Source organism: Thermobia domestica, chromosome 1 (genome assembly GCF_964235325.1).
Source record: "Thermobia domestica chromosome 1, izTheDome1.hap1.1, whole genome shotgun sequence".
Taxonomy (NCBI): Eukaryota; Metazoa; Arthropoda; class Insecta; order Zygentoma; family Lepismatidae; genus Thermobia; species Thermobia domestica.
Genome location: NC_137454.1, coordinates 196,392,371 through 196,464,459, shown reverse-complemented (window position 1 = coordinate 196,464,459; position 72,089 = coordinate 196,392,371). Strand labels below are relative to the sequence as shown.

The 72,089-nt window shown below is 35.6% G+C and overlaps 1 protein-coding gene across 1 annotated transcript; it reads right to left on the bottom strand.

Moving 5' to 3' along the window:
- Nucleotides 1–30,006: 30,006 nt before the first annotated feature.
- On the bottom strand, nucleotides 30,007–70,523 carry LOC145666955 (trypsin-1-like). Its single transcript, XM_081734583.1, has 7 exons — nucleotides 70,468–70,523; nucleotides 64,696–64,793; nucleotides 63,259–63,344; nucleotides 47,560–47,707; nucleotides 35,630–35,743; nucleotides 30,708–30,857; nucleotides 30,007–30,202 (listed from the first exon to the last, which is right to left on the bottom strand). Exons 1-7 carry the CDS (start codon nucleotides 70,511–70,513, stop codon nucleotides 30,059–30,061), a joined length of 786 nt encoding a protein of 261 aa, XP_081590709.1. The 5' UTR covers nucleotides 70,514–70,523; the 3' UTR covers nucleotides 30,007–30,058.
- Nucleotides 70,524–72,089: the final 1,566 nt, after the last annotated feature.

Here is a 72,089-nt window from a genome sequence, read left to right as displayed (position 1 = left end):
AGTCTTCAAAATTCAGAAAGATTGCTGGATGCTTATCCCAACACTATTCACGAACTGACAAATCGCAACTCTTAAAAGATGTAATAAATTTAGAAAACATGAGCCATGGCAACAATTGCAAAGTGCCAGTTGAAATCTTAAAACATGCGGTGAAAATTAGGAGTGTCGCCAATCTGAAAGATCGGATAATGGACGTCTGGTGCACATTAGAAGCAGGCCTAAATTCATACTAGTTAACTATAGAGATCAAAAATAGTCATACTATTGACTTTTTGGGAAAATTTAGTGTGAAAATGATGTGTCACATGGTATGGTTTTCATTTTTCGAAACTCCACTTTAATTCAAAATGGCGGATCACAAAATGGCTGCCGTCAAGGATACCCTTACCGTATCACTTCCCTCTAAGCATAATATGTATTACCGAAGTTTTTATCCACTTATTATTATTAATACGCGGGTTAGAAGCGGAATAAAGGGACTTACGCACATAGTAAGTATAAACAATTAATATGCCTGTAACTTTTCCCCAAATGGGTGTATCTTAAAACTAACTTCACCGTTGTTTTCCTGATTAAATTCTAGCCCGTAATTTTGTATTATATTACCCTATTCACATTTCAAAAACTTGACCTTAATTCAAAATGGCGGATTTCGAGATGGCTGTAGTCAAGGTCATACATACCGTACTACTTCCACCATTGCCTTATATGTATCTACTTGGTTGTTTTTTCATTAACACTCCGTTTACAAAGGGTAGTGAGGGACTTCTGCAGTAATCTCTAATAACCACATCACAATTCTTACAAATCATAGAAAAATAGAAAACATGCACCATGGCAAAAATTTCTGCCATAACAAATTATACATACATGTTTTATATAAGCAAAAAATCATTGAAATCAGAGCCGAGCAATTGAGTGTTATCCCTTGTAAGGTTTATATTGGTGGCTGTTTAAATCGGTTTGATGCAGTTTGTATGTGGGCAAATCTTCGAAAAATGCATGTAATGTGAAGTCGTTGTATCCAAGTAGAATATTGTTCTACTTCGATATAACGACTTCACATTACATGCATTTTTGCGTACGACTTAATGCCTTGTCGCAAATTAGAAAAAAATATTTTACCGATACATTGTATATGTATCAGTGGTACAACTGTTTCTAATAAAGACACTAAAATGTTGATAGTAATCCAAGGTTTGAACTCCTTTCAACTTTTAATGAGGAAAATATGGAGAAATTTCCAGCATTGGAGGACATATAAAAAAAACAGTATCTGTTAACCATACTTCAGATAAACAAAGAACATTGTAACTAATAATCAATGTCTTAAAAGTGAGAAATGTGTGAATTTCTTTCCCAAAATGCCTCGAATTTTCGTGAAAATAGCAATATAAGAATAGGAAAGAGTACTGTGAGATTTTGGTCTCTATTGCAGTAGGGAAGAACTTCCTACAGTGTTTCGTAGCGAGTGATGAAAGCTTCCGACACTTACGCATACCATAGGTTGGAAGATTAAAATATATTTCTCATTCTTGCTCTCTAACTATGTGTAACTAAAGTACAAAATATACCAAAAGAAAGCTCTCATATTGATTTATCTGTAGTAATCAGATCAGCAATAATATCTGTTTGCTTTGGTCAAACGTTATTTTCATTTAAAAAGCAATAAATCATGCTAACTGACTCAACATCAATACAAAAAATGAGAATAAGACCACTAAAATTAAACAATCCTCCAAAATGTGACTAATAAAAATTTCTGAGTTCTGAGTATTCTAGAGATTCTATAGAAGAATGTCACAAATACTCAAGTGTGCCATACGCATTAGTAGAAGTGCGTGAGTTGAGAGTATCCAAATATGCAAGCGAACTTTGTGGTGGACAAACACCGTGTGCGTGTTTTTTGTTGGGGTTCTTCCGTTTACTTCCACTTTCTTCAATACACCATTTCATTCATTTCTTACTATCACTGTTTCATTTAGCCTAGCTTGCATAACCGTGGGATGTAAAACTTAAGATTTCATTTCTTTTTTTCCAGTATGCAAGAGCACCAGAATCACTTGACCTTGCTGAGTTATACGCAATTTTTCTTCCAATTACCAAAAATAGGTTTAATAAAATAGGGTTTTCGTAATTTAAGTCACATCAAAACTCAGTCAATAATCTTTTCAATTCAACAGACCAGAGTTTATGAACACCTTGTGTTTAACCCAATAAATATCATTGACATATATCTTATTTTCGTCGGTTTAAATCTAGTCCCTTTAGTAATAGACCGTAGCTGTTTGAGGAATCAACTAGTAAGATCGGTGTACGAACGAGAGTACGCCATTACCTTTACTAACTTGATGTTCTTGGTGGTGTATCAACGCGCTCATTTTCAAGGATACATCATATTTATCCACCCAGAATATATTTACGACAGTCCTTTGCTGTAGTAGATCTTATATCATAAGGATGTCTTGCGCTAGGTCATGTTTACTGAAGTCATGCTGCAAGCATGTAGTACGATTTTCACGTCAATACTTAGGGCTAAGAGTACACGACTAGTGATCGGCAATGGGAATATTGCCGGTGGGAAGGAAAATAAAAAATGGGAATATTTCCGTTTTTCCCCTGGCATATTAATTCCCGGGAAGGAATTTATTTCAATTTCTTTATTTTATCTTCCAAATTATAAGAAACGTGTAACTAGTTACTTTATTTTCATTTAATATGATTTACTTCTAGGCTTTAAATAATTTGGATTTTTAATAAATAAAATTCGTTGACTGTACTTTATATAACTAATCATATGATTAATTAGTTCCATTTCCATTTGCACTAAAAAGTAGCAAAGTACTAATTTACAAATGATGGAAAGGAACCAGTTTGTAAAGTAATGTAGAAATTATGTAGAAGTAGAGATGAAGTACAATTAATACACCCCGAACCATCGTTAGTAATAAACGTCGGTCTGCCTCCTGTCTCTGACTCGAATTTCTGAAGAGGTACTCGGACTTCTCTTGCGCATGAAGCTTCGAAAAATAGGTAGGAAGAAAGGTTTCGTGTGGCAATGTTACGTGAAAAAATATAAAGATAAGTCAGTATCTTGCAAATATTTTGAACATAAATATATATGCGCAAATGTTGATAAATTGGTGAGACATGTATCTTCTGGCAGTTACCCAATGTAATTTGTTTATAACATTTAAAAATTTAATATGTTTGTAATATCAGTAGTAGAGTGAAGTTTAGAAAATTCACTTACTTATAAATTTAAACTGTTTAGCGGTGTAAAAATATGTGGATTTACTATACCATTCTTTCACATATTTACTTTCATAGAACATATTGTATGTTAATATACATTTATACGTACTCTCTAAATATAATAAAATTTTAATAAAGTAATATAGTAGGCCCCACCGTTCAGAATTTACATTTTAAAGAATCCTCTGGAGACAACTGTAATAATATACTATGATAAAAAACGAATTTAACGTTGAAATCATAATATACTAATAGAATGCAATTTTCTTTGTGATTGTACATAAATTCCCGGAAAAATTCCCATTTTGGGAATCTTCCCTGGAATATTTCAAAAAAATATCTTCCCGGGAATTTACCCATCACTATGCACGACAAACACAATATTTGCCTAACAAACCAAATTCTCAAAATTATAGTTTAATATAACACTTACAATGTAGTATTTGTGTTATTTTGTTTAGTGACTGCTGCTTTCCGTTTTGCTATAATATTACAGCAACATATTTTGATATAGTTAAAAGTCCTTTCAATTACATAGTTCCAAGCAGTGTTGGCAACTTTACGATTGTTTTCCAAATTTCCAGAATGTTTTAATATATCAAAATGCTGTAAATGTTTTTAACGAACTTTACATCCATTGAAAATTATTTATGAATATCGTCGGCGGCAATTCAAAACCTGCTATGTGCATTTTGCAGGAGAAGCGAAAAACAGTATCCTGGTTAGCTTTTTGGCTTTATAAAAGTGATGTTATAAGTAATATTTGATGCTGCACGTAACTTGATACCTTTTCAAGTAACTTGAGAAGGTACCAGTTACGTGCAGCATCAAATATTACTTATAACATCACTTTTATAAAGCGAAAAATCTAACCAGGATACTGTTTTTCGCTTCTCCTGCAAAATGCACATAGCAGGTTTTGAATTGCCGCCGACGATATAATGTTCGTCTAAACAGTTTATAGAAAGAAAACCATTTCAAGAAAAGGAAAGTTTCTATCTGTTATACTTTTGTTCCTATTTAATCGAAATATCTCATACTAGATCATACTATTCGACACTGAGGTACATTCAATCCGTATTAACCCCTGCATCTAACATGCGTTATTTTTGATGTTGAGAAAATCAAAATTACTTACTATATTTTGCCTTACTGTAGGGACGTTTGTAACACTTAATTTTAAAGGTTGATTATAAGTATTGCATTCATTTAGTAAGTAAGTAAACTTCTAATAACCTGAGATAGTATCTTCTGAAGATATAACTCTATGTTGGTTTCGCACCACATTTAACCTTGTAGTGTTGCCGATTATATCAAAAAATGTACAGGGCTTCTAACGATATTTACATTGCATAAAATTTCAGCATTCTTTAACAATTAGTTTGAAAGTTACAAGGCCGTTTCAAGATAAATTTGAACCCTGTATATTAGTTAAAGACGAAGGATTTCTATACCTTACAAATGACTGGCAAAGGTAATTCTTACATCTTAAAAGGAAACTTTCTTTTAAGAAATATTACGCTGAAATGCGTAAACTGCGAAGCTACCTCTGGTTGAAGTACACTGTCTGTTTTTCACTTACGTCAGCCAAAGCAACAGTATTAATTTGGAAACAGAAAATACATACCATGATTTAAGGAAATTGATTGGTTTGAGGAGAATTTGTATTGTACGCTTACTGAGCAACACCAAGAGCTCTATTATCTCGGAAAGTTTATATATTTCTTTAGGAGGCACGCTCTTGTCTCGTATCTTGTTATAAAAATATCTCTTGTATCGTAAGTTGGACAACTATAACATCTTTTATTTCATGAAATTTGCAAGAAATTTTATTTGTAGATAAAAATTGTATAGAAATTTATTTTCACGTAATGAATACAGAAAACTACTTTTTCTTTTCCTATCATCATACAATGTTTGATTGTAATTGCAAAGAAAGAATTGTTTCCAAAAGTATATCCGGTTCGGAATAACCTACTTTTTTATGCAGCAATGGAAACATACTTCTACAATAGGGTCTATCGAAAAATACTTTTTTCGAAATGTTAATGTAGGTAGTGCAGAAAAGTTGCCTTTTGTGGTGCCTGATCTTTTCAGATTTTTAGGTCGCATCGACCTTGAAATTTCATTAGTGATTTGGTTATGCAACCTCCGTAAAAATTTCGTTAAAATTACGTTATTTGGCTATTTTACGTATTTTTCTTCATTATGGTCGTTTATTGCCTAGTTTATGACAAATATGTTGAATTCATGCCTCAGAGTGCGAGGTCCACCCACCTCAAATTATGTTCACAAAGATGACTTTGCAAAGAGTAGGCCAACTTATTCTTGTAGTTTTCTCCTCAAATTTTATAGTAACATTTGTTTGAAATGTCAACATAAATAGTTCGCTTTGATTTACTCATCATGTTTGCTGACGGCGAAAATTTAAGAATCAACCTATGCGATGATTCTGTCGTTTCATTCCTTAGATGTGGCGAGGGAAGTTTTGAATTTCCGCTTTTATGTTGTTGCTAGTGTCAACAAAGTCATCTATTTCTTCATTTCTAATATAATTCTTGAACGTAGCGTCATGGTGGAAGCATGAAGCCAATGATTCATGTCATACTACTGTTCTGCATGAAACGTAATGTTTGGTAAAAGAAAGGTCCGAAGTATTTTGCCTTTTGTCGCCTCAGACCGCCTGAGTAACGTTTCAATAATTTTACAGGGGAGATAAAAAAAAATGTTTGAGAAAACTAGCTTCAGTCTCATTATTCCCTGATATAACTTTGCGGGAATAGCAGAGCCATTTGGCGTGTCATACATTTACTACTTAACCAGATTTGCGCCATCCTATACTGATTCTAATGATATATAAAAAAAAACTCTAATTCGTCAAAATTGGAGATACGCGGTGTTGAATCTCAGACGATTTTCTCATTCCTCTTGCTTTCTTTACTTCACGACAACCAATATACCTGATATACGAGATTTGGTCGGTTCTTACAGCCAGCAGGAGATTTTCAGGATTGGCCAAGAACGCGTTTTGTTGAATGGCCTTATCAATCAGATCTCTCAAGTAATTTGGGAGAAATCGGGGCTAGTGGATCATATTTCAGAAGTGTCAATGGTTGAATCTATTGTTGATAATTCCTTCTTCATTGCAAACCACATTGGTATGTACAGTGGGGGACACTTCTAAATGGTACAGCCATATGGAGGTTTACGGCTAAGGTGCTCCACCAGTTGAGTCCGAAGCATTTGCTGGGGGATATGCAACCAAATTAGCTTTAAAAGAAGGCGGGTGGCTTAATCGCCAGGAGCTGAAAATTCCCGTACACTTGGCCGAAATTCCCACTACTGTCTACAGTATCATTTCTCCAAAATGAAATAAATCTTAGACGTGTAGTTCTTAAGGCAAACACATTACTTGATATTTGTCATATTTGAGACGACAAATTGAAACACAAAATGAAAGTCCAATCCTGTTGCTGTTGGAATGAACTCTCTTTAAGTCGTTTGATCTGAAATGACTTTGCAGAACCTGAATAAATATTCTGCCACTTCAGGGGGGATGTAAGAAGAGCGAATGCTCCCCTCCTACAGTATGAAAACATGTACTTTTAATCAAATGCTTAGCGAGAGTGAGCCCATTGGTATAGCGCTTTTATGATTTGAAATCTTGCTCCCAAGCCATCTTATGTGATAACTGACAACATAGGAGAACGGGAGATGCAAATATGATGAAGGAGAAAAACACTCACATGTGCAAATTCAGAATTGGAGACAAAATGATCGGATAGCATCCATATTTTGTCGAAAATTTTGATTTTGTAAGTAGACATGTAAAAGCTCGCCCGAACCTGAGAGCATCCCATTATCAATTGTTGAATTCAAGTGGAGAACTCAGTTGAGAGCATCAGATGATTAGGGAGGGAGAGAAACATCTTAAGATATGGGGAACGAACAATGGAAAAAAATACCAACTTTCCACGACCGGACTCGAACCCTCAACCCCTTGATTATCAACCCACGCCTCAGCTCACTCATCCACGGAGACACACAGGATGACAGACAGTCATACGTCAGGAAAAAACGTACGTTATGACCAGTGATTTATTTGTAAGAGGAAGCTAGAGAAATTCCCCGTCTCTAGTTTTTCTTTCCTTGGCACTAACTTAATTACTGTTGTCCCAGCCTGAGAAGAATATTTTCCACCTCTCTAGAAAATTTCCTAAAAATTTGCGTACACTTTTAGCAACACAAAACATTTATTCATCGATGTTCTGCATAATTATACTTATACAAACGAATTATTTCCAATTCTATGAATTCCCGTGCCAAGTAAACAGAAGTACTGAGTATGAAATTCTATATCTCGCGAATAGTTTTGCAGAAAATACCTAAACTAATTTTTCTATTGGGAACAGGGAGAAGCACACACGCGGGGTTTAGGAAGCAGATTGCGCCCATAAGATTTGTTTTGGTCAGTAAGGGACATACATTTACATTCAAATGGCAAAATCACACGTTTAATTATACCATAATTTTATTTTTAAGAGCTCCAAATGCGTAGAACGAAGGCATTCTTCTTGGCTTGGAAGAATAAAATTATGGCTGAAAGTGGAAGTAAACAGACTGATTATGATCAGGAACAGTGGATGCTACCAAGCAGTGGCGTAGCCAGGAGGTTTGGAACGCCCGACATTTGTAGAAGTTGTTAATATAAGGCCTAAGATTGCGGTTTTATTTAAACTTTCCCGGGGTGAACCCCCGGACACATCCCAAACGAACATTTAGCCAGCGGTCCTCCTGAAATCAAATCCTGACTACGCCCCTGCTACCAAGTGATGTATTCTCTGTCACATAAGAAAATGCATGTTTTCCGTGGGATACTATCTTTTCCCCATTACTATTAGAATGAAATCGCTACACATTCCTTGCTACCATAAAACTTAAATGTTTTAAAAGTTTTTAAAGTTGAATCCCTAACCAAATGATAACTGCATGATCTATCTCTTTGCAGTTCACCCAAGACACTATAGAAATATCGTAAAACTTAATAAAAGGAAAAAAAGTTCTTTCACAGCGTGAAGCTTACGATTATTGCCATATATTTATAGCGTAGATGTTTCGTGTACCTTATTCCGTAGCTCATTGGATCCGTGCAGACTTCCTATTTCCGCGACCCGTGTTCGAATCTTCGTGTCGCTATTTTTTCTTTTTATTTTATTATTGATCAGGTATGCTGCAAGTATTTATTTATTTTTTTCTTGTCAAGCGGAAAAATGAAGTAGAATTTTACAAGGGTAAAACTCTAGATTTGACTGTTAATAAAAACTATGAATAAGATTATAGCTCAAAATAAATTGAATATGGTCAAGGAAATGGATTTCAGCAGTTTTGTGTGTTATCAGCACATTGACTTCCATCATCCCTGTTTCTGGAACTAAATATCACTAATTATGTTTTTTTTTTCGTTTTTATATAAAATTCTCATCTTTTAGTCCTTAACAAAACAGATTATTGTTCAAACTGTCACTATGGGATTACATTTCATTATATAATGAAATGAAACTATATATATATATATATATATATATATATATATATATATATATATATATATATATATATATATATATATATATATACCTAAAATATCGAAAATAATATGACAAATATTATGAACAATTTTATAATGGAACTAAGCAATGTTTTATAATACAATAAACTGAATGAAATGCAGGGTATTTGAAGTTAGCGATAATATTGCCAGTAGATTCTGAAATGCAAGTTTCTTAAACATATATGGACACTTCACCTTGAAATATATACATTGAATTTGATTCTCTGTAGAATCTGAAATATGTTAAGAACTTTAAACCTTAAATAACGCAACGCAAGTTTGAATCCCATGGTTGTAATATGTCGTTACAAACTCACTCTTTTTATATAAATCAACCAGTCTAAAGCCGGATATTTGATCAAAAAGTATTTTCTCCTTTGCGTATATTTCAGGGAGAAAATTTAACGTCAACTTATATTAGCAAATGTAGCAACTGATCAAATTGAATAATGCTAAAAATACCCTACTTCGCTTCCTAGAACTTATGTTTGGTAGAAGTTCATACATCAAATCGTTTTTTTTTTTGTTTGTTTGTTTGTTTCTTTTTTTCTTAGGTTTCTGAATACTTCTGAAGATTTTAATAGAATGCTTGTAATTATACATTTATGGTTGCTATGTTTGATATGAAAAAAATATTTATTATGAAAAAATGGTCTGCAGAGCTCTTTGTGGAATGTCTGTTATTAGTTGTAGTAGTTGCTTTTACTTTAGCGTCCCATTCAGCAGCGAGGCTATATGAGACATGGACTTACAGCTTAACGTGGGATCCGAAACCATAGGCTTCTACTGAGAATCGAGCTCCGTTTTTAGGAAAAAATCTAACCACAGTCAGTTCCTACCCGTTGGTGTTAGAACATACCCGATTATTATACTGGTATTTTGAAGCAGTGATAATTGGTTACGAATTTCGTGACCTGGAAGCAATCACACTCGTGTCCCGGCATGACCGGAACAGACCTTGAGACGACGACGCGTTGTCATACGCACGATGAATTTGTATGATACTGTTAAATATTAAAGTTAATACATCCTTTTTATATCAACAAATAACTTAGATAAAAAAGACAGTAAGAATATTATTAACGTACATCTACATTGTATATAAATGGAAAAAATGCGTTGTCTATCATAACGAAAAATGGGTGAACCGTTTGAAATGAATTTTATTGGCATAGTTAACCTCTAGCTTGGACTAGGTTGTTGAGATCTTGCTCGGGAGAGTACTCCCTGAAGTAGTAACTAAATACACGATTCTGGTTGGCGCTTTCCGTATCTTGCCACGTAGCCTATACCTGTGTATATAACAGAAATCGTACACAACAGAAACAACAGAATTCCGTGGTCGTGCGCGCTAGCGTTGTAGGCTGGTAACAAGAATTGCTTTTGGCGTGAGTTCAAACCAGGCCGAAGGAAATTTTTCTATTTTTTTAAATCGTTCATAACACGTTGGTTTTTCAATAAAATATGAGAAAAGAGTACTCAAAAAGGCGATTTGATTTCTTTTGGGGAGATAAGTAGTAGTGGTGGAAGTAGTACAGAAGCAAATATATATATATATATATATATATATAACTTTCCATGAAATGATGAAAATAAAAAAAATGACTTCCAACTCTATTCAGAAGGTAGGTATATTGTCACGTGTCGAACCGAGTTGTTTGCTACGTGACGTTATGCCTTCAGGCAAACTACTGACTATCGTCTAGGTATGTCTGAAGGGCCACCATGAAGAAAGAAAGAAATAAATAAATAAAGAAAAAGGTATGCTTATTTCATGGGGAGAACAAAATAGAATAGTCTATCTGCTCCTTGACATTAAGTGTTTGAAACCCATGCTGTTATGAATATCCATTTTTTCTAATTTCCTTACGAGACTAAAGGGAAACGTTAATTCTCCTATATATGAAAGAAAAATATATCCCATATATCACACAGATAGCGAAATAAATAGCATATTTATCAACGCCTTGGCGTTAAGTGCTTTAAAATTGTTCAGAATATTTTTCATTATTCCCATAATAAAAAGAAAAAATGAGAATTGTTAATTTCCGTAGAAAAAGAAAGAAAAATATAATTATACTTATTAAACAAAAAGAATAAAATAAAATATATTTAAAATAAAGGGTGCGGCAGAAATAAGTAGACGATGTAAAATGAACATAGAAAACGTAACCCGATAAATAACGCGCTCATTGTGGTTTTGTTTTGTAAAGTGGTTCAAAGCATTGTATATGCATGTAGGTTTGTTCGACTGTTCCGTGCGCATGCGCAGTATTGGAAGAACTACGTAAGCCTTCCGTCAGTAGCCATGGAGCGTTGGTCTAACGAACATCGCGCTTTCGCAGTGGAGTGTTTCTTCAAGAACAAAGACTCTGCAACAATTACGCAGCGTAAGTATCGGCGTCATTTTAACATTGGCAGAAATGGACAGGTACCGACACGACAAACTATTCTTAATTGGGTAAAAAAGTTCCGAGCTTCGTCTTCTGCAATATCAAAGAAATCCCCAGGTCGTCGACGTTCAGTGAGAACACCAGGCAATATAGAGAGGGTTCGAGGAGCATTAATTAGAAGTCCAAGGCGTTTAGCTCGTCGGCATGCTATGTCACTTGGCATGTCAGATAGGAGTGTGCGGCGAATACTACACCAGGCCATACACTTCCACCCATTCAAAATTCAGATGGTTTACAAGTTGCTTCATGAGGATTTTAATGCTTGCGTACAACTCTGCAATACGCTGTTGCAAATGATTAATGAGAACCCAAACTTTATGCAGAGGTTAATCATGTACGACGAGGGTCCTTTTCACATTCACGGGTGTGTAAATAAGCAGAATTTCCGTTACTGGGCACCCTGAAATCCAAGGATGTTGCATGAAGTGCCTCTTCATAGCCCTAAAATAACAATATGGTGTGGTGTTTATTTTGATGGAATTATTGGACCATACTTTTCAACGACGAGGATGGTAACACTGTAACTGTCATTTGTGCTCGGTATGTGGACATGCTCGAAAACTTTTTACTCCCAGAACTACGAAGGCGTCGCCTTAGACAGATGTGGTTCCAACAAGACGGGGCCACGTCACACACAGCAATTGCATCGATCAACATTGTTAGGAGGATGTTTACAGGACGGGTTGTCTCGTCGCGGCAATGTTCCTTGGCCTGCACGCTCGCCCGACCTATCGACATGTGACTTCATCCTATGGGGTTACTTGAAGCAACAAGTGTATGCAACAAAACCTGCAACATTACAGGATTTGCGTGAATCCATTCAACATGCAATCCACCAAACCCCTCTGGACATGGTTCAACGAGCTGTGAGTGCTGTGAAGAGACGTGCAAATATCTGTTTGAATAAGCATGGTGCACATCTCATTGACATAATTTTCAAGACGTAGTTACCATATGTAATGTTTTTGTATGTACACCTTGTCTCACAAAGGTTGAGCGCATTCTTTATTGGTGTTTCGAGGCAAAAATTTTCTAAGTCCGACTTCGGGTACCTTCGGAAAAAAGTAAACCAGGTTCGAACCTCGAATCCAACCTTTGCAATCGGGAAAAATCTTGCAGATGAGTTTTTCTTCTTTTAAATATAATAATATAATAAGTCCATTTATCACTTATGTCCATTGATCAGTCCATTTCACGGCATTGTAAGTATTGAAAGCGTAAGTTCACTCCCGAGTTGAAACTAGGAAGCACTCTTAAACAATAAAACTTAGCAAGTTGAGACTACATGAAAATAATAGATAAAAACACGTTTAAAGCCCTTGTACGCCTTCTAATGCATTTTTAGTTATTCACGTGATAACATTCTTTGTGGTCAATAACCCAAAACTATCTGTTTGGCCACCTACCAACCCCTGCCTTTCGTTAACCAGCTACAGTTTAGTTTTCATTAGCTTGTTAAGAATGCAGTTTTTCCACTCCAATAGCCAGGAAGTAAGAAAAGAGATTATTCAACTTCGTCTTTTCCACATCCGTAAACCGTGTTCAGTTAAAGATTTCCTTATGTAGAAAAAAAGAATAAAAAGACCATAAGTGACCTAAAAGATACCTTAAAATATTTAAAAAATGACCTGAAATTTCAAAAGAGCAAAAAGAGACCAAAAGTTGATCCTAAAAAACTATATTTTTAGAACCTAGAGTTGATGGATAACGTTTTTACTTGAACTTGCCTTCTCCTATGCGTAACAGAAGAAGGTTGACTTGTCAACAAGATCCGGGCCCTGGTAATTATTATCTTAAATACACCTATATATCGCCAGATGTATTCTCCGAATAGCGCTTGTGTTAGCTCAGTGGTACGCCGTTAGACTTCAAATCGTAAGGTTGAGGGTTCGATTCCCATGTGAGTCAACGTTTTTTTAATGAAATTCTATTTTCCGCAATGCATGAAAAATTATATAAAATAATTACATTAAAATACGTCAGTTGTATATATATAACATATAATCATTGCAGAACATAGTGATTATTATGCTTAAAACATAACAGGTGTTCTCAGTACGTTGGTATTCTATGATATATGTGAATGTTAAATTCAAATTAAGAAAATAATATCATCGCAATAAATAAATTATGTAGTGTATTTATTTGCAGCTATTTGTCATATAAAGGTTACTTCTCAACATTCGTATTACGGCATGTCATTGACATTCTTGAAAAAATAACCGAAGCATAAAAAGAGGGTATAAGCAGAGAATCCAAAGTCGGAACGCTCACAAGAAATTCACGAACCCCAAAGGTCACGTGAGCAGACTGGAATTGTCCTTATGAAGCATGCCACAGCAGGTCTTGACATAAATTTTGAATTCAATACCTAATATATGCTTTTGTAATGTGGAAGTTGTGATGCCTTTGGTCGCTCTCTCGCTCACTCTGTATTTATATATATATATATATATATATATATATATATATATATATATATATGAAAGTGGATGTATGTATGTGTTTCAACATAATTCTGATATGTCTAGAGCAATTTTATCCATATTTCTTACAATCTGGAAAAGAGTACTGTCGGGATACATATCAAAAATGCTAGAAAAGGATCGATATTAGTATCGAATCCATAGTTTCGTGGTCGCTTAGGTAAACAGTTCTACTTTCAATTCAAGTCCAGTTAAGCTCCCATTAGCACCCAGGGTGGTTACGTAGCGACAAAAAATATCGAAATCAACCGATATTAGAGCCGAAGCGTAAGTTTTCAGTGCCGCATTTCCCATTAGTCCAACTAGGCCCGAGCCTAGAGGGCAACATATTTGAAGAGCGCAAAGTTTAAAATTTTATTTTTTTTCGTATGAAAAAGTTTTAAAAATCGAGAGCAAATATACTATTTCATGTGCAATCCTCTTTTACTATTCTAATATATTTAATGATAGCGTAAGAAATCTGAAAATAATTCAGAACATGTTTCCCATTTATTTTTTGTTACTTAGTTGTAGCTGTAGCATCTAGTGAGTGGTATTTAACTGCACTAAATTCACTAATTAAGCATATTCGAATTAAGTTTTATTTGTAAGTTAGGGATCAGGGGGCGGAGAAATATGTAGTTATTGGGGGCGCCGAGAGCAAAAGTGCGTAGGGACGCCGAGCATCTAAATGCAGCACTGTTCGCTAAATTAATTGGTAGAAATTTTAATGCCATTTAAGACCAAATTTAGTTCTTGCAGTGGTAGTATCCGTTTGCTGTCCTAGGACGAATGAAAGGGGCTGACATCAAAATTATAAAAAAGACCTACATTAGTGTCCAATCTATAATTTTGGGGGTCTCTTAGATAAAGAGTGGCACTTCCGATGCCATGTAAGTTAAGCCCTCATTAACACAATGAAGGAGTATGTGAAATTTGTGACATGTAGAAATAATTGAAAATGACCAATGTTAGTATAAAGCCCATATCTTTCGTGGTCCCCAAGTTCATTGGGAGCAGTTCTGATGATCTTTAAGTTCAACTTCCAGTAGGAGTAAGATTCCCCAGCACATCTAATAAGGAAAGTCGAAGGGAGTAACATATACAATGATTCAAAACGACCGATATTAGTGTAGAGTTCATGGTTTCGTTATCACCGAGATAAATAGCAACACTTCTGAACGAACATGTCAGCCTGATTTTGCATTTACAACGGCAGCATCGAAGGCATTGCTCGCACAGCTCTATGTATTTTATTGTTCCTGTGTAAATGAATATTTCTGGAATGTCTGGGACAACCTTTACCAAACTTGGGGGACATATTACTTTCAATCTAAGAAGAAAATATTGTAGTAGTATGAAGTTACGGAAGTTGGGAGGTGTGACATGTAAAAATAATGTAAAACGACTGATCTTAGTGTTTTATCCATAATTTTCTCGGTCGTTGAGATGGATAGTGATGAACCCAATGGAGGTTACATCCAAATTCATCCCCATCTTCACAGGATGATGGCCTGGGAGAGCTAAAAATAAAATCTCAAAAAATACTTATATATTTGTCGAATTCATAGTTTTCGGGGTGAGGAAGCGTTTCTAATAACTTTGGAAGGTAATTTGTACCCACTTCAAGATGGGCTTTTTAATAATATCAATTTCTCACCTTAAGAAGAAATTACATTACAACTATGATATTAAGCCAACCTTCGCAAGCGATGAAAAAATTATGTGGATGCATCTTTCATCTTTTAAATGAAACAAGACATGTTAAAATCAAAGACGGAGTGGGTCAGTGGGTCGGTTGGTAAGTGGGTGAAATGGGTCAAGATTTGTGAGTGGGTCAGTGGATCGTGGGTCAAAAGGACGTGACCTACTGCGAAACACCACTCACCGTGACTCACACTGGCCCACCGGGTGTCCACCCTTTTAGTTCAAAGATATTTCGTCCAAAGAACATTTCGTCCAGAGACATTTAATCCAAAGACATTTGGTCCAAAGGACATTTCGTCCAAAGGAGAATTATTTCAAAGGACATTTCGTCCAAAATACAATTGGTCCAAAGGGCATTTCGTCCAGGGATGTTTAGTTCAAAGCACATTTCGTCCAAAGAACATTTGGTCCGGTAACGCTTGGGAGTCAAGGGTTTGTTTCTATTAGAAGAGTAAAAGTGATACATATAACATTATGACTCAGTAGCTTCTTATTTCTAAAGGAAATTTGAAATAGAGATTTATTCCTCAATTTTCATTTCGACAGAAGAAATAATGCTGAGATATTCAGAAAAACGTAAACGCCTGAAAACAAAAAGGCCGAACAACAGGAGGGAAAGGTTGCAGTGTGAAGTATGTTGCTTTAATAACTCCTAACATGACATCTAAAATTTTCATGTTGTGAATGAAATAGTTCTGAAATAAGTAGCGGTAACTAAAATTAATGGAGTTTAAATTTGAGTAAGTTAAATATTAGGTATTCAAACCCTTGTGTTAGAAAAGTGAAAAATTATGTGTCAAGTATATTTGAACAAATACTGAGAATAGAAAAATACACATGTGTGAAATATATTCTTAGTCCAAAGATAATACTCTTAAACAGTCACATTCGTGGCTGCAACATTGTGAAAAGTGATTGACAAATATAAGATGAAAGTTAGAACATTTCGTGTAGAATATACGTATCTTTTCAGGTTAACCACAAGTCTGGTTCCTATTCGTAGACTTTTGATAGTGTGTAACTTCGGCAGACGTTTCTACATAATTAGTGAGTTGTATGGCAAACCAGAATTGTTAACTTGTCTTGTATTTTTATTTCATTGTTACTCCTTATGCAAATATAGTATATAGTTTTGCTTTCATATTAATTTTCTCGGTACAGTACAGTACATTTAAGATATCCATTGCAAAGTCTCAAACCAAATACAAGATTCACATGACCATGCGGAGGCAATGTTGTCCGCAAATGAAGAGGGAGTATGCTCTTCAAAGAAGTTGTTTATCATTTTGGGAGGTGAATTCCTTAACCAACGAAGCTAGAACTGTATTTCTGCGAAGCTAAAACTGTATTTTGTAAAATTATTAATGAAAGCAAAGAAAGGTGGCCATTTAGTTTTCAGGCGTTTACGTCTTTTCTGAATATCTCAGCATATATTTGTTTTATCGAAAAGAAAATTGCGGAATAAATCTCTATTTCAAAATTTCCTTTAGAAATAAGAAGCTACACAAGTAACATTTCCCAAGTGTAACACTCCAATTTTGATAAAAAATTGGCAGGCAGATACTACACATAAAATAAATAAATACGTGTTTTTTATTTTCTGCGGAAAAACGGTTTTAGGGGGCAAAAGCCCCCACCCAAAATTTTGAAAGTTGTCGCCCGAAAGGCAAGAAGAAGTGGACCGAAATGAATGAAATCGTGCACAAATATTGTAGACGAAAAATGAGGGAATACGGGTTTCGTGTTTTTCTAGAAAGAATGATTGGATGAGGCGCGGACCCCTCCAAACCTTTGCTCATGAAATATCAAAAGTGCTAGTAACAGTATGTCAGAAGTGCCTAAATTTACATGAAGAATTGCACCGAAACTTTGTGTATGGACAATACGCAAAAATAAATGAACACGGGTTTTTTATTTTCTGCGAAAAAAGGGTTATAGGGTGCAAAAACTCCCACCCAAACTTTTGAAAGCTGACGCCCGAAAGCCAAGAAGAAGTGGACCGAAGTGAATGAAATTGTGCACAGATATTGTATTTTCCTGAAAAGAAAAAAACTGTTGCGCGGACCGAGGCGTTGAGTAGTGGAAGGTGTGGACCGAAGCGAATGAAATTGTATATAGATATTGGATACGTAAAATAAGGTCTTTCGTGTTTCACAAGTGTCTCCATCTGATTTCTTCAAATTTGACAGATCAACAACAAGCGCAAACACTATAGTGTATTTTATAGCATTTAAGGAGGCACGTTTAACCCTTACAATGATTTTCCGCATAAACAAAAACACGTGTCGATTAATTTCCTGTTTGCTGTTGATGTGCCAAATTTGAAGCAAAGCGGATAGGGACACTTCAGAAACACGAAAGATCTTATTTTACATAGGGCCTCTAAAATGTCTACCCACAATTTCATTTGCTTTGGTCCACTACTTCCTGCGCTATTACGGTAATATTTACTTTTTTTCGGAGGAGGCGGAGGCCCCAACACTGTTTTTCCGCACAAATTAAAACACGTTTCATTTATTGTTTTGCGAATTGTCCCTATACGAGGTTTCGTTGCAATTCTCCATACTCTTTAAGAACCTCTGACGTATAATTATTTGCACTTTTGACATTTCGTAATCAATAGTTTAAAAGGTCCGTGATATACGCAACCGCTTTTTTTGTTCAGGAAAATACGAAACCCAATTACCTCAATTTATGTCTACAATATATGTGCACAGGTTCATTCAATTCTGTACATTTCTTCTTGCCTTTTAGGTCTCAAATTTCAAAATTTTGGGTGGGGGATTTTGTCCCTTAAAACCGTTTTTCCTCAGAAAATAAACTCGCATTTGTTTATTTTTTGCGTATTGTCCCTACACAATGTGTCGTTCCAATTCTTCATGTCCTTTAAGCACTTCTGACATACTGTTATTAGCACTTTTGATATTTCACGATCAGTTTTGTAGGAGTTTGTGTCCCACCCAAACCTTTTTCTTTTTTTCAGAAAAATAGGAAACCAGTATTCCCTCATTTTATGTCTACAATATCTGTGCACAATTTCATTCACTTTGGTTCATTTCTTGTGACCTTTCGGGCCTCAAGTTTCAAACTTTTGGATGGGGGCTTTTGCCCCTAAAACCGTTCTTCCTCAGAAAATAAAAAAAAAACCGTGTTCATTTATTTTTTGCGTATTGTTCCTACTCAAAGTTTCGTTGCAATTTTTCATGATCTTTACTCACATCTGACATAGTGTTATTAGTACTTTTGATATTTCGTGATCAAAGGTTTGGAGGGGTTTGTGCCCCACGTAACCATTTTTTCTAGGAAAATACGAAACATGTATTCCCTCATTTTACGTCTGCAATATCTGTGCACAATTTCGTTCACTTCGGTCCACCTCTTCTTGCCTTTCGGGCGTCAACTTTCAAAATTATGAGTAGGGGCTTTTGCTCCCCTAAAACCACTTTTCCGCAGAAAAACACGTATTCGTTTATTTTCTCAAAATCGGAGTGTTACACTTGGGAGGTATTACTTGTGAGTCATAATGTTATATGCATCACTATTACTCTTATAATAGAAGCAAACCCTTGACCCCCAAGCGTTACCGGACCAAATGTTCTTTGGACGAAATGTGCTTTGAACTAAACATCCCTGGACGAAATGTCCCTTGGACCAATTGTCTTTTGGACGAAATGCCCTTTGGACCAAATATCTTTTGGACCAATTGTGTTTTGGACGAAATGTCCTTTGGACCAATTGTCTTTTGCACCAATTGTGTTTTGGACGAAATGTCCCTGGACCAAATGTGTTTGGACTAAATGTCTCTGGACGAAAATCCTTTGGATGAAATGTTCTTTGGACCAATTGGCTTTTGGACGAAATGTCCTTTGGATCAATTGTCTTTTGAACGAAATGTCCTTTGGACCAAATGTCTTTTGGACGAAATGTCCTTTGGACCAATTGTCTCTTGGAAATTAAGCCAATTTCAAGATTACATTTTACGATAACTTCTGCTTTTGTTAAACCTGATTTCATGAAGCAGCTTTTATTTTTGAAAGTGTAAGAACTACTATTGTTGGTATTGACTGAAACTGATGAAGAGAAAGATAATGTAAATGTAAAAGTTGAAAAGAAATCGCTCGCTTCTTTAACACACAGCACAAGTAGTGGTGATAAAACGTTATTTTGTAAAGAAGAAATAAAATATATAATTCTAGCCCGAAATGTCTTTTGGGCATTAATTAGGAAAAAAAAATTAAATTAAAACTATTTTTTTCTATAAACGAAATAAAATATTTAACTTTAGCTCCAGAGGTCTCTTGGACATTATTTGGGATGAAAATAAAATCAAAGTTGAATTTGATGAAGAAAACGTATGACATTTAATCCAGCTTCAAATGTCTTTTAGGTTAATTGAGAACAAAAATGAAATGTATAAGTTCTTTACCATTGAACAAAAGAAGAAAAGATCAATAAAAGGCAAATATTTGGAAATGAAAGAATTCTAGTATTTTGTCTAGTCACCTTCTGCTTCTATAACGTCACCCAAACGATTAGGTATACTAGCTACAAGAATCGAGAATATAGTTGGATGTTGTTGGAAATTATTCCAGAGTTCTATTACATGTGCCTCAAGAATTCTTTTGTTACGGTCTCGTCGACGTTCTTTCCATTCTTGAACCATTAACGCCCAAAGATGTTCTATGGGGTTAAGGTCTGGCGATCGAGGAGGCCATTCTATACATATTAGCTCTGGATGATCTTCCAACCATGCTTGAGTTTGCCTCGAGGTATGAACACCACTGTTGTCTTGCATAAACACGAATTCCTCTTGTTCTGGAAATTTTTCGTGTAGAGACGGAAGCAGTGTATCCTCCAGTACTTGGATATAAGTCGCACTAGTCATTCGTCCAGGAACAGGAACGATCTCGCCCGAACCTTCAGCTGTCATATAGCCCCAAAAATGAGCTGAAATTCGTCTTGAATGTTCGGTGCGAATGACATGTTGTGGAAGACATGTGTCCCGCGTGGCCTGTATATTATCATTCTCCCTTGCACATCAGAGAGGAACACCTTCTTATCAGACCAGATGACGAGATCCCAATAGGCTTGTGGAAGACTCACGTTCTTCTTAGCCCATTCTGAACGCCTTTCCTTGTGGTAATCTGTCAAAATAGTTCTCATAGCTGGTTGTGCGTGATGGAGTCCAGCCGCAGTAAACCGTTGCCTTAATGTCTTGTGTGAACATCATGTGTTCAACAGCTTTGTCTCTCAACACAGATCGATGACGCAAAGGATGGTTACGTACTTCATCAACGAGAGCTTCATCTTGGGTCTCTGATGTTGCCCGCGGTCTTCCACTTCTGGGTCTTGACTTAGTTCATTCTCTGTTTCCCTGCTCCCTATGACGATCCAGTCACTTTCTCACGGTTATAGGATCACGCCCTAAATCTTTAGCAATGAGAGACAATTTCGAACCAATAGCAGCACGACCAATAATCTCGCCTTTTTGAGCGGCAGTTAACTCCAAAGCGCCTTTAGTTCTAGGCATTTTTGCTGACACTAGAATCACAAACGAAATACTCCACAGGATGTATGAATATGAAGGCGTGTGTTAAGGATCAGAATAATATTATGTGTTGATTTATTTATTGATGCATGTTCTCTGTAGGTATTATTAATTTTATTTTTGTAAAGAAGCAAGTTACTACCCGCAAATATAAATATAATTCTAGCTATACTCTTTTTCTATTTTTGACAAAATAATATGACGAGTGTGGATCTTTTTATTTGTTTTTGGGTGTGAGACTGTTGACCAGGGTGAAAACATGATTTTTTTTAAAAAATATAATTTTTGTTGATTTTTTTTACTTAAATCGATTTTTTTTTTATTTAAATCAAAACTTTCATCTCGTATGATACAAGTCGCGAACTGCAGAAAAGACATTAGGAATTAGTATTAAATGTTAATTATGTCATTTAGGTGGAAGTATTGGGATTTAATTTTGAATTAATCCCCAGTCGTTTACCTATTTCAATCCCAAACAATGTGTCTCAAGCATTAAGGAAAAAACTTACAGCAACGTTTATCAATATGACACTTTTCTTTTCGCGAAAGTTACTGATGTTTGGCAGGGGCATATTTTTTTTTTAATCGAAACTAGCTACCCGCACGAAATACATATAAAGTCCATAAATTTCGCCTAAAATTAACTAACTCTATGGCGTATGGAACCCGGAGGATCAATTTCACATTCACAAAAGCTTTCCCTGACTTCTACCCTTAGCCAACTGGATCCAGTTTCTACTTTGTATTCTTATATCTGCGAAATCCATCTAAAAGTTGTCCTCCAATCTGCACCTAGGTCTTCCTAATGGTCGTTTTCCGATTGGTCTTCCAGTTAAGACTTTGAAAGCGATCCTACTTTTTTTCCATCCTGGCTACATGACCTCCCCACCAGAGTCTCCTAGACTTAATGACCCTATCAATGTTTGGTAAGCAGTATAAATTATGTAGTTCCGCGTTATGAAGTTTCCGCCATTCCCCATTCCCGTTCCTATTGGGTCCGAATATTCGCCTGAGGATCTTGTTCTCAAATACTTTCAGTCTGTGCTCTTCCCTCATAACAAGCGACCATGTTTCGCAACCATACAGAACAACAGGCATGATTATCGTTTTATATATTTTAAGCTCGACAGAATTTGCGACGACAAGAGATTTTGAACTAAATAATAACACGAATTCCCTGCTTTTATTCGACATTTTATTTCTTCCTGAATATCGTTTTCGTCTGTTAATATTGATCTTAGATATTTGAAAGTATTCACTTTATCAAAAGTATTATTCAATATTTTAACGCATCCAAAATTTGCCGTATTACGATCCCAAATAAGTTCTATGTATTTAGTACATAAATTTCGACTGAAGTTTTAAAATCTATTATTTTTTTATTTTTTTTTTCGCAGAGGGGATCGAGCTTTCCTAAATACGACCCTATTACCTGAAAATAAACAAATAGACGTGGACACATAAGAACTTTCGTCTTAAATTTTCATGATGATTTCTCCGTTGGAATAGTTTTAACGATTTAAAAACCCTGTGTTACAAAGAGAAGAAAGCAGGATCCAGCCGTTACCCGTTCAAAACGGGATTTTCTCTAATCATCCTCTGCATGATACCCGTTTTCATATTGTGCTTACATAATTTGAGTCTCATTGTATTTTATTATTATCTTCCATAATCGAAATAACAGAACAGAAACGGGATTTTTCTTATATTCACTTTAAATTAATTTATTTGGGATTTTGATTTAAACCAACGACTTTTATTCAAAACGTCAAGTGATTTAAATATTGATTAAAAACGTGATTTAAATCAGACTGATTTAAATCAATCCACCCTGTTGTTGACCCAATGAAATTTCCTTCAGTAGTAAGCAACTACTTATTCAATGAGTCATCACTAAACGCTATAGGCAAAGAAAGGCAAAGCAATATCGCCTGAAGGTCGTTTGAAATGCGTGTCTTGTCTTTGGTTTACCTGTGAAGTGAAGGCACTTTGTTTCTTCTACTAAGTTCTGACACATTTTGTCAATGAAATGTTGGTCTGTCTGTGAAAACAGAGAGAGGAAAGGAAAAAAAATATGAGCTATCCGCGTCAGTCTATTAGATCTTTAAACATGTTGGAAAAATAAACCATGTCCTGTATTTAACCAAAATATGGTTAATAAACTAGCGTTATTATCATTAAAGGCCGTATGTGTCCTGGAACCTTGTATTATACCTGGAAAAGTTCGTGTTAGATCCAGAGGAAATGTAACATTTTATGATTATGCAACGATAAATGAAAAAATAGAAGTACACTCTGTCTTAGTGTTCGGTGCGGAAGAACTGGGTTCAATTTCCAGTGTGAGTTTATCTGGTTTGGGACAACACGTTAGGCTGTAGGCCCATGTCTCATATAGTCTCGGTGCTGCAAATTAAGTTAAACTTCTAACCATCCAACCCATCAGTCTTAGAGTTCATAAGATTATGAGAAAGTGATTGGTGTGATCCATGATGCCTTGCAATTAAAAAAGCCACAATGAGAATCACAATGCTGGATATAAAAGTTGATCTCTCGCTGAAGCATCATGATTTATAATTAAATTTCAGACTTTTATCTTCTAAAAATTGGGCCTATGGGTTCCTAATATAAGCTTGGCAAAGTAGTTAAATATATTCTAAAACTCATGAAATAGAATCAACAATTAATTTAAAATTATTGACTGAGTATAACTGTAAACCCAGGGTTTAAAAAGAAATATGTAAAAATAATTAGACACATAGTTGCATTCGTCTGGATTTTCAAAGCACGTTTTCACTGTTCACATCAATTTAAAAATTATCAACCAACTAATTACAATTTCCATTCTCCACACGAGAAGAATAAGTGTACGAAAATGTTATTTGGGAAGTATTTAAGCCCCTTTCCTCCCCCCAGAAAAACAGCGAATGATAAAAGCTATCCCAGTCAATCCACGTGTTAACTACGTATGTTCAAAATTCATTGTAAACAGTTAAATTACTTCCTTGCTTTGACCATTTAATTAGGATCTTGTAGCAATTACCCCCGTTCCCCACCCCATACATTCTACACGACAAATTTTATTGAAAAAAACGTGTTATGAACGATTTAAAAAAATAGAACAAATTTCCTGGTTTGAACTCACGCCAAAAGCAATTCTTGTTACCAACCTACAACGCTAGCGCGCACGACCACGGGGACCGATAGCAACAAGCGTATGATTTCTGTTATATACATAGGTATAAGCTACGTAGCAAGATATGGATAACGCCAACCAGAATCGTGTATTTAGTTACTACTTCAGGGAGTACTCTCCCGAGCAAGATCTCAACAACCTAGTCCAAGCTAGAGGTTAACTATGCCAATAAAATTCATTTCAAACGATTCACCCATTTTTCGTTATGATAGACAACGCATTTTTCATTTATGTACTATGTAGATATACGTTAATAGTATTCTTACTGTCTTTTTTTATTTAAGTTATTTATTGATATAAAAATGATGTATTAACTTTAATATTTAACATTATCATACAAATTCATCGTGCGTATGACGACGTGTCGTCGTCTCCAGGTTTGTTCCGGTCATTCCAGGACACGAGTGTGATTGCTTCCAGGTCACGAAATTCGTAACCAATTATCACTGCTTCAAAATACCAGTATAATAAAGGGTATGTTCTAACCCCAACGGGTAGGAACTGACTGTGGTTAGCTTTTTTCCCGTAAAAAAGGAGCTCGATTCTCAGTAGAAGCCTATGGTTTCGGATCCCACGTTAAGCTGTAAGTCCATGTCTCATATAGCCTCGCTGCTGAATGGGACGCTAAAGTAAAAGCAACTACTACAACTAATAAGACATTCTACAAAGAGCTCTGCAGACCATTTTCTTCAAAATAAATATTTTTTTTTCATATCAAACAGAGCAACCATAAATGTATAATTACAAGCATTCTATTAAAATCTTCAGAAGTATTCAGAAACCTAAGAAAAAAAAGAAACAAACAAACAAGAAAAGAAACGATTTGATGTATGAACTTCTACCAAACATAAGTTCTAGGAAGCGAAGTAGGCTATTTTTAGCATTATTCAATTTGATCAGTTGCTACATTTGCTAATAAAAAGTTGACGTTAAATTTTCTCCCTGAAATATACGCAAAGGAGAAAATACTTTTTGATCAAATATCCGGCTTTAGACTGGTTGATTTATATAAAAAGAGTGAGTTTGTAACGACATATTACAACCATGGGATTCAAACTTGCGTTGCGTTATTCAAGGTTTAAAGTTCTTAACATATTTCAGATTCTACCGAGAATCAAATTCAATGTGTATATTTCAAGGTGAAGTGTCCATATATGTTCAAGAAACTTGCATTTCAGAATCTACTGGCAATATTATCGCTAACTTCAAATACCCTGCATTTCATTCAGTTTATTGTATTATAAAACATTGCTTAGTTCCATTATAAAATTGTTCATAATATTTGTCATTATTTTCGATATTTTAGGTATATATATATAGTTTCATTTCATTATATAATGAAATGTAATCCCATAGTGACAGTTTGAACAATAATCTGTTTTGTTAAGGACTAAAAGATGAGAATTTTATATAAAAACGAAAAAAGCATAATTAGTTATATTTAGTTCCAGAAATAGGGATGATGGAAGTCAATGTGCTGATAACACACAAAACTGCTGAAATCCATTTTCTTGACCATATTCAATTTATTTTGAGCTGTAATCTTATTCATACGAGGGCTATCCAGAAAGTAGATTACGTTTTCGTCTGTGTCCGCTAGGGGCGGGGCTAGCGCGGCCATCTTGGGGTCAGAGCGTTGCGCAGCTCAGTCGGCATCTAGCCGTGCTAGTGAGAGGTTCGTGCTGTGCTCCGTTAAGATACTGTGACGGTTTGAAATGTCTGCGTTAATTGAAAATCCCGCGAGCTGCGAGGTGCGTGCAGTAATAAGGTTTCTGACAGCAAAAAACTGTAAACCGATAGAAATCTATCGGCAGCTGTGTGAAGTGTATGGGGACAACATTATCACTGAAGGTGGAGTGCGACAGTGGGTCATAAGATTTAAAAATGGCCGAACCAATGTTCACGACGAAGATCGAAGTGGGAGACCCAGCAAAGTGACTGCCGAACTTGTCGAAAAAGTCGATGTTAAAGTCCGTGAAAATCGAAAGTTCACAATAACGGAACTTTCTTTGAGTTTTCCACAAATTTCGCGAAGTTTGTTGCACGAAATCATCAGCGAAAAGCTTGGTTACCACAAGTTTTGTGCAAGATGGATTCCAAAAATCTTGACAGAGGACCACAAAAATCAGCGAATGGCTGCAGCGTTGCACTTTTTGGACGCCTACAATAAGGATGGTGACTCTTTACTCGATCGCATCGTTACTGGTGACGAAACATGGGTGAAACACGTGAACTGTGAAACGAAATTGCAATCAATGCAGTGGGGGCACACAGGTTCTCCCCAAAAACCCAAGAAATGCATGCAAACAATGTCGGCAAGGAAGATGATGGCGACTGTTTTTTGGGACAGAAAAGGTGTGATTTTGGTGGACTTCCTGGAAAGAGGCAGTACAATAAACGCTCAAAGGTATTGCCAAACTCTGCAAAACCTCAGAAGAGCAATTCAAAACAAGCGCAGAGGAATGTTGAGCTCTAAGATCTTGTTGATTCACGACAACGCCCGGCCCCACACGGCAAATGTCACGCGTGAAGTTCTTGAATCTTTTCAGTGGGAGTTGTTTCCTCATCCGCCGTACAGTCCCGACCTGGCACCGAGCGACTTCCACCTATTCCCAGCAATGAAGAAGTGGCTGGCTATGCAGCGTTTTGATGACGACGAACAGCTGCAAGAAGAGGTAACGAAGTGGTTGAAGTCGCAGGCGGCCGAATTTTTCGACGAAGGAATTTCCAAGCTCGTACATCGCTACGATAAATGCCTTAATTTGAATGGTGACTATGTCGAAAAGTAGTATTTGTGTGTGGCTTTCATCTGTATATAATAAAATTTGTTTCCTATACTTTGTTGATTTTTTATTCCAAAACGTAATCTACTTTCTGGATAGCCCTCGTAGTTTTTATTAACAGTCAAATCTAGAGTTTACCCTTGTAAAATTCTACTTCATTTTTCCGCTTGACAAGAAAAAAATAAATAAATACTTGCAGCATACCTGATCAATAATAAAATAAAAAGAAAAAACAGCGACACGAAGATTCGAACACGGGTCGCGGAAATAGGAATTCTGCACGGATCCAATGAGCTACGGAATAAGGTACACGGAACATCTGCGCTATAAATATATGGCAATAATCGTAAGCTTCACGCTTGAAAGAACTTTTTTTTTCCTTTTATTAAGTTTTACGATATTTCTATAGTGTCTTGGGTGAACGGCAAAGAGATGGATCATGTTGTTATCATTTGGTTAGGGATTCAACTTTAAAAACTTTTGAAACATTTAAAAGTTTTACGGTAGCAAGGAATGTGTAGCGATTTCATTCTAATAGTAATGGGGAAAAGATAGTATCCCACGGAAAACATGCATTTTCTTATGTGACAGAGAATACATCACTTGGTAGCAGGGGAGTAGCCAGGATTTGATTTCAGGAGGATCGCTGGCTAAATGTTCGTTTGGGATGTGTCCGGGGGTTCACCCCGGGAAAGTTTAAATAAAACCGCAATCTTAGGCCTTATATTAACAACTTCTACAAATGTCGGGCGTTCCAAACCTCCTGGCTACGCCACTGCTTGGTAGCATCCACTGTTCCTGATCATAATCAGTCTGTTTACTTCCACTTTCAGCCATAATTTTATTCTTCCAAGCCAAGAAGAATGCCTTCGTTCTACGCATTTGGAGCTCTTAAAAATAAAATTATGGTATAATTAAACGTGTGATTTTGCCATTTGAATGTAAATGTATGTCCCTTACTGACCAAAACAAATCTTATGGGCGCAATCTGCTTCCTAAACCCCGCGTGTGTGCTTCTCCCTGTTCCCAATAGAAAAATTAGTTTAGGTATTTTCTGCAAAACTATTCGCGAGATATAGAATTTCATACTCAGTACTTCTGTTTACTTGGCACGGGAATTCATAGAATTGGAAATAATTCGTTTGTATAAGTATAATTATGCAGAACATCGATGAATAAATGTTTTGTGTTGCTAAAAGTATATGCAAATTTTTAGGAAATTTTCTAGAGAGGTGGAAAATATTCTTCTCAGGCTGGGACAACAGTAATTAAGTTAGTGCCAAGGAAAGAAAAACTAGAGACGGGGAATTTCTCTAGCTTCCTCTTACAAATAAATCACTGGTCATAACGTACGTTTTTTCCTGACGTATGACTGTCTGTCATCCTGTGTGTCCCCTTGGATGAGTGAGCTGAGGCGTGGGTTGATAATCAAGGGGTTGAGGGTTCGAGTCCGGTCGTGGAAAGTTGGTATTTTTTTCCATTGTTCGTTCCCCATATCTTAAGATGTTTCTCTCCCTCCCTAATCATCTGATGCTCTCAACTGAGTTCTCCACTTGAATTCAACAATTGATAATGGGATGCTCTCAGGTTCGGGCGAGCTTTTACATGAATTTGCACATGTGAGTGTTTTTCTCCTTCATCATATTTGCATCTCCCGTTCTCCTATGGTGTCAGTTATGACAAAAGATGACTTGGGAGCAAGATTTCATATCATAAAAGAGCTATTCCAATGGACTCACTCTCGCTAAGCATTTGATTAAAAGTATATGTTATCATACTGTAGGAGGGGAGCATTCGCTCTTCCTACCCCCCCCCCTGAAGTGACAGATTATTTATTCAGTTTCTGCAAAGTCATTTCAGATCAAACGACTTAAAGAGAGTTCATTCCAACAGCAATAGGATTGGACTTTCATTTTGGTTTTCAATTTGTCGTCTCAAATAGGACAAATATCAAGTAATATGTTTGCCTTAAGAACTACACGTCTAAGATTTATTTCATTTTGGAGAAATGATACTGTAGACAGTAGTGGGAATTTCGGCCAAGTGTACGGGAATTTTCAGCTCCTGGCGATTAAGTCACCCGCCTTCTTTTAAAGTTAATTTGGTTGCATATCCCCCAGCAAATGCTTCGGACTCAACTGGTGGAGCACCTTAGCCGTAAACCTCCATATGGCTGTACCATTTAGAAGTGTCCCCCACTGTACATCTTCATTATGAACATTACAATAAACCGCGGTTGTTCAGAGGAGTGCGGCGTTCTTACATCCAGCCGCAGCACTTTGCGTGCCGTCATTAATCACCGCGACTGGAGCCTTTCCCTCGCTAAGTGTGCAGACAAACATCGCTCGCAATAGCTCAACATTTGTTTAAAATATATTGTTAGCCCGTGCTTAAATCTGTTAAACGAAATCCAAACTTACCTAGATTTAACTGTCTATGCTATTATCTACTTATATCAACAAGACAATTATACGAATACAGAAATATCCAGTGCAATAAAAATTTCACACATGCTTCCCCACACGGTAATCGAAACCTGGACCATAAACACAAAAAAGCACTTGGTTGCCTATAGACTAGCAGGAAGAATACCAATGAGCTACTGCACTCAGGGTTTTAAGACATATTATTATTTTCTGATAATTCTTTTCATGGGAGACTGTGTGCACAAAGGTTTATTTCCCTTAACTCAAATCTAGAATTCATGCCGACAAACAAAACCCGTAGACCTACTAAAGTACTAAAAAGTGTTGTTTTAATAGTAAATGCATATTAAGAAGACACTTTTGTCGATTTAAATGCATCAATAAAGGCAAGTTATCTACTGCAGATCCAAATTATTTGTGCACTATAAACAACAAAGTTCTTCATTTGTTATTTAGTAATTCTCAATAGGGCAGTGACTTAAAAATGTTGACTTTTTTCGAAATATAATAATAACCGCTTTCAAAAATTAAAATATTAGAGTCTTAGTAAAATTTAATTATCTAACTTTATTTATTTCATTATTCGTATATCTAACATTCATGCAATACAGGAGTTATTAGCCAATAACACTGTTCACAAAGTCTAGTTGATAAGCTACATCAGTATAAACTCCAGGATATCCTGGTTCAGCACAACCTACGCCCCAGGATACAACACCCACAAGAACGCCATTAAGAGTGAGAGGACCGCCACTGTCTCCCTGTTAAGGAAAACAGTAATAATTAACATATCTTCAAAAAATAATTTCTTTTTGTAACTACAGAGTATAGGAAATGCGTAATTAAAGTTTATAGATAAATCTTCAATATAACGTCATCGCTTAATTCAAATAAGAATATGTGGTAAGTTCATTTATATTAAAATTACATATTAAATAATTTTGCTCAAATATACTAGCATTAAGAGCTATTTGGATATACCAATACTATCTAGCGTATATAAATATAGTATCTTTCTTGAAATTTAGTGATTTTAACATGAAATATGTTTTTCATTCATTTCTTACAAAGTTATATTAAGTTAAATTGTTATAAACGTTACAACTTAGTTACTGTGTTGTAAATCAATAGAGACAGTAACAGAACATGATCATTAGCACACAAGACAACAGAGAGGGTATTTAAACGTTCTATTACCAAGAAACTTTCCTTATTGGCAGATAATTTTAAGAAGATTTTAATACGTATAATTAGTAAGTAAATTACCTGACAGGAATCCTTTCCGCCTTCTGGGACACCTGCGCATATCTGGCCTTCAGGGATGCCGCCTATAAGTGTGTAGTCATCGTCACATTCTTCAGGACTTACAATAGGTACTTGAACTTTTAACAGGTCTTCTGAACCTGGTCCATTTTCCTAAAATATACACATGAGGCCTGTGAAATTGGAACTCGTTTGTAGTGGTCACAATTAGTAATACTTATTTCTCATAGGATTGTAATTGCCTTCCTCATCAACATAACCAAAGAATTTGCTGATCGGTCTTGGATACATATCTCATGAAGGAACAGTATTGTTCGGCTCTTGACTAATTTCTCGAAAAGGGTTATCTTTAGAAACAATATGCAATGGACTAATTTGAAAGATCAGAAAATTTAAATACGTGCGGACAAATGCTTCATACCACATACGCAAGTTACGTTTTAACTCAGGTTACGGTTTAACTCAGGTTTAACTACGGTTTTATTTGGTTTAACGTGATAGAATAAATTTAATGATTTATCTTGTAGTGCAAAAACTAAAAAAAAAAAAAAAGTGTCAAACCAAACGGTTGTGGGACACCTCATTTTCTGAAATATGAAAAGGACATTCAAAAGATTACACTACAATACGAGAGAAAACCATACGTTAAGAAAATTATGCTTTCAAAAGAAATCATATTACGACTAAAATCTTCGTTACACGAAGCATCAGTAAAGCAATCAAAAACATCGAATGAAGAGAGAAGTCGAGATAATCTGATTCAATCAATACTGCAGTACTTTTTTGCGAACACTCAGCAAAGTTCATCCATACATTTAAATTAATGATGTCATACTTCTTCGTAGATGCAAATTCAGGATCTGTATTTTCTGTAGTATCTGTGTAAGGTTCAGGTTCACTTAAAGCATTCATGCTAACCTGTGGAGAAGTTACTTCAGTAACTGACAAATTTTTCTGTAACTCCTTACTTGGATTCGCAACTTCTGTAGAATTTTGAATTTCGCTGAACCTACTTAGAATTTGTTCCATTTTAATTTCACTTTGTTGAATTCGTAGATTTGTCTGGTCGATTTTATTATCAAGTTGTTTCATTTGTTCCATTTGTGGGTTTATTCGATTACCAAAATTTTGCTTTAATTGTCCCATCTGTTGATTCATTTGTTCACCAAAATCAAGCTTTAATTGTCCTATCTGTTGTTTCATTTGTTCCGCTTGTTGATCCATTCGATTACCAAAATCTAGTTTTAATTGTTCCATCTGTTGATTCAATTATTCCACTTGTTGATTCATTCAATAACCAAAATCTTGTTTTAATTGTTTAATGAAAATGAAATTGAAATGAAATTTTTGAGTTTTACGTCCCACGGTTATGCCGGTTAGGCTAAAGTAGACGGTGATAATGAGAGACGAATGAAATGGTGGAATGAATAATGTGGGAGGAAACGGGAGAACCCCCGAGAAAACCCACGCACACGGTGTTTGTCCACCACAAAGTTCACTTAGCGGGAGCAGGGTTTGAACCCGGGACCCCAAGCGCCAGAGGTGAACGCTCTACCACTGAGCCACCGTGGCCCCCAAATAATTGTTTAATGAGATCGGCTAGGTCACAAAAGTTCATTTCCCTGTTGCCATCTGATTCAGATGTATTTCCAATATCAGGAAGACTCATTTTGATATTTCTGAAAATTTTTGTGCACTCCTTAACAAAGTATACTCCATTTTCATATTTCTTTCAACAAAATCACTACGTAGCCTTAAAGACAATCTGCACACCCAGAGTTTATTATTTAGGAGATTGTCTACTAAACTTCATACAAATCTCCTAAGGTCCTTGCGGCAAATCACCAAATTTATATAACGACATTTATTCAAAATAAAGTTATGCGATGAAACAACAATATCTATCTATCTATCTATGTATATATATATATATATATATATATATATATATATATATATATATATATATATATATATATATATATATATATATATATATATATATATATATAACTTTGTTATTCAAAGGTCCTAAGTTTTTAGTTTTATACAAGCAAGGCTACGAAAACCACCATAAAACATTTTACACATTGCATTTTAAATATTACCTTTTATTATAGCACATCACAAATAAAATAAATTCACTCCTTGAATTGGGCATGTAGTTTACATATGATGGATTCGGAATTATATCTTATTTATTCTTCGTTGCTATGACAACGAATCTCTATTATAACAAAATAGAAACGTATATCAACTGCAAAGAAATTACATCTACATATCTTCTTTTTCGTAAACTTCTTCTTTCTCTTCTTGAATAGCTTGTGCATAATTTAAAAGTATATTCTGCCCACAAATACAAATAAGGGTTGAAATACAAGTATCGCTGTAGTTTAAACCGGTATATAATGTTAGGGATATTCTTTCATAAACACTATGTCTCCATAAATGATCTTGAAAACTTTGAAGTTTAATAACTTCAAAAATATTCTAGATAACAACAAACGATTTTCAACTTGTGACAAGATAACTCAAAAACGTTTGTTTGTTCATACAGGTCATTCATACACGTTAATGTGGGCAACCCTAGTGGCATGGAAAACGTCCAGTAGATATACAATTTATCTCTATGCATACTTCAGGAACTCAACGGTGGCATGTTCGAATGTGCAAATGTGTATCTTCAACTCGTGAAGGTCTCTAACCTTGGTACGATACATGATTCTTCACAAAACCCCATAACAAGAAGTCTAGTGGTATTAGGACATGTGATCATGGCAGCCACCGAATCGGACTATATGGTTAAATCAATCTTTCTGGTAACTATTTATCCAGAAATTGAGGGATAGCATCTATTGAGGTTTTATTCCTATCTATTGCAATATAATAGCCAATAGTAGATGATACAACTCAGGCACAGTAAACTTGAACACGCGTAAATAAACATTAGTGTTAACGTAGAATCTCTGAAAAAAATTGGACTAATAACGCGATTTTGTATAAATCGTCATCAAACGTTGACCTTGGGTTTGTTTCTTCCCATTACACTGCAACATGAGGGCATTATTATGTGCATATTTGAAAGTTAAAAGTAAATCAGTTTGCTGTATATATGAAAAACTGATTAAATGGAGAAACAAATCTTCCCCGAAAGGGCATTGCTTGCGTCAATGTTGGCTGGTATATCCATTGCAAACTGTTTGCACGTAGGTTTGACCGTAGACTTTAGTGTCTGAAGGAGCTACATCTTCTAGCTATAAATTGATCTGGATGCCCGTTCCCTTCCATACTGTATCCAAGTATTTCATTGTACTTGGGAATTGGATTTCGTCTTTACGTACTGATCCTTCTTCTGTGGCGCCCACATTTTTTGTCAAATCTATGTCTTCTTGAATATGAAAAGAAGCACTTACAATTATTAATTTGTTACCACATTTGAAAACCATTTGTTATTATCTTGTACACTTTCAAAGTTATTAAATTTCGAAGTTGTAAAAATAATTTATAAAGACCAGTTAAATAGTTCGAAGACATTATGGAGATCAATCCTAAAAAAGTATGAACATTCCAATAGAACTAATATTTCTAAGGAATTTTTAATAAATTTTTCGGAAATCGATTATCATTTATGGAGAATGGCTAGTGATGTGATAAATATCAATATTATACTAAACGGGAAACATTCCTCTCTTTCAAATTGATGTAGTTTATTTGCTTTTCAAAGTTAGCCATATTTTGCGAAATAATTCAAATGTCAATGAAAATTCATAGTTCAAATTGGCAGCATTAAAGAAATCAAATCAGTGAGGAAGAATAAGTTTTAATATGATGAACAGAATATAATAGAATTTCAACAATTCTATAAGGAAAAAATAATAATTATTAACTAGTAGAAAATAAATATCCGATTTAAGTGGCCAAAATGGAATACAGTATTGATATAAAAATATAAACAAACAATGTGAATTTCGTAATCCTGACAATCGTATGAAAAAATGAAATGAAATTTTGAGTTTTACGTCCCACGGTTATGCCGGTTAGGCTAAAGGAGACGGTGATAATGAGAAATGAAGGAAATGGTGGAATGAAGAAAGTGGGAGGAAACGGGAGAACCCCGAGAAAACCCACGCACACGGTGTTTGTCCACCACAAAGTTCACTTGGCGGGAGCAGGGTTTGAACCCGAGACCCCTAGCACCAGAGATGAACGCTCTACCACTGAGCCACCGCGGCCCAATCGTATGAAAAAGACACGGCATGATTTAAATGTGTAGTATTTTGAAATCCTATATTACGCAAACCCTCAAATAAAGCGTTTGTCTATTTTGGTTTTACTATTGAAGCTTAGTGTCAATATTATACCTCGAAGATGTATGAGGCGTGCAATTACAGTTTAAGGTAAAATCAGAATTACCATATTTCATACAAATGCGATTGCTCTCCTAGCGGGTATCGAACCCAATATCACGTGCACTAAAGTATCAAGTGCTAACAGCTGTTTTATCTATATTCGCTGGAAGCAGGAACTTATATCTATATCCTTCTAATATTAGTTTTATAAATATTATACGTAATATACGAAATGGAAGACACGAGTACAGGAACGCTAATGTCCCTCAGTGAGAGTCAAATCCTGGATGGATTGCGCATCGTGATTATAAGCGAATTCCTGATATCCGTTGGCTATTGCTGCCGGCTGTTACTTGAACAACAAAAGAGGAGTGCTAATAATGGTATATTGAAAGTAGAATGCTACGTATGCAATCATATCAATCAAGATATATAATAAGTTTCTTTCATTCTCGTAATGATATGAATGAAATAACTTGCCAAAGGTTATTAATGGTTCCATATTAGATGTATCAATAATAATGAAATTGGACACAAGTTTTAACTTTTATCATTAATAAATCAACAAATTTTCACCTCAGTAGTGCCCCATCCTGTAACGGTAACTTTAGTGCCTGGAGTAAGCTTTTGTCCAGCTGATGGAAGCCGAGCTGGTTGAACATTATCATTGAATAGAAAAGGTTCAGCCACCTGGAAGAGAAATATTTATTTTTTCATGCATACAACTGAATTTTTAAATATCTTCATTACATCTTTAATGTCTTATTTGTTGTAATGGTATCTGGTCAAAACAGCGCAAGGACAGAAACAGCGAATAGATGGACAAAAACGCACAAGGACATAAACAGCGCATGCAAATAACGCGTGGACAAAAACAGCGCATGACCAAAAACTGTGAAAGGACAAAACCAGCGCATGCAAATTCCGCGGAAGGACAAAAACAGCGCATGCAAATACCGCGTCGACAAATTCAACACATGAACAAAAGCCGCGCAAGAGCAAAAACAGCGCATGCAAATACCGCCATGAGAAAAACAACCCATGAACGAAAACCATAGACGAACATTTTGCACTAGACTCGCTCGCGGTCGACCTCACTTCTTTCAACTGAGCTCGCGCTCACTCGGACTTGCTATCACTTACCTCAATTGGGCTCGCGCTTCCGACCGCTTCCCTCAACTGTTCTCGTAGTTACTCGCGCTCGCGGTCACTTGGAATTTCACTCACACAAACGGGTGAAGATATGAATTAGGTTGAGAACCACTGCAACAGATAGTTTACAATTTTTAGAGACATCCTTAGGAAAGATGAGTCAGAAACAATTACAGCAGAAGTCCATGAAGTTTGACAACCCAAATGTCTTTATTGTGTTTCACGTTGCATAATTGACAGACGTTCTTCCCAGTTGAATAGGTACACGTACAAAACAGCGCAAGGAAAAATCTGCACATGCAAATACAGCATGGACAAATACAGCGCATGCAAATACCGCTAGGACAAAAGCAGCGCATGAATAAAAAACGCGCAAGAAGAAACAGCGCATGCAAATACCGTGTGAGCGGAAACAGCCCATGGATAGAAACCATAGATGAATATTTTGCATTAGGCTCTCTCGCGCTCGAGCCCATTTCTTTCATCTTGGCTCGCAGTTCCGACCACTTTCCTCGGCCACTCTCGCAATCACTAGCGTTCGCGGTCACTTGTGCTTGCACTCACCTCTCTCAACTGGGCTCGTAGTCACTCTGGCTTGCACTCACACGAGTGGGTCAAGATAGGAATTAGTTTGAGAACCACTTTTATTTTATTTATTTAAAGAAAGAAGAAAATATATGTATTGGATGTATCCAATATATTAAAGAATATACATAAAATACATAAACATACTAAATTATAAAAATAAAAATATACAAATATTAATGGAATAAAATAAAAGTAAAAGGAAAAATGAACTGCTACTGAAATTAGCAAGTCAAGTTTCCTACTTCTAAGTGGTATTACTTCTCCAAAGGAAATCGGACTTCCTAGGTTCCATTTATTAACTGAGTTTAACGTACCCGGTATTTGTAGATGACAGGACTTTGGACTTTCAGAAATCAGTCTATCTTCCGGTTTCGGGTAGATTAATTCTATGCACTTATTTCTAAATAACGATTTTTTATTTCTTATGCAAAGAATAAAGAAAAGATAGAAATGGCTCACATAAGCAAATGCTTGCGTGTGAGCCTGATTCTCATGTTTTATTTATTTATTTATTTATTTTCTTACTGTAACATATGAGGTTTATAGTTCTCACTTTTAGTTAACAATAGTCTTTCTTTCTATGATTCTTTTTAGTTTAGTTAACAATATGATGTTTCTTTTAATCATCGTAAAATTAACTTTTTATATGCTTGAAATTACTTTCCTCCTTGATTCGGAGTGCGAGTTCGTCATAGATCTTCGGAGCTCGGTAATATGTTTGATATTGACTTATATACTTACTCGTTGCTTTAATTTTTAATTCTTGTTTGTCACATTTCTGGTTATATACATATGTTTTATTGCGTTCTATTTGTTACTATCCTTCTATAAATATTAATACCTTCTGCAAATATAATTTTGAAAGTGTTAACACTGAAAATTGCTCATAGAGTTTACCTAGTCTAGTTCCAAGTCTCTTTTTAAACATTCTTACAATATTATTTTGCTGAACAAGGTTTTAAATGAGTAGGGCAAGCATCACCCCAAATTAATATACCATATGTAAGTATACAATTTACAAGAGCATAATATACAGTATGTAATATTTTTATGCTTACAATGTTTCGTAATTGAACAAATTCATATAATAATTTTCTTAATATTGTGATAATATGAGTAATGTAAGAGGACAATTTTAGATGCTTATTAATAAACATACCTAAGTGTTTTACTTTAGTTTCCTAATAAGAAGACTACAGTTACATTTTTCAGTATTTTGACAATAATGCAATTTTAGTGACAAGCTTTCCGGCCGTCCTGTTAGAGTTGGCGAAAACCATTTATATACCTGTTTTTTTCAGCATTCACCTAGGTAACACTAACTGATGATTATCAAGACATTGTTTCACTTTCTTCATTTCTGCTTCAGTTTCCTTGACTACATATATGAGAGTTGTTATCAGCAAATGATTGTATATGCCCGTCCATTTTTAAATTGCACAAATCATTTATATAAATTAAAAATAACATTAGACCAAATACAGTTCGTTGTGGGACTCCTTGTTTGACATATGAATAATTGCTTTGAAAATTACCTATTTGGATGGCCTGGTTTCTGCCTTTCAAATAACTGCTAAACCAAGGTAACGATGAACGCCTTATTCCACATCTTTCTAGTTTAATTAAGAGAATTTTGTGTGATATTGTGTTGAATTCTATAGATAAGTCTAGGTAAACTGCAATTACTTTTTCAGCTTTATCAACATTTTTACAAATAACCTCTGTTAAATTGTACAAGGCATCTGAGGTATCTTTACCTTTTTGAAATCTGTCCTGATTTGAAGAAAAGAATTTATTTGGTTCAAGAAAATTAACTAATCTTCTCTTTGTACATCTTCTGACATTTTTCACCGTTATGTAGGATTGATATGTCTATAGTTATTAGGATCAGACTTTGAGCCTTTTTTATATATGGGTTTTATTACAGCAGTCTTAAAACCATCAGGAAATACACCTGTTTCTAAACTTAGATTAAATATATATTGCAAAGGTTTTCATGTATTTTATTTCGTATGTTTCAATACGCTTGCTGATAACCGATCTATACGAGATATTTCTGGTGATAACTCATTTATGAAGCCTTCAATTTCATGTTCAGTGATTGGGGTGAAAAATATAGTTTACTACTTTAGTTTGCAAATTCAAATTCAAATTTATTTTATCATCAACCTCTTTGTTAACTATTTTTTGCCAACACTGGAAAAATGCTCATTAAAACTTTCAACTATTAACATCGGATCACGTTCATACGTTACTAGACCATTTTTAGTGGTTAGTTCATTTGTTTCTACATATTTTTTGTCATTTTCATCTATGCTATATCTGTTATTACCTTCCATAATTTACTATTATTGTTATTATATAGTGTAATTTGTTTCCCTTAGTAGTCATTTTTAACTTCTTTTATTAATTGTGTAAGTTTATTTGTGTTACTTCTGCAATATTCCTTAAATTCTATATCGTATTGTTTTCTTATTACTAAACGACTTAACTATCTCTTTCTCTTATAGAGTTCACTAATCCTTTCGTTATCCATGATCTATTTTGAGATAATAACTACTTACCATTTTTATTTTTGTTGTTAATACGTGAATTACTCGTACAATTTTTCAGCATTTGGATGAACTTCGAAGTGGCACTATTAACACAATTATTCTGTACTGCCTGATTCCAGTTACATTTCTTAATTCTTCATTTAATAAAGTATAATCTGTAATTGTTGTGTCATATGGCATTTTTCCTCTCTTTTCCATTGTAATGAGAACATTTATACTCGTGACAAAGTGGTCAGTTAAACTTATTTGCAGCACAGCTGATGTGACATTCAGCGGACTTTCGTGCTTTTAAAAAATATGATCTATACAAACCTCACTCTGTCTTACTCTTTCTCTGTCTTACAAGTCACCTTCCACAGACTGTTCACAATTTTTATAGATAACCTTAGGAAAGATGAGTCACGAACATGTACAGCAAAAGTCAGCTTAAGTCTGAAAACCCAAATGTCTTTACTGTGTTTCAGATTACATAATTGACAAGCACTATTCCTAGTTAAATAGATATAAGGACAAAAACAGCACGTAGACAAAAACCGGGAAGAAAACTCACATCGCATGGACGAAGACCACGCAAGGACAAAAGCAGCGCATGGACAAAATCCGCGCAAGGGCAAAAATAGTGCATGAAAATACAGCGTGGACAAAAATCATACATGAACATCTTGCGTTAGGCTCTCTTGCGCTCGAGCACACTTCTTTCAACTGGGCTCGTGCTCACTTACCTCAATTGGGTTCGCCCTCACTCGAGCTTTCACACACTTACCTCAACCGGGCTCGACTCGCGATAACTTCTCTCAACTGGGTTCGCGATGTCTTCCCCAAACTGGACTTGCTCTCATACGGGCTCGCACTCAATTCTCTCGAGTGGGCTCGCACGCACTCGGACTTGCGCTCAATAATTCTGAGTGGGCTCGCGTTCACACGGACGCTCGCTCATTTCTCACAAACGAGCTTGCACTCACTTGGGCTCGCGCTCACTTCCCTCAACCGTGCTTGAGGTCGCTATCACTTCTCTCAACTAGACTAGCGATCATTTCCCTAAACTTGGCGTACGATCAAACGGGCTCGCACTCAATTCCCTCGAGAGGGTTTGAGTTCACTAATTCTAAGTGGGCTCACGTTCACTCGAACTCGCTTTCACTTCCCTCGACTGAGCTCGCGCTAGTGAGTATCCTCTCAACTGGACTCACGCTCACTCGGGCTTGAAATCACTTCCCCAAATTAGGCTCACGCTCGCAGTTACTTCTGTTGACTGGCCTCACTCTCACTCGTACTCGCGCACATTTATATAATTTTGGCTCGGGCACGCGATCAATTATTGAGCCCGAGACCAGCTCAGCACTTGTAGGCTCGCGAGCCGGAGCTCGTGAGTTTGGACACCTATGAAAAAGCAACGCGTGCATAGCCTGCAATGCACATCCTTTCCCAAAGCAAACGTTGTACAACTCTTGATATCTCAATAAATAGTACTGCGTTTATACTTTTTATATTGTGTTCTCTTTATAGGTCAAATCATCCATTTGGTTTTGTATATACATAGCATATTAGTATACAACCTCTCCCTTCATATCTGTCAAAAACGAAACTTGGTACACTCATTCTTTAACTCTTGTAGTATTTTTCAATATACATTTGGATTGTGTGCTTTTATCTGGGGCCACTCCAGACGGGGCCAAATTGGATAGGAGGTATTTTTGGAGGGAATTTCTCCCAATTTCCCGTTTTCAAATACGTTATGGGTGCCAATGCATAGCACCTCTAGAGAACTTGTTGCATGCTGAGGAGAATGATCTATAAAGCAAGACTTTCCAGTGAACAGTGTTGATGCAATATTTTTTCACTGCGAGTCTACAATATTTTTCACTAACAGGATTAACGGGCTCCAGAGACTTATTCCATTGTCCATGGCACCTAACTTTTAGTAAGTGAGTATATTTTTGTTATGTTTATCGAATGGACTATGTTTGGTTCGGATGTCCGGACGACACGTTCATGTATGTTTCTTGTGAAATTCGCATGTCATTTGAATACGGCAATGCGAATACTGGATTGTTCTTCCGTTCCGACATATTTTTCACTAAAGGTATTTATAAATTTACTATTTAAACAAAACCCACTTTCCGATACCGTTCCCGACACACACACTCTCAATACATCCAGTTTTACCCGGAGTTCGTATCTGGTTTTACGAGGGGATATATCGAGTGCAAGCATACAGTTTCTTCCTTCAATACGCGGAATGCCGACGTTCCTGGAGGAGTCCTCCAGCCCAGAAAGATTCACAACCACTCTTCCACTCATTCAGCTACACAATTATAAACATCATTCCTATTTCGGTGTTTCTCCATTTTGTTTTCAATTCTAATCATTTGTCCTAGTATATTGTCCTCTTATTACTTCTGATTAGTTATTTGTTATTTTGCTTAATATCCTACAGTCCTCCTCATTAGCAATAATTTCGCTTATTTCTGTCCTTTTTATTTGATCTCTTCTCTCTAGCAGTTCTTCCAGTAATTGACACCATAGTACGTGGTGTTTTGGTGTGCCTATTTCTTTGCATTGACATCTTGGATGGTCTATTTGTCCCATTTTTTGTAACGCGTGACTAACAAGTAACACTTTCCAGGTGTAACGCTCTGATTTTGATATCTGTCAGGTAGATACTACACATGAAATAAACGAATACTTGTTTGTTTTTATTTTCTGCGGAAAAAAAACTGTTTTAGGGAGCGAAATCTCAACCAAATGTTTGGAATTTGACACTCGAAAGGCGAAAACAAGTGGACCGAAGTGAACGAAATTTTAGACGTAAAGTAAGGGAATACGTGTTTGGTATTTTCTTGGAAGAAACGGTTGATTGGGGCGTGGACCCCTCCAAGCCTTTGAACACGAAATATCAAAAATGTTAAAAGTAGTATGTCAAAAATGTATAAAGGACATGAAGGATCAGTACAAAAAATTCTGTAGGAACAATAAACAAAAGACAAACAAATAGGAGTTTTTTTATTTTCAGCAGAAAAACTGTTTTAGGGGGGAAACCACACTCAAACGTTTGAAATTTGACGCCCAAAAGGCAAAAAGAAGTGAGCAAAAGTGAACGAAATTGTGCACAGATGTTGTAGAAGTAAAATGAGGAATACGTGTTGCATATTGTCTTGAATAAAACGGTTGAATGGTCCACGGACCCCTCCAAACCTTTGATCACCATATAACAAAAGTGCTAATAACAGTATGTCAGAAATGCCTAAAGGACATAAAAATTGGGACAAAAGTTTATGTATAGACAATAAGCAAAAGATATACAAATACGACTTTTTTATTTTCTCCGGAAATTGCTTTAGGGGCCAAACCCGCACCCAAAATTTTGAAATTAGACGTCCTAGAGGCAAGAAGAAGTACACCAAGGTGAATGATTGTATAAGGAAGATGAGGGAATGCGTGTTTCATATTTTCGGAAAAAAAACTGTTAGGTGGACCGAGGAGTTGGGTAGCAGAAGGGTTGCACCAAACCGAAAGAAAATTGTGCGTCAAAATTGTGTATGTATATTAAGGCCTTTCGTGTTTCACAAGTGTCGCCATCCGATTTCTTCAAATTTGGCAGATCAACAGTTAGCACAAACAGTATAGCGTACTTTAAAGTATTTCAGGAGCCGACTTTAACCCTTACAATGTTTTTCCACATAAACAAAAACACGTGTAGATTTATTTCCTCCTTGCTGTTGATGTGTCACATTTGAATCAAATAGGATAGTGACATTTGAGAAAGACGAAATGTCTTATTTTACATATATAATATCTACACACAAATTCATTAGCTTCGGTCCACTCTTTCCTGCAATATTACGGTAATATTTACTCTTTTCGGAGGAGGCCTTGGCCCGAACACTGTTTTTCCGTACAAATTAAAACGAGTTTTATTTGTTTTGCAAATTGTCGCTACACGAAGTTTCGTTGCATTTCCTCATATCCTTAAGAAACTTCTGACGTATATTCATTTGCACTTCTGATATTTTGTAATCAGCGGTTTAGAAGGTCTGTGGCCCACCCAACTCTTTTTTGACGAAAATACGAAACATATAGTATCTCATTTTACGTCTGAAATACCTGTATACAGTTTCATTCACTTTGGTTAAGTTCTTGCCTTTCGGTCGTGAACTTTCAAAATTTTCGGTGGAGGCTTTCGCCCTCTAAACCGTTTTTCCTCAGAAAATAAAGGAACGTATTCATTTTTTGCGTATTTTCACCACACAAAGTTTCGTTGCAATTCTTCATGTCCTTTAGGCACTTCTGATATGTTAGTATTATCACTTTTGATATTTCACGATCAAAAGATTGGAGGAGAACGTGCCCCACTCCACCGTTTCTTCCGAAAAATACGAAACACATATTCCATCATCTTACGTCCACAATATCAGTGCACAATTTCATTAACTTTGGTGCGCTTCATATTGCCTTTCGGTCGTCAACTTTCAAAATTTTGTGTGGGGACTTTTGTGTCCTAAAACCGTTTTTCTCAGAAAATAAAAACATCGTATTCGTTTAGTTTTGCTTATTGTTCTTACACAAAGTTTCATTGCAATTCTTCATGTCCTTTAAACATCTGACATACCGTTATTAGCACTTTTGATATTTCGTGATGAAAGGTTTGGAGGGGTCCGTGCCCTTTCTAACAATTTTCCAGGAAAATACAAAACCGATATTTCCTCATTCTACGTCTAGAATATCGTTGCACATTTTTCACTTTTCCATTTCTTTTTGCCTTTCGAACATCAACTTCCAAATTTTTTTGTGGGGGCTTTTGCCGCATAAAACCGTTTTAACACAGAAAAATTAAAAAAAAACACCTATTTATTTGTTTTATTTGTAGTATCTATCCTTCACAAATATTATCAAATTCGTTGCGTTATAATTGGGAAGTGTTACTTGTTAATATAGTCCTGATTGGCAGCAATCAGCAGTAAGATGAAGTCTATAGTAAAGGCTAGAATACTGCAAGTCAGCGCGATCCAGCCTAATGTCGGGTTCAACGCAATACCTTGTATGCTTTTCCAGATCAGTCTCAAAAGTTTTGCCTTTATGTTTGTTAGAGAAAGGATGTGCATTCCAGACCATGCATGCATTGCTTTTGTCATAGGTGTCCAAAGTTGCGACCCGACGCTCCTTAACTGGGTACTCGAGTTCAGCCTTGTTTCGGCTCATAATTAAACACGAGCCTAAGTGAGCCTAGGCCTCAATGAAATAAGTAACCGTGATTATGACTGAACTTGAGCCCAGCCGAGAGAAATGAATGCGAGACCGAATGAGCGCGAGCTCAGTTGAGAAAAGTGAGCACGAGTGCGAGTGAACGCGACCCCACTTAAGATTAGTGAGAACGAGCCCATTCGAGGGAATTCAGTGCAAGCCCAGATTCTCTAAGTGATCAGGAACACGAGTGAGGGCGAGCTAAGCTGATAGAAGTGTTCGCGAGTGTTAGGCCAGTTGAGGGAAGTTAGCTTGAGCTTGAGTGAGTGAAAGCCCAATCGAGAGAAATGCGTGCCAGCTCGTGTGAACGCGAGCCCGGTTTGGGAAAGTGATCTCGAGCCCAGTCAAGAGAAGTGATCGCTAGCTCGTGCCATGTTGATGGAAATGAGCGCGAGCCCGAGTGAGTGCGAACTCAGTTGAGAGAAGTGAACGTGAGCCCGAGTGTGACCGAGTCCAGTTAAGAATAGTGAGTGCTAGCTCGTGTGAGCTCAAGCACGAGTAAGTAAGAGCCCCGTCGAGAAAAGTGTGCGCCATCCTCATTGAGGTAATTGGTCGCAAACCTGAGTGAGCTTGAGCCCATTTGAAAGGAGTGAGCTCGATCGCGACCAAGCTTAATGTAAAATGTTAATGTATGGCCCATGGCAAAATGTCCATGGCTTATTTTCGCTCACGCAGTAGTTGCATGTGCTATTTCTGTCCTTGCGTGGTTTTTTTTCAGGCGCTGTTTGCCACGCGGTATTTATATGCGCTTTTTCGTCTTTTCGGTGCCTTTGTCCATGCGCTGTTTTGTCGTTACTCTGATTTGTTCATGCGCTATTCTTGTCCTTATATCTATTTAACTAGCAAGAGTGCCTGTCAATTATGCAAACTGAAACACAGTAAAGATATTTTGGTTGTCAAACTTAAGGGACTTCTTCTGTAATTGTTCCTTGCTCATCTTTCCTAAGATTTCTATAAGAATTTTAAACAGTCACTAGCAATGGTACTCAACCTAATTCATATATTGACCCGTTTGTGTTACTATAAATTCGAGTGACTACGAGCCTAGTCGAGAGAGATGAGTACGAGCCCAAGTGACCAGGAGCAGGGATGATTGTGAGAACAGTTAAGGGAAGTGGTTGGAAGCGCGAACCCAATAGAGGTAAGTGATCCCGAGCCCGAGTGAGCCCAAACCCAGTTGAAAGAAGTGAGCTCAAGCGCGAGCGATCCTAGTGCAAAATGTTCATCTATGAATTTTGTCCATGGGTTGTTTTCGCCCACGCGGTATTTGCATGCGCTATTTTTGTTCTTGCGCGGTTTTTGTCCATGCGCTGTTTTTGTCCACGTGGTATTTGCTGCACTTTTTCCTTGCGCTGTTTTTGTCCTCGCGGTATGGGCATGCGCTGTTATTGTCCACGCGGTACTGTTTTTGTCCATGCGGTGTTTCTGTCGACGTTGTATTTACACAAGCGTCTTTCGCCCATCGTTGTTATTGTTTGCGCTGTTTTGACCTAGGACCATTGTAATATTGATAGCACTATTCACACCAATTTGAAACACCCAATAGAACTTAACGTTCTTTTTAAATTGTACTGTACTGCTTTAGGTTCCTGGTTCTACTCCCGATCAAGTTAGGTTATGGTGAACTACATCGTGTTCGTGAGTTTTCTCGGAGTACTCCCGTTTCCTACCACTTTCTCATTCAACTAATTCTTTGATCATAATTTACTTGTCTTAATCTTCGGTCTCCGTTACATTAAAGAAGATAATCGTGGGATCTTAACTGAAGGATTATGTTACTGATACGTTTTGTGACCAGAATAGTACAAGTCTCAGTTACCACGTCTATCTATGCCAAATATATACTGCATTTATCAGCATTATCAATAATAAATATTTATTGAGAATAACATTCCACTGGTATTTGGGCTTGTTGGAAGACTCACTGTAGTTCTGGTAACTTGATTGTTATTTCAGGTAGAAACTATTTAAGAAGTTGCACATTGGATTCCGGGCCGACGTGATATCATACCAAAGTGCCATTTCTCCCTTCCACCGAATTGTGTGTAATCTGCAAACTCACCACTTTTCTCCCGAAATGACCATTCTTTCCCTAAATACCATTCTTCCCAATAACAAGTACAAATTCTCAACCAAATTTACCATTTGCCTTCAAAATATACCTTTCCTCCAAAACTTACTATTCTCCGCTTTCATTGTATATTTTAAATGAAAAGTGTCCACCTAAATATTCTCGTACGTGCAACCTGCGAAAAGAAACCATTTGTTGCCATTACTACGGCACGCCTCTAGGAAAAGGGTAACATGAATTCCATTAAGGCGTATCAAGTATTTGTGACCGCCGTTATAGTCAAAGGAGAAGTCGTTACGAAATAATATCTAGAAAATATATCAACTGATGCAGGAATTATACAACACACTTCACATTTAACTTCGCTGTTAAGTAGCTCAATATGTCATATGAAAATTCTAGTTTCTAGATGCTAAATACTTTTGCTGTCAAATAAGTAGTGTCCCATTTTCATCACTGTATTATAGTCTTTAAGCTTTAGGTTTGCCGTCTGAACAATATAGACAACTCGATTATGCGGTAAACTATAGAAACGTCGAATTATGCTTATCTACGTCTAATTAGAATCACTCAGCTATTTTTCTTACAGTAATAATGAAAAATGTCCGTATTTGTTTAGTTCATATGAAGCTATAATATGCACTTATTAAAACCAGAAAAGGGACGATAATTTAGTGCTGAAAGCAAGCTAGGAAATTTTACTTCTTACAGTATGGTATCATTAGACCGTCTAAGAAGACTAAAACACAAAATAACTAGAAGTACTGTTTTGTTGTTATCTATATATATAAAAGATCTCATATAAATTCAGTGTTTTTCTTGATGACTTCTGTCTAGTTTACAACTTACTCAAGATGGAATGACACACATACTGGTTAAAAATAAGTATATATTTTTACCCTGAACACAGCTATGTCGTTGAGAGGAACCAACTGTGGCGTGTAGTCATAATGTGGATGAACAGTGATTTCAGCAACTCTGCGTTCTTGGCCTTCTTCGCTGAGGTTAATAATACCAGCAAGGATACTGTAGGAGCTAATTTCAGAGCTACGAAAGAGTAAATTATTATGTGTATTTATTATATTATCTCTTTTATGCTCCATTGTCTTTAGGCTAGAGAAAACTATTATAAATAAGTACTAATAGAAGAAAACTGAAAGGCCTATAATAATACCCAAACTGTGAGATATATCGGAAACTGAGAGATAAGTCTTGTATTTGTAATTTTAGTGTGTTAAACAGATTGAAATCATCAAACGGCGTAACTATAAAATGTCTCAAGTGAATTATTATTAATGCATTTTACAGTAATATTTGTTAATCTTTAATACTTTTCATTGGTCTACTGCAACAATCACTTAAACTAAGATAAGAAAGTATTCACTTGTCAAAGTGAAGGCATTCTATACTAAATAATGTTGAATAAGGGCGCTCTATTTAGATCATCTAAGTTAAATAGATTACAGGTTTTTTTTCGAAGTTAGTATGTCTCAACTTTCCATTAGAGTTATCTCTCTAGATATTGTCTATAGGGGTAACTAAAGTGGAGTCAGAGAGCCACGTTTCCTAGTACTCTGTTTCCGTCTACCTACAATAATGTTGAATCAAAGGATAAAGAATACCCTTGTTTAAAAAATTTTTAGTAGAGAAAGGTAACACACCACAAGTAGAACATTCTAGTTACGCAAGTGAAGTTGTCACTTTGATTAACTTACTCTCAATTGAATTGAATCGTTAACTTTGGTTCTCATTCGTGGAACAGTTTATTGCAGTTAATGTGAGTATAATAAATGTCACTCACACTCCACTATACCGCTTGCAGTACTAGGGACGTCTTACTCCCTAGACAAATTAGAGATTTGATGTAATCAGAACTGTTACTAATCTGCTTAAGAATCCCGACAAACTAAAGCCCCAAAAATGAGTATATAAGTGAATTTTTACCTCGTTAAGTACTACTACACTCAAATGAATTAGAATATGAACTCACACAAAAGCAAATGTGTTATAGGCATGTATCTTTGTACATATGTTCCGTATTAACGAGTAGTTCTCAAAGATAAACAAACTAATACTGTATCAGTCACAATAAATATATTTACTAACAATTAGTGGTTTTAACGGTACGATTTGAGGAAAGCAGGATCGCAACATGTTTACCTTTCGGCGGCTGAAAAAAATATTAAAATCCTAAAAGAATTAAAAGTTATTTTCTTTTACTATTTAAAGTTGTGTAATATTCACATATTCTTTCCTTCTGAATAATAAAGCAACTTTATATTCGAAAAGTTTTGTTTTGAATCTTCTCTCTCTTCTCTTCAAATCTTTTAGGTCCACATAATTTGTATACACTTCAGTGACAACATATGCTCCACACTAAAATCAGGCATATAATTATGCGTGATTTTCTTATAGGCATCCGAAAGGAAATGCGTTCATGTCATTAGTAAATCTCCTAACCGAATTTTTAAAAGTTTAGATAAAATTGATTGTAGCTCTCTTTTCCTTTTTGTTAACATTGAAAAACTACCTGGAAATACGTTGTAGAGTCTTCTGTGTTCTCTAAGTCTGCTGGCCAAGAAAAATGTCCTATAAATTTATTGGTTGTCGAATACGAAACCAGGATTTCTGCTGCTGTACTATCTATACTGCTATTCTAACAAGGGACATCACCCAATTGTCCGGCTCCGATTTCAATGAATTTTTTCTAGCTGATAGAGAACATATATGTATTATTTGTGATGACAGAAATTTTTGCCATGGTGCATGTTTTCTATTTTTTATAATTTTTAAGAATTGCGATGTGGTTATTAGAGATTATTGCAGAAGTCCCTTGCTAACCTTTGTAAACGGAACGTTAATGAAAGAACAACCATGTAGATACATATAAGACCTAGGAAGAAGGTCTATGGTAGGTATGACTTTGATGGCAGCCATCTTGAAATCCGCCATTTTGAATTAAGGTCAAGTTTTTTTAAATAGCAATAGGGTAATATGATACATAATTTCGGACTAGAATTTTATTAATAAGACAATGGTGAAGCTAGTTTTGAGATACACACATTCGGAGAAAAGTTACAGGTATTTAATTGTTCATTTACTAAGTGCGTAAGTCCCTTAGCTCCGCTTCTAACCCGCGTATTAATGATAATAAGTGAATCAAAGCTTCGGTAATACATATTTTAAAAAAACTTGACCTTAATTCAAAATGGCTGATTTCAAGGTGGCTGCCGTCAAAGTCATACCTACCATAGAACTTCTCCCTAGGCCTTATATGTATCTATATAGTTGTTCTTTTATTAACGCTCCGTTTACAAAGATTAGTAAGGGACTTCTTCACTAATCTCTAATAACCACATCACAACTCTTAAACATTATAAAAAATAGAAAATATGCACCATGGCAAAAATTTCTGTCATCATAAATAATACATATATGTCCTCTATCAGCTAGAAAAATTTCATTGAAATCGGAGCCGGACAATTGGGTGATGTCCCTTGTAAGAATAATTAAAAGATCTTGGGACAATTTCAATACTTCTTTCCATCTTGTGTCATTATTGTGACAGATTACGCAGGGTATTAGATTAAGTACTCCATACGAACTTTCAGCAATGCCGTTCGATTTCGGATTATATGAGATGGTTAGAATATGTCTGATTTTATGATCAGTGCAGTATTACATCAATTTTTCAGACATAAATTGTGGGTCTTTACTTGATATAATTTGGTTGGGATAAGGAATTAGGTAGAAACATTCTTTGTCAAGAACTGTAATAATTTATGTAATGGTAGCAGTTTAAAAGTCAAATAGCATACAAATTAACTGTAAACATGAATTACCGACAATATGAAATAATATCCATAGCTACCATGTCCCTTCCCCATGAATACTTACTTTCATGCAGTTCTTCTCGTGCTATAATTTGCTTCGAAAATTTTGTTCTAGCCTATGACTCACAATTTTTAATGTATTCTGTAAACGCCCTTGTTTGTTTCCCCGAAAGAAAAAAAATGTGCTGCTTCTATGTCCCGAAATGCCCTTTATTATTAGTCTGAACTATAATCTTGATAGTCAGAGGTATAGGCATTATAAGCAGCGAAGGTTTCAATTTAAATTTGTTAATTAATATTAAGTTGTCAATTAATTTTATATCTTTAATCTCTGGATAGGTCTCTAGTTTCTGTTTCAGCTGTTGACAGTAATTGTTCTTAGCTTGCGGATCCACCTGTTCCTGATATTCAAACCAATTTTTCGAATCATAAATCATGAATTTTTTCGATAATGGTCAATTAATTTCGAATTTCTTTAACATAACTATTAAGTATATATGCTATTTGAATACTTTCCCTTTTATATGTTGAAAATTTAAATCAAAGAGTCGAAGCTTTAAAAGAATCTTTGTCGTCAATGGAAACAGATCCTGAAGTGTAAGTGCAGAAGTAACCGCACTATTGTCACATTGTACTGTGTCTTTTATTGAGAGTATGTAATAGGAAAAATCTCACACAGAAATATTACTGGCAGCAATTCCAAATGGAAAATTGAATAAGAGAAGAAATTTAGAAGATATTTTGAATAATAATTGAATATAGTTTTAAATTTCTGCTAGCATATTCGGTGATAAGCAATCTCCTATTTCATAATAATGTATTAAATAGTGTGCTAAATTTTCGAAGCTCGCATCTGAACACAGATGAAATGGCTTTTCAGTGAGGTCGACTTACAGCAGGTTGTTTGCTTATTAAAATCCGTAATTGCTAATGTAATTTTAATATCACTGGAGTTAAATTTATTGTTTTTCTTTAAGAGAGCGAATAAAGATGTAACTAAAGCTGCTAAATTTGGGATAAATTTTCATCTTCATTATAACAGTCCGAGATATTATATCAGTTTCTCTTGAGTTGATGGTGTTGGAAAATGTTTAATAGCTTCATTTTGATTTGAATTGGGTTTGGTCTTACCTCCGATCTATAGTATTATCCACAATAACATTTCAAGAAAAAATGTAACATATAGTATTGACCGTTCAATTTAGTGGAATACCTAATCTGACTGCGAAAATACCGTAAACTATTAGTTTTCTGAAAAGAATTTATGAACTGAAAAGATTGCTCCAGATTTCATTCATTGCTTATGATATCTGTTAAAGGGCAGTCTGTAGGGTAGAGGGATGGGTGTAATTGAGTAATGTATTTCTAAATTAAGAGATACTATTTATATACTAAGTGAGCCCAATAACGTGGATCACTTGAATTTTAAGAATAATGTCGATTTATTCAAATTTAACATACATAAATTAATAAGAGAAACTATATAGGAAAGATATTTTAGGTTTTAGCAAACAAAAGAGCATGTTGGTTATAAAGATAGTGGTAAATTATCTTTGGAAATATTACAATTTTGATAGCCTGAGATCATGTTCATAAACCATTGCGAGAGTATTAAAATAAACTCTAGGTACTACTTTCAAAGAATTGTGGAACATTGAATGTGAATGTAGAATCTTCGTTTTCTTTTCAAAATTTTATTAGAAAGAAAATTCAGGATTTGGAAAGTACTTTCTTTTTAATGTCCTATATGTAAGTAGTTATGGAGGGACCTTATAATGTTTTTGGGAAAAGTTGGACAAGTCGGCAGTGAATGTCAAAATCTGTTACTATAGTGAGTATATTCTACACTAAAAAAAAACGGATTAAAAGTACGTAAACTGCGTTGCTTTCTTATTAACTTACAGAGGAATGACTTTTCAACAATATGGAGAATGCTAATTGCTTTTGTCATTTTACATGTATTTTCTTCTTTTTCAGATAAAAATGATGACGTCAAAACTTATGAAACATATGACGTCGTAGATAAATACAGTAATAATGGAGCGACAGCATTACTGGTCATGTTAAAACTCAAGTGTAATGGAAAAGTCACAAAATATGAATGTTATAATTCCGGCTGTTGCTAGACGTTCACCAAGGCAAACATGAAAGAATCACTTAAAGGAATGGTATAACTCTGTCCACCACTGTATTTAAATCTACATGTGGAGCCTTGAGCACTGTGTATTCCAGTTAAATATGCATTCACTACTGTGAAAATACCATGAGAAAAGGAAACCAATACATCCTTCTGCATTATTATCCTTATGCATAGTCATTTTTACCTCGATATAATGAAAAGCTTGTAACAAGTCAGGGATGTAAGTAATGAAGGAAAGAGTAAAATTCAATCTAGCAATGTTTTCTTCCCATGTGCATAGCGAATAATTCTACAAGCGCCGTACTAAAGCTTGGAGTAAGTACTACAGAAAAGTACTGTAAAATGAACACTCGAGTACGTAAAACTGAAATGTACTCCTTCGGAATGTGTAATTGTAGGTACCCATTTTAAGGAAATGCCTTTGATTATAATAAGATTTCTTCAGTTAACCAGGCCAAAGGGCTACGCCCTTTCTTCGGTAAGAGGATTTGGAGGTATTGGAATTTTCCTTTATTTATAGTTGGGCATTGGGATTTTGAAGAAAAATTATTTTATTTTATTCCTTTTGTGGGCATTACTTATTTTCCACTATGTCCTTGGAGGCATCAGTAGTCATAAGGGATTCTTCAATTTGTAGGTTCCATTTATTATTCACTATTGCATCAAGTAGGCGGGGCTATGGTTAAAGAATGAGGGGTGAAATGAAGTGGCGATGGAAGCCAGAAAAACACAGGTTTATGGTTAGTATAGACGAACGAACGGTCCCTGACAGATGATGATGACAGATGAGGCGCAGCGTTAGCAACATTGATGAAACACTAATCCAAAGATGGGTAAATGTATGGGCTAAGATGAGGTGGATGTTATATAGCAAAATCGGGCTTGTAAGGATAATCGTCTTCTAAGGTATGATGGTGTAGTGTAAGAAGATGTGGAGGAGGTGTGGCTTGATGATGAGGTGGTATCATGAATGATGTCCTGATGAAAGGTGTCAGGAAGATCGGATTACATTCGGCGATGACTTTTGTGATATATTTTGTGCGGATGTTTCTAAGTGTTGTAAGATGGTGGGAACGTTGATACGACGATAGAGGTCGCAGTCGGTGCTAGTAATTTTATGCTCTAGGTAAGGCGGAAAGCATAACGTTCGGATATTGCAAGTCTATTATACAGTGCGACATGAGCAGAGATCCAGTAAATATGGGCATGTTTGAAGGTAGGTCGGAAGAAAATCTTGTAAGTCTTTATAACAGTGTCAGTATGTAAGCCCCAGGTGGTGAACACTAGCCGCCGGAGGAGGTTTAAGCGATTTGTAGACTGCGATCAGATTTTCTGTAAGTGTGGTTTCCAACTAAGTTTTGTGTCGAATATGATCCCAAAGTATGTGACTTCTGATGATGGTCATATGGAAGCGCCATTGACGTGAATATGAAATAGCGAAGGATTGCGATAGATTCGTGATCGTCTGCGAGGTGAAAGAAACATGATAGCTTGTGTTTCTTAGAGAATGTATTGTTAGACACCATTTCTCACAGAAAGACGTAGAAGCGTCTATTGCTTACTGGAGTGTTCGATTTATGTGCTGAACGGTGGTGGATATGGCTAGAAAAACTGTATCGTCTGCATATTGATATAAAGAAACATTTGATGATAGAGGGGTCATTTCTGCAACGTATAATATATGTAGAAGAGTTGAAAGAACAGATTCCTGAGGGACACCACTGTGAACAAAGATTGGATGAAAAAGTGATTGACTAATGGTAGTGTAAGTAATATGATTTGAAAGGAAAGAGTGGATACATCTGATGTAGGTGTAGGAAGATGAAAAGAGTGAAGTTTTGTGATGAGGTTGGCATGTCAAACCTTATCAAAGGTCTTTTCGCGATCAATCGGTAACAGGCAGGAAGGTTTGGATGTATTGTAATGATTTGCTATAGCGGTCGTGGGGCGTAAAAGTTGCTCAGAAATACTGATATGAGAACCAAACCCGGCTTGACGTAGAGGAATGAGTTTCCGTTCGGAAAGATGCGTATGAAGGCGGCTGACAAGAATGAATTAAAAGATCCTGCTGAGTACTGGTGTTTATTGGATAGGACGGTAAGTGGAGAGTTCTGTAGTATTTTATTCGGTTTGATGAAAAGGGGGGTTTTAAGATCTTCCATTATGGGGGATAAACGCCGGTGCGGGTTATAAAGTTGTATTTAGCCGCAAGGAGTGTACTATATAAGATGTGTGGGGAGAATTTTATGAGTTTATATGTGATGCGATCAAAGCCAAGTGCCCTATTTCGTTCTGATCTGATGCAGGAGCAGATATCTGTCGGCGTTATAGGATCATTAAGGGATGAATCGGTGAGTTGATGGTAAATGTTTGGTTGTAGTAGGGGAGAGTGTGCGTGTGCACGGTGTTCGACACGTCAGGTGATAGTTTGATGTGGTAATTGTAGAGTGAGAGTAAATATGTCTTTGAAGAAAGAGGCAAAAGCATTTGCTTTGTCATTATCGGTTTCAAGAGGGTTGTTTTGTTAGACGATAGGATATGACGTATGCCAGTTTTTACCAGTTAACTGCTGGAATTTCTGCCAGAATTTGGTAGGATGTGAGGCAATGGATAGGGAGTTGCATGCTGAGATCCAATGTTTTCGTTTATAGGTATCGAGGTAATTGTGAAGCATGCTCCTCATTAAGCAAGCATGAATTTTGCTTAAACTGCGATGCTGTTCTAATGAGAGAGGATTGAGTGTTCGTTGGAAATCACGGAAAGAGCGTATAGAAGTGACTATAACAAATGATATTTCAGAGGTATTGGAAGTTTGCGAGGTTGATGGATACGGAAAGGTATTTGGTTTTGGGTGGCTGTGTCGAGGGATGCTGTGATTTGGTCAACAAGGTTATACAGTTCTTGTTCAGCTGTGAGTTCTTGTAGGTTTTAGAATGAATTGGTGAGATCGACTTGAAAATTAACGCAGTTTGTATGAGTATAATCAAAGAAGAGAATTGGTGGAGGTTGTATTTGAGGAAATTGGGGGAAATAACGCCGAAGAGTATCCCTAAGGTGGCAGTACCCTAAGATCGTGAGTATTCAGAGAAGGAATACTGAGAACTATGTCTATGGAAGTATTGCTTATTGAGCGTGGAGATGATGGTAGATGATGATAGTTAGCGGCTAGAATATTAAAAACATAGTTTTGAAATTGCGGTTTTTCAGCCTGTGAGAAAGTATGAATATTTATATCTGCCATTACGATACAATGGCGGAACGTATTGTCAATATATTGAAAAAATCTTATGGAATGAGGCTGCGTGGTCCATATATATGGACCACAGAATAATGATTTTTGTCCGAAGATATAGCGTGACTATGGAATGCTGTGGTAGCTTATGTGGCTTTGGGAAGGTATGAGGGGGTACAGGATTATTGTAAAGTGTTCTAATTGCTATGCCACCATTTGCTCGTTGGTATAGTCTAGGACAATCATAACAGTGTAAATGCAACTGTGGAACTCGAACATGGTGTGTAGGTGTGAGATAGGTTTCGTTTACTGTAAAATCCTGTACCTGTCCTCCCTTAGGAGTTGTTCAAAAACTGCTTTGTGAATGATAAGAAATAGAATGTTGAGAAAGTGGAAAGTGACTGCCATGATGATTGATAAGGTTATCAAAGGTGTTTAGGGAAGGGAGGGTCTTTACAGGAACCATCTGGATCTGTTCTGATAGATGTAATGGCGAAGTGAACATGTGGACCTGTACAATTGGCAGAAATTGTAGACCAAATAATTGTTGGGCAATATGATCGATCCGCATGAGAATGTGAGGACGTAAGAATGGGTGGATATTTTGGAGAATGAGCGTCGTGAAGTTGGTACAAAAACAACTTACGACGTATGGTACATCAAACTGATAAAGAAGCATATATAATATACTTTTAGGGATGCAGGTTTGATTGAAATCTTTATTGTCATGCGACATGTGGAAATAAGATAACTGCCATTAAAGGGTTTCCCCTCTCTCTTGACCCGGGATGTGGGAACATCAATTATCTTTTATTGCATTTTAGTTGGTTAGTGAGCTGTCAAAAGAAAATATTGAAAAGTAACAATATATAAAAAGCAAAAGGTTGCAAACACATATATGTACTTTAATATAATCCAAAATATTTGGAACAGAATGATATATAGTAGGAGTTATACTATTTAAACTAATACGTAAAGAATACAAGAGAAGAAGTGTGAAAAATAAATAAGAGGTGCAGAGAAAGAAAATAAAATAAATGAATATTCAAAATTATAAGTATACAAAATACCATATTGCCAGTGATAATAAGCGTATTGTAATGAAAGATTTTCAAGCTCATGATAATGAATACAGTGCACATGACATCACAACAGAATGAAATGAGTAAGTAAGACGAATGCTGGTTAGTCTTCTGTCTTGGGGTGGCTCAAGACTTGAAAATCGTCCTTATTAGTGTTGTGGGAGACAGTACTATAATGGTGAAAGATGAGGAACATCGTCATGGATGAGCTGTCGTCGGAAATCTCTTTCATGATGATGATCATCTGGAAGTTGTCGAGCATAAAAAGAGAGGAGGACGCTGAGATGTGTATAGCAGTATCGGTACTCTTAGTCTTGTTCGAAGTCCATGAATACGATGTTGAGAAATGTATCTTTATGTAAATGTAGACATTTAGCTATATATTTTTGCGAAAGAGAGCAATGCATTGGACAAGTGGTTGAAAATCATGCTTATTAAAAGGTCATAATTAGAGTATGATAGCATGATATTCAAGAATTTCTAATCTATTGTAAAACTTCTGCGAAGCAGAGAACCAGGCTGTGTGACCCAAAGTGAGGACACGACGCATAAAAACTTTATAAGTTTTCAGTAATAATTTAGAGTTTAAACCCCAAATTTGAACTACAAGGTGACATATAAGCTGCAATCGATGTTTTCTTTCACAACAAGTTTCTGGCGTTGGGCTATCCACCTCAAAACGATACCTAAATAGGTAACAGCTTTAGTGGGTTGTAAATGATGACCGCAACACGTATCTGTGGCAAATTTGGATTACGATTAATTTTGCTGCGGCGGTTGGGGGTAAAATTACTATAGTTTGTGTTTTGTCTTCGTTAGGAGTGAGTCTCTTTATTTATCGCACCAGCGACGACATGCTGTAATCGTAACCTGCAAGTAAATGTTAAACTGCTGGATTGTTTTACGAAGAGTGAGAAAAGTGGTATCATCTGCATATTGGAACAGATAAGTATTAGGTTCTAGGGATGATAAATCCAAAACATAGATGATGTAAAGAAGAGGTGATAAGTTTGAACCAGTGAATGGAGATATGGTAAGCGTAAATACAGGAATTATAGGTTGCAAACGGTGTACCAGGATATTTCAAGTAGTTTACCCGTTGTAGAAGTTAATTGTATGGGTTGGTACAATATCACGGAGTGAGGTGGTTAGTTAGGTTTTAAGAACATACAAACTTTAAACATCTTCCAGTTCTGCAGATAATAGCCAGCTCGTAGAATATACGTATAGATTGTTGCTAAGAATACAAAAAATGTACTGAGCACTCTTGAAGAATTCTGTAAAAATAGAATCAAATCCAGGAGCAGTATTACTTTTACGTTTAAGACCTCCGCGTATTTTATCAGAAGTAATCTCCCAAGTCAAAGGACTAGAGTTATCTAACTCATGCGATGTCGAACGTTGGAGCAACCGGCTAAGTGCTGACTCAGATAGTCGTAGACTTGAGCGGTGTGTGGACAGAGGCGGTGTAAAGACTGCTTGCAAATGAGATGAAAAGCATGAGCGTATCTCTGATCTGTTTGAAAAAGGTGATCTTTTTGTACAGTAGGGTAAGTAGTAATCATTTCTGTCCAGTCAATAGGTTAAATTGCTTCAAGTATTTTGTAGGGCGCGTTTCCGTGTTCAGCTTGTTGCAAGATTTGATCTAACTAAGTCTTTTGTGGGCAACGATGTAGTTGTGAACTGTGCGTTGTCCTCTCATATTCACGAAAATATTGCCTCGAAAACACTACAAGTGTAAGGTACTCAGGTGGTAATATTGGTTGATATGTTTCGCCACGGTAGGTATGGATATCCTTGGTAGCACTGTCAACAAATGCAGTGGTAATGGTATGAACGGCATTGTTGAGATCAGTTTCAGATGTTGGTGGTTTCAACTGATTCAACATGATCAATATTGATATCAGTTCGATAATGTTCCCAGTTAGCTCTATCGTACAAGAATATAGTTCTTGTGAATGATGGAGACGATGGTTGCCGTTAATTCCCGATGATTGATTTGAACCTTACTGTGGGTGATCACTACCGATACAGTCAAGAACAGTTCAAGTGACATTAGCAACCAATGATGCTGTACCAATAAGAAGATAAGGAGTAATTTGACTACTGGGCCTGATGTGTCTAGATAGATTGTACATGTGAGACGCCTAGTATCAAAGCCGCCAAATACATTTTTTTTTTACCGAAATTGAGTTATATAAATCGATTGTTATATGATTGATCTAAAGAAAAAATGAAATGAAATCTTTAGTTTTAGGTCCCACGGTTATGCCAGTTAGAATAAAGGAGACGATGATGATGAGAAATGAATGAAATGGCGGAATGAAGAATGTGGGAGGAAACGGGAGAACCTCGAGAAAACCAATGAGCACGGTGCTTGTCCACCACAAAGTCCACACGGCGTGATCTGGGATTGAACTAGGGACCCCAAGCACCGGAGGTGAATGCTCTACCACTGAGTCACCGCGCCCCCATTGATCTAAAGGAATTCCATGGAAACAGGAATTTGTATAAAAGCTTAATATTTCATACTAAGAAAGAGTTCAAATATGGGACTTTGTATATGGAGCTTCACTTCACGTTTTGCGAGATTACTCGAACCTAAGCGAAATGGATGTGGTGGATTTTGATACTAGGCGCCTCATATGCCCATGTAGATCTAGAGATATATAATCTGAGAACTGAGTTTTATCACTATCGGAGTATTCAGACCTAAGATTAAATGATGACGGTACTGTCAAAACAAGTATCGAAAGAATTTTACTGGAAGTATATGACCGGGAAGGACATAGATCATAGTCACAGCTAGAACCAAGTTTGGTAGATATATTGTCGTCACTAGGTGCTCGGGTACTTAAGCATATGTTGGTACGGAGCGGTGTCGATAAGGAAGTTTATTTCGTATTCTAATTGCTACGCCGCCTTTGTGCTCTGGCGTTGCTGTCTGGGTAATCATGCCTTACAAACTGATATCTTGGAAAGGATACCTATTGATTGTGGAGGTTTAAGTGCTGTCTCGTCCAATACAATTATATCGACCTGTTCGCCTAGAAGCAATTGTTCAAATAGTATTTGATATTGAGTCAAAGATCGAATATTCATAAAAGAAATAGTAAGACCCATACTGAGACAGAAGAAGTACATTTTAAACTGTGAGATCGCGTGGTGCAATAAGATGAACAAACTAACCAGAATAAGTTACATATAGATTAACTTGGAAAATAGCAGAGGAAGCCACAATAACATGGTCAAAAATGAGCGGACGTTGGAATAGAAAAATGTTTTGCAAAATTAGCGTAATATATTGCTGGATTGTGAGAATAGGACTGAATCATTCTTTGTTCAGAGCGGAACTGTCACTTCTCGTTGATTTGGATAATGTGCAGGCTTAGACTTGTATTTGTAAGTAAGATAAACACTGCTGGAACATATGGAGCAATGAGGTTGCTTTTCCATATTAGGGCACACGTGCTTGGTTCCGTGTTATCGTCCACAATACCTACATTTGTGAACATTTTGACATTTTGACATAACGTGTGCATTGTAAGTTTGACACTTCTCACATCTAACAGGAAGTGGTGAGGTAGTACGGGATGGTTGTACACGGTGTCGTTTTTTGAATATATAAGTTCCTTCTTGCAGCAAGGTGCGAAGAGAAGTTTGTTACGTGGTTAAGACACGAATTATGTATGAAGCAGCATTGATACTTCTCATACGAATACATTTCGCTACATCAAAACCTTCTGCTTTAAGTTCTTCGTGAACTTCATCATCTGTTATTTCATGCAAAACGCCTCGAATAACAGTAGACATCATCGGTGTGCGAGGTGGTGCTGGATTTTTATTTATTTTGTCAGTCCGATTAGAGCTTCAGTCAGATCAGCTTGGCATTTTTTTTCAAATATATCATAACTTGCTTTGTTACGGAGTGTTATCCCGAATATCTCGTCATCTGACTTTATGATAACACCACTCTTAGTGAAAACAATTCGCTTCGCACTAGCGCGCGGAAGGTACTTAATGACTTGATTGAAAATGTGACGACTGTTTATGTATTTGGCGTCATAATAGGTAAATAGAAATGAATAAATCTTCGGTCGTGTCGGTGCTGCAACATACATACGAGGTGTTAGCGAAGTAGACAGTGTAGGTTCTGTCGAATTTGAGGTGAACTGCATTTCTTCCATACGTTCAGGTGGTTTCTGTATATAAGCAGATGAACGGGATCGAGAGCGTTTATCTACAGAATCAGCACTGCTTTCAGATAGCGATCGACTGCGCCGGTTCTTACGAGGATTCCTTCCTGTATCTTCCGCGAAGTTGGAGGTGGGAGGCAGAACTATCGCCAGTAATATAGCATACCAAAAGGATCAAGGCTCTTTACCAAAAGGATCAAGGCAACGAAAACAAGAAATACTTAGGAGTAAGTAGTATATAGGTAAAGAGCACCCCGCTCAGAGTATGAATACAAACAATGACATTCAAAATTTTAAATAAAACCCTCCAGAAGAAGAAGAAATTCTGTCAGACTTCAAAGTAGAGTATCTGTACTGATCTCACGAGTATGTTTGCTATACTTTATCATTGCATACTGCAGTAACTAATTACAAGAGGTATTAGGTTCGAAGAAAGATTACGTATAATAATCTTCTTTCTTGTCGTCTACTCGTTTAAAGGGCTTGTGCCCTTTCTTCGTTGAATTAAAAATGTAAAAATTGTGGTTGGTCTAAGAGGCTTTCCTTTATTCATTTATTATTTTAATTAATTAACACATACAAGCAGAGATAAATGGAACAGAGAGAGAGAGAAACACTATGTAAATTTTTACTTCCCAACTTGAAATATTAGAAAATTTTCCGGTTCCCGAAAGCTGTTTGGAAAATTATAATTTGTTGCTTCTAACTTTCCTCTACAGGAATTGAATTTTATAGCTCAACGTGCAGTTAAATATAGTGAAAAATTTTCCATTTAACATCACTATACTTAATATCCAAAATTTTCCGGCTAATGAAGAGTTTTTCTACTTGTTTCTAAATCGTAATGAAAATTTCCGGATCCATGAAAATTCCTTTCATTTGTTTCTATAGAGCAATAAAAGTTTCCGATTCACAAAATGTTTTATTTTTGCTTCAAAATGATGAAACTTTTCCTACACATAAAAAGTTTTTCACTTTTTCCATACAGGAGAGACTGTTTCACTTGTTCCTAGATAGTACTGAAAATTGTCTGAGCTATGAAAATTTTCAAATTCTTTAAACGATCTTTCATTTTTTTAACATTTCTATACATGGATTCAATCGATTTTATGATTACTGAGAAATTGTTACTTGATCACTGATATTTATTTACAAAGGAAAATTTTCCGGGAAAATATAGATTAAAAATTTTCCACCTCATATCACGGCTAAACAACGATATCGGAATAAGTGGAGTATGCTTTTATCAATCTGAAAATTTTCCGTTTCAAACTTTTCCGCAAAATTTTCATCACTGATTGCAAGGTAAACTTTTTCTTCTTTCTGCGATATTTTCCTTACTCATGTCAAAATACACGTACTGGATAGGATAGCCTGTAATATTTTCATTCTTGAAATACATTTCTCTCTCTTGGATGACGTCACAGTTATCTGTTCTGTCTGGAATGTATTCTTAAGACTACAGAACTGAAAACTTTCCTGTTATTACGGATATTTATTAGGTACGACAGATTTCTCGTAAAAGACAAAAAGGTGCATCTTATATTTTCATTTCAACACATTATAAGTGAACATTATAATGGTTTCAAGTCAAAATTTACGTAATTTAAGTACGGAACCAGGAAAAAAATGACCTTTAATGTCTTTACTGCTAAATTATCATTGAAAATTTTTCTCTGTGTACTTACTTCTATAACTGTATTAGGTCTTCTTCTTGCTATGCTTATTCAGGTTATAAAACCAACTTTTTCAGTCAACCTTTTCCAATCAAAGCATTTCTTCCTATCAGTGTTTATATCTGATTATTTCATTTACATAATTCATAACGTTCCAAGTTTTTAGTAGTAGAATTTATTGAGAAGTAATATCTTAAACCGTGTCTTCAATCTCTATTTGTTATATTACAAAAGGGATATCGAAAACTGTACGTTTAACATTTTGAAACGAGATGCACGGAAACAAAGGGTTTCCACCAGAAGCAAAGGTTTAGTACTTTTAATACTTTTAATGACTCTGGTTACATGATGAGTTAGTTAAATTGCATTCTTCACGCAGGAAAAAGATAAAATTGTATTTTTCTAGAAAGTAAATCTATATATGAAATTATTAACGTACCCACTGCAATGGGCAGCTGTTAGTACGTAATTCTCGTTAATTATAGTGCCTCCGCAATGATGAGCACCATCTCGTTGAATTGAAACCTGCAATAAAACAGATGCCTTAATTGGTGTTAAAATATGAAAGCAGTTATTTCAAATAATCTCATAAATTTTCATATTAAATTATTATTAAGTAAGTATTACTTTAAAATTACTTTTGTTCTTTTCACAAGTCTCTAACTCCAATATCATTTCAACGTTTTGTTAAAAAAATAATTATTCCAATATTAAGAGTACGCATTAATCCAACCAACATTTTTTCCTTATAGACTATTCATACTTTTGTTAGAAAGGAAGCAATTATACTACACTTTCCCTTTGCAATTAGTAGTTCGATAACACTATATTGCAACATAATCTATGATGTTGAATTTTCATCGTTTGTAAAAACAAATATTGAAATCAATCCTGACGTGATATAATATGAGACGTGGATCTAAAGGTTAACGTGAAATCCGAATTTCATGAGGTCCAGCCGGGAATCGATCCTAGGTCTCCAGCGACAAATGTGCGTACTGTATCCACAACCAAGGGGGATCTCTTTACAATTGTCGTAAATAATATCTGACCAATAAAAATGACAATCTGATGCAGGAAAGGTTCTCAATTATTGCCGTACATAGAGACAATTGCGCAATTACAACGGTGATTCCTGTTGGCTTATATCAACTAATATAGCGCTATTAGGCCATTCATATTTGCTCATTGTGTATACTCGAGCTCATTGTGTATAAACGACAGTGGTATTGTGCAATGTTTAAGCAGCCTGCAATTACGCTAAACTTTTCGCAATGTTTTCGTCAATGATATTTCTGAAGACCTCATGAGAATGTGGTGTTCCTCTGTAGCCTCAGGCCTCATTTTTGAATTATGACTAACATGAAATTATACAAATCAGCGGCGTACTTTGAGTAAATTTTCTATTCCTGGGCCAAGTGCACTGTTCATGTTTTTCGCTACCACGTTTGTAGAATGTTCGGTGCAACACCACATGATAACTTAACAATCATACCGTCTCCTGAGTGACTGGTTATTCCAGTCTCTTTGCTGAGCATATACGAAGTTTGTGATATCTGTGTGCAGTCCACTGACAGCATTTACAGAAAGTATTTTCCCAAGTGTCATAGAAACGAACATTTCAATCTCACCCTCCAACAAAAACGTCTCTTCATTATCAATAGAGTGGAAATTTAAAACTTGTGATTAATATTACTTTAATAATTTAATACTTTTATCAAAATCACTATAATTTTTGTTATAATTATTGTTTAATTATTTCAATTTCTTGTATTGTTCTCCTTTTTTATGGTCAATATACTTACGACTAAGTTAATATTCTCTTAATTGTTGTAGTGGAGAGACATTTTAAGATTTTAAGGTTAGAAATAACTACCTGGAATGGAAATTCTCCTCGTTCCGCTGGGCTTCCTCCAACAATTTTTCCATTTGGGAATGTGCTAGTTGTTTTCGAAAGCTTCTGATGCAGAGTGGCTAAAATGAATAACTCAAAATTCTGGATTATAGTGTGAATTAAGAATAGTAAGATAGGTATAAAACATGTCAGAGAACTTCAAATTCCAAATTACTTTTAATATACATTGACCAACTTGTACATTAGGGTGGAGCGAAATGGGGGGGGGGGTCGATTATCAAACTTTGTCCAAAAAAATAGCACTAGGTATCGAAAGTTGTGTATTGACTAGTATAACATTCGTAATTTTTATACTTAATCTTTATTCCCTGCAAGGACCTTAAATGTCTGCAATTTTTACGAAAATTTGAATTTTTTGAAAATATTGATTTTTTTAAAAAAGCTGCTCAATGAATTGGAAGTAGGTGACAAAAGTTGCATGACTACATTGACTACACCATTCATGATTCTTGTTTTTAAATGCATCTTCATTCCTGCAAGGCTCTGAAAGTTTTAACTTTTTATGGTAAATTTCGAAATTTCACTAAAAATATTTTTTTTAAAATGTTTTAAAACCCGTCAATTCACTTCACACTAGCTTAAAAAAGAGTTGTGTTCACTACCATAACACCCGTGGTTTTAAAATAATTTTCGAGATTTATCTTATTAAATGCAGGGGCCTTATAACTTTTGGAATTTATACGGTAAATCTTGAAATGCATTGAAGGTGCTGACAACTTTCAAGAACTGTCAAACAATATCCTACTAGATGTAAGGCCTTGTGTCTGAATAGTAGAATTTCGATTATTTTTAAAAGTATTTTCCTTCACCTTCGCTACCTCAAACAAGTTTTAAAATGCAGTTTCATTCACCTTCGCTACCTCAAACAAGTTTTAAAATGTAGTTTCACAGTAATATCAAAAAAAAAAATATATATTGAGCATAATATTAAGATTCATTATGTAAATTTAAAAAAAATGCATTGAAATTATTTTTGATATGTAACTCTTTGCTGGTTCCCAGAACCACCAAGAACTCACCATGAGGAGGTGGCTGCAGGTAGAGTTCCGCCCATCCTCCCATTCCATCCACCCTACCTTTAGCTATTGTCTCTTTAACTCGTTGTTTTGTATTCAGATTTTCTTTGGTGTATGGGCTTAATTAAAATAGTCTTGCTTTGCTCCAAAAGTCTTGGTCTGATAAATCCATCTCGAGCTAAGAAACCACACATTTCAGACGAAGGATCGATGGCAGTTTTAATCACTTCTCGACTGCTTTGGTATAACATGAAGTGGAAAATATTCGGATGCATAGTTGAACCTTCTGTTACACATTTCTGATGATTATTCTCAGACAAATGGCTCGTCAGGGGTGCCTCGGTTACTTCGCGTTCCTGCCAGTTCGATAGATCAATGTAATCCTGAGAAATAAGTGTCTTGCTGAAATACTGAACTTGCGCACTGAAGGTGTTTGGTTTTACCATTCTGGTCTTGCATCAAGGATTCTACGCATGGCTAATTCTCAAATATGTTTTCGATCATCGGCGAGTGAATTTTCTGGATGCGCGAAAAAGAGCATTGCGCTGAATTGTCCTATCTACAATGAGCTTCAGTTCATTGAATATGTACCGTCAAAAGGTCATAGTGTGATAGAAGTTCACAGGAGCATCCTTTACAGTAGGGGTAAATTTAATGTAAAACCACATCAGAGCACACAGTTTCATCATGAATGTAACCAGCTTTTTTAAGTTCGAAGATGGGTCAGTAACGCTTATGTGTATGTACACTCTAAGCACTCTGTTGGCAGTAGTGATCTATCTTGCATGGGATAAGTTTCCAGAACTTCTTGATGCAAGATTCGGTGAAAATTCACCAGCAGAGATCACACATCCCACATATACCTCTGGTCTGTCCTAAGGTTTTTGAATTCTCCTTCTCCCATGGTCGCGAAACTTCATTCAATCACTTGAAAATTAACGATTGGTGAATCCTCACAATTGGATAAACTTTTTCCTATAATTCTCGGGAAGTATTTAGGATGCACTGTTGCGCCATATAAATGCTTTAGAATATGCCTTAGAATATACCATAAAAGCTGCAAAATGTCAGGCCCTTGGGAGGAATAAACACGATTTTAAAAATTATTTTTAAAATCATGAAGGTGTAGTTAATCTAGTCATTATGCAACTTTTGCCACATAATTCGATATCACTAGAAAGCTTTAAAATATTTTCAATATTTTCAAAAAAAAAATCCAATTTTTATAAAAATTGCAAACATTTAAGGCTCTTTCGGGAATGAAGGAGAAGTACAAAAATTATGAAAAAAATCACGAATGTTATACTAGTCAATACACAACTTTTGACAACTAATGCTATTTGACAAGTTTGAGATTTTGGCCACGCTCTACTGTACGTTATGATGATCTACCTAACAAATACAATATCCACCTTTGACTCGTAGAACAGTAGTAATGCGGTTTGGCGCAGAACAACGTGACCTTCGTACGTGTGAGAAGAGATAGTGTGTCATATATATCATATATGTCATAAATATCCTAATCCCTGCAAACTCTCAGAGGGCATCGAAGGGCTCGGATTTAACGCTCAATGATATCCTACGCATGATCAATTGGTTTAAGAAAGGGTGAGTTTAGATGTCATTGCAGTAATTGAAATTCTTCTCGAACTACTGTAGCACAACGTTGGCGTCATGACAAGTAACGCATCAAAGGGACCATTGCCAGCAGAAACGTGGGCAACTTCAGTTGGTTTACGTAATCAGTAATGGCCTGCTGATAGACAGAAGTTATCATGGTGCCCATCTCAGTATGAATAATATTGATTTATTAATTATTGATCGGATAATATTATTGTTTTCATCAAAGAGGCATTTCAGCTCAACTACTAGTTATGCCTTTTAAGCTTAACTTTATTACAGGAAATCAACACACTTCCTAAAACATGTGCTAACGCTTTCACTACCATTTTTTCTTCGGACTGAAAGATATTAATATATGGTTATTTTATTAAAATTGTTGTCAAAAGTATAAACATAAAAGGAACATTTTCATGTTTTGTTTTTCAACGTAGGTAGGGTTGGGACATATGTGACCCACTGGTATTTTACGTGAGACCTATATGTCCCAGTGGTAGTGAAACGGAAGATCATGCTGTATTTTCAATTTGTATTATCAGAAAAACACCTGCATCGTGTTTATGATTACAAATATTTTACATTTCGGTAGCTTATTCTAAATTGCAAGTTCTTTATTAGTACATGCAACATCTGCTTTATCGCTACCAGCTTGTTCTTCACTTTCATCTCTTCCATTATCTTCACTTTCACCTCCACTGCTCTCTAATTGATAATCTTCATCAATTATGGCATCATCACTTACACAGTCAACGTCAGAGTTCTAAAAAATCTTTGAATTTCATCTGCATCGTGCTTGCATTTACGACTTCGTACACCACTGACATCTGAACTCATTTTTCCTCGATAATTGAAAAATTCCTTTATAAATAAGTATGGTTTTCACAACCACTGGGATAAATATGTCCCACTAAAAATACCAGTAAAACACAATTGTCCCGAATGTAAAAAGTAGCTGCAAAAACATGTCCCTCCTGAGTACATGATTTATGAATAAATTAAATAGTTTGAAAACATTGAAATAGAAAAAATCACTACAAACAGTGGCGAAGCGTACTATGAGGCTCTGAGGCCGGGCGTACCTTGCTTTCTACCGAATATTTTCTTTACCTTTGGTTATTTATAAAATAAAATGAACACTTCAAAATTTCTGTTTTTTTTTTTTTTTTTTTTGGTTACGAAATAATAAGTTGGAAACACTTTTAGTCCCTTCCGTCCCTTCCGTCCCTTCCGTCCCTTCCGTTTGCCTCACCCACTCGCTAGACAGGTTTACGGGCTACACTGCTCAGAAAACGAAGCTATTTTCGCTTGGGATTGCAGGCATTGTAGGGAAGTTTGCGAAGGTCCGCCTCTGGAAGTTTAGTTTTAACGTTGAAGGCACCTTTGAATACGAATGTTATAAAATCATTTCCTTAACACAGAATAAGAAGTTTCTATATAAAATTATGTATTTCTGTTAGTGATAACTTGTTTAATTTAGATATGTACCCTCAGGAGTTATTCAGAGTAGATTTTTTTCCTACATTGGACCTGATCCATAATAGCATATAGAATATAAGTCTGATACATTAAATAAATATATAAATTTATTTACAAACACTACTGTACAGGATAAAATAATTATATTTGTGTGTAATTTTAGTTGAGTTTTCCATTTCATAGAATAAGTGGAGTATTGACGATTTTCTTTCGGGAGGCTTTGCTTGTTTCGCGAAGGGCTTTGCTAATTGTATTCCAGGAAATGGCAAAATTCTGTAATGTATATAAAACAATAAAAAGTTGCGATAAAATTTCGGTGAGTGCTTCAGTTCAGAAGCCATCCCCTTAAATATGTCACTCCATAGAACACAATATTAAATATCTTGCCATGATTCAAATAAAATTCCTTCTGCGCATTAACATTTCTAGTGAAGTCATTATCTCGTGATGCATTAATTAATTGCAGTGTTGTACTTATTTTAAAGTGAAAGATGCAAGTAACAAACGCTTATCCAAGAAACTTGAAGCTAATTGTAAGAATGTACTTTTTTCTTTCTCTCTCTTTCTCTCTCCATTTTCAAATATGGAGGAAAGGAAAACAGCAACTGAGGAGGAAATTCCCCTCATCCTCCTTGCAAATCCCAGACAGAAGAAAGTGTGAAGTGCTCTTCAAAATATTTTAGTGTAGCTAAATGGGAATATTCCATTAATACATATTCCGTGTTTTCCTCATGTAAGTAATACTACTACTACTACTACTACTACTACTACTACTACTACTAATAATAATAATAATAATAATAATAATAATAATAATAATATAAGAATAGACTACTTTTCGTCTACTGTTGCTTATATATTCATTCTTTCTTGTTAAATTAAACAACAACAGCAAAATTACTACGTATACATGCACATAAATTAAACTCTAAACAGTGTTAGAAATATAGCTAAGAAAATTCTTTAAAATAGATAGATTTGGTAGCCTTTTTGTTTAACTCAATAAGGAAAATAAAATTCTGAGTAATTTTAAACATTTTGTGATTCATTAAAAGTTGTTTCTGTTAGACTCTATTAGTTTGTCGGGCCTACCTACTTGTGGGATTACGCTTCGCCACTAACCACAAATACATAAAATAAAACGTGAAACAGTTACCATATTGAATAACAAACAGGAAGACATCTAGTGAGCAAAGGGTTAACAATCAAACTTGACAACAACCCAAGCTACAAGTGAAATGTGTAATTATAAGAATTCTGTAAAACATTAGCAGGCTTCTATTTAGCAATGGGACATTGATTTATTGCAATAACATGAGATAAATTACTACTGGTTCTCTGAATATATCGTGGTACACATATGTCCCAGTGGTACTGAAAGGGTTAAGTCGACTGCAAAGTATAAATTTATTACTACTATATTAGAGTACTTAGTAGTGGTGGTAAAATTTATAAGCCCTTACGTTAGTATTAAGATTTGTGATCTTTATAGTAGTGATCATACTTGTCACATACAATAAGGGCAGATGATTTGAACTCTTATAATAACGATAATACCTATCAACTTTTACAGTAGTGGTTATAACTATGAAATTAATGCTTGTATCCACATTAAACTTACCATTAGCGCACACCAGAAGAGCAGCTACCAAAGCCAAACGAAACATGCTGACTAGAGGGCGCAATGAGAACAGAAGAAAGTTAATCGAATTATATACACATCGTCTTATCACGAAATTATTGAATATATCCAAATTTCAAAGTTCTATTACACTTATTGTTTTTACAAATATCTTAAGTATATTTTAAAAAATTACCATGTTGATTCAAGGAGGGAATTTTTTCGTCTGATTTATTTCCTTTGGTAATTTTATCATCTCTAGTAACATTATCTTGAATACTTCAATTTTTCTTTACAATTCTATTCTCCGAGATATCTTAGTGTGTCAATGATTTTTCTTTAAAAAAATCTTAATAATAGGTTAAATAATACCGCACTGGAAAAAAGTCGAAAACGTAGGCTAAATATACCAATTTTTAAAAAATAGTGATCTTAAAAAATAAAAATCTTTGAAAGCAAAAGCAAATACTGAAGATTAGTTTGAATAATAATATTAATAATAATAATAGAGTAGATTTTCAATTGTCCATTTGTGATAAGTCATATAACTTTATAGTTGATTTATATATATATATATATATATATATATATATATATATATATATATATATATATATATATATATATATATATATATATATATATATATATAATAGGCGCACCTTAACTTCGTTCATTTTCCCATAAGATAAACCATTTCTTTGTACGAATTGTCAGAACTACTAAGTTGGATGATTATTTGGGAAATTAAAATAATTAGCCTGATTCTGAGAAATTATATATGAAACTTAAATAATTAAGAAATTATAATGTTGCAAGTGAGCTATATTGCAAACAGGGTATTCCCAATATGGTCCATAGGGTATTTCCAAAATGTCCTACTATAGAAAAGACAATACCATGCTAATACATAAGTTTAATGGCAAAATCTGTGAAGTACTAGAAAGTGCTATTAAAAATGCAGAACAAGTGCAAAGTGTAAGAAATATTAACTATTGAAATAAAAGGTACGGTGGAAAAACGACGAAATCCGTAAGATGCAAAATTGACCCAAAACATATTGGGAATACTCCACACCTTTCTGTTGTTAGTATCAGGATATCGATATTTATGAGAAATACGAGTACCGAACATAAGATGTAAACCCTGGGGGTAACATGGACTCAAAACAGGGAAAAACTTCAAGTGCTGCCCAAAATGGCCCACCGTGGCCATATTGCGCGGTACTTGACCTCTTCACTTCTGGGGTCACTTATCACTTACACATTGCATTCCATTGCGTCAAACACATTTTATGTTCACGTTTGAATATATAGCTACATTTTCCAAGCGTAACACTGATTATTCTCTTAACAATAGACACTGAAAAAAACATTACTTACCTTGCTAAAATAACAAGCGAATAATTTCTCCCACTTGATATTATATCAGGAGCTACTGCTGGTCACGCCACTCCAAAACAACTCAGCCGAGCAAATATATTTTCACTTGTCACGGGGGTAAAATTATAGTGTCATTTAGTAGCATTGACGTAAATCTGCATAGATATGGTGGATGAGAAATATTGGGGACCCGAGTCATAATCGATACACGTACCTTATATGTAATTTGGTGTGTTTTCA

Coding starts and splice junctions, on each gene's coding strand:
- LOC145666955 (XM_081734583.1), bottom strand. CDS start 70,513: ATGTTTCGTTTGGCTTTGGTAGCTGCTCTTCTGGTGTGCGCTAATG. Junction 47,708..63,258: donor ACAGCTGCCCATTGCAGTGG/GTACGTTAATAA, acceptor ACTCTTTCGTAG/CTCTGAAATTAGCTCCTACA. Junction 30,203..30,707: donor GCGGAAAGGATTCCTGTCAG/GTAATTTACTTA, acceptor TTTCCTTAACAG/GGAGACAGTGGCGGTCCTCT.